This window comes from Mytilus trossulus, chromosome 10 (genome assembly GCF_036588685.1).
Source record: "Mytilus trossulus isolate FHL-02 chromosome 10, PNRI_Mtr1.1.1.hap1, whole genome shotgun sequence".
Taxonomy (NCBI): domain Eukaryota; kingdom Metazoa; phylum Mollusca; class Bivalvia; order Mytilida; family Mytilidae; genus Mytilus; species Mytilus trossulus.
The window spans coordinates 35,504,556-35,569,956 of NC_086382.1; the positions used below are offsets into that span (position 1 = coordinate 35,504,556).

General features: G+C 32.4%; 2 protein-coding genes and 1 long non-coding RNA gene across 5 annotated transcripts; all 3 read left to right on the plus strand.

Annotated features, from left to right (window-relative positions):
- Positions 1-20,905: 20,905 nt before the first annotated feature.
- LOC134687863 (uncharacterized) lies at positions 20,906-24,449 on the plus strand. Its single transcript, XM_063548321.1, has 6 exons — positions 20,906-21,794; positions 22,529-22,675; positions 22,948-23,216; positions 23,477-23,594; positions 23,792-23,915; positions 24,149-24,449. Exons 1-6 carry the CDS (start codon positions 21,140-21,142, stop codon positions 24,447-24,449), a joined length of 1,614 nt encoding a protein of 537 aa, XP_063404391.1. The 5' UTR covers positions 20,906-21,139.
- Positions 24,450-24,739: 290 nt separating this feature from the next.
- On the plus strand, positions 24,740-38,352 carry LOC134687267 (uncharacterized). Of its 2 annotated transcripts, XR_010101747.1 has the most exons (4): positions 24,740-24,873; positions 29,450-29,614; positions 37,080-37,228; positions 38,185-38,352. It is a non-coding gene; the product is annotated as an uncharacterized LOC134687267 (long non-coding RNA). The 2 variants fall into 2 exon arrangements; XR_010101748.1 differs by lacking the exon at positions 24,740-24,873 and having other exon boundaries at positions 28,864-29,614.
- Positions 38,353-43,160: 4,808 nt separating this feature from the next.
- Positions 43,161-59,600, plus strand: LOC134687268 (leucine-rich repeat-containing protein 15-like). 2 transcript variants are annotated; one of them, XM_063547420.1, is made up of 14 exons: positions 43,161-43,279; positions 43,836-44,016; positions 45,253-45,324; positions 47,905-47,976; positions 49,798-49,869; positions 50,664-50,735; positions 51,382-51,453; positions 52,311-52,382; positions 52,564-52,635; positions 53,339-53,410; positions 54,124-54,195; positions 56,705-56,863; positions 57,807-57,854; positions 59,450-59,600. In XM_063547420.1, the coding sequence occupies exons 2-12, from the start codon at positions 43,838-43,840 to the stop codon at positions 56,838-56,840; spliced, it is 963 nt and encodes a 320-aa protein (XP_063403490.1). In that variant the 5' UTR covers positions 43,161-43,279; positions 43,836-43,837; the 3' UTR covers positions 56,841-56,863; positions 57,807-57,854; positions 59,450-59,600. The 2 variants fall into 2 exon arrangements, with proteins under 2 accessions (XP_063403490.1, XP_063403491.1); XM_063547421.1 differs by lacking the exon at positions 51,382-51,453.
- Positions 59,601-65,401: the final 5,801 nt, after the last annotated feature.

Below are 65,401 nucleotides of genomic sequence, written 5' to 3' on the forward strand. Positions count from 1 at the left end.
TATGTATTAATTACCCTTAGGGTCCTATGTTAAACAAACTCCCCCTGCTGGCAGCCATCTTGTATGATGGATCGGCTACAAAGTAACAACACTTAGTCAGCACCTTATAATGATTATTCATGCCATGTTTGGTTTCCATTTAGTGGCTCTCTAAAAGAAGACAATTGTAATTTATTCCCATAGGGTCATATGATAAGCTTAGTCCCCTGCTGGTCACCATCTTGGGTGATGGATCAACAACAAAGTAGCAACACTTGGTCAGCAACTCATAAAAACATTCATTTCATGTTTGTTTCAATTCCTGAAGCGGTTTTCTAAAAGAAGAAATTTGTAAGTATTTCCTATAGGTTCCTATGTTAAACTAAGTCACCCGCTGGATGCCATATTGGAGTATGGAATAGGCTACAAAGTAACAACACGTAGTCAGCACTTTATAAGGAACAATCATGACATGTTTGGTTTCATTCCATTTAGTGGTTCTCTAAAAGAAGAATGTATGTATTTTCCATGGGATCCTATGTAAAACTAGGTTCCTGATGGCGGCCATATTGGGTGATGGATCAGATACAAATTAACACTTGGTCAGCACTTCATAAAGAACATTCATGCCATGTTTGGTTTCATTCCATTTGGTGCTTCTCTAAAAAGGAGATTTGCATGTATTTCCTATAGGTTCCTTTGTTAAACTAATTCCCATGCTGGCGGCCATCTTGGATTATGGAATCGACTACAAAGTAACAATACTTAGTCAGCACCTTATAAGGAACATTCATTATATGTTAGGTTTCATTCCATTTAGTGGTTCTGTAAAAGAAGACTGTATGCATTTTCCATGGGATCCTATGTTTAACTAGGTCCCTGATGGCGGCCATATTGGGTGATCGATCAGATACAAAGTAACAACACTTGGTCAGCACCTCATAAGATAATTCATGTCATGTTTGGTTTCATTCAATTTGGTTGTTCTCTAACAGAAGACATTTGTATTTCCCATAGGGTCCTATGTTAAACTAAGCCCCCTCTGGTGGCCATCTTTGATGATGGATTGGCTACAAAGTAACAACACTTGGAACATTTATGCCATATTTGGTGTCATTCCATTCAGTGGTTCTCTAGAAGAAGTTAAAAATGTAAAAAGTTAACGGAGGATGCACGCAAATTGATGAGAAAAGCTCACTTGACCTTTTAGGTCAGATGAGCTAAAATATAAAAATATATATGCAGGAAAGGATTCAAATGAACAAGTTTCAGATAACTTACTAAATTCTGGCTAATGACGCTAACAGCATAAGGAAAAAAACATCCGAAATTTTTTATTCAACCTTTTTTCATTAACTTAGAAAACTTATCTTTCTGACATTAAATTAATTTTTAGTAATAAAATCAAAACCATTTCTTGAATCTTAATCAAAATGAGTTCTGGTGTTACTTTCCACATTCTAGCTAATGACACTAACAGCATGAGGAAAGTTACATCCGAAATCATTCATAATATAAGAAAACTTATCTTTCTGACATTAAATCAATTTTTAGTAAAAAAAATCAAAACCATTTCTTGAATCTCAATCAAAATGATTCCTTGCCATGCATTATTATATCTATATTTAATCTTACTAGAACACACCCGCGAAATCGCGGGCATTCAGAGCGTATTTGAAAGGATGTAAAGTGTTATAGGAAGAATTTTGTAAGAGATTTAATGACTTGAGAATTTCAGGAAAAGTATCAAAAGTCATAGATACTTGGGGACAGGAAAATGTATGTTTTAACCCTCCTCCTTTATTTCCAAAATTCCCATTTTTGGTTTTCTATTAATTTCATTATGAACATACATTTAGTGTACATGTATTATGAACATTCCAGTCAGGAGCCTGTAATTCAGTGGTTCAGTGATATTTGTTTTTTGGTTTTTTTTTGTAGATAAATAAGGCTGTTAGTTTTCTCATTTGAATTGTTTTACATTGTCATTTCGGGGCCTTTTATATCAGACTATGCGGTATCGGCTTTTGTTTATTGTTGAAGGCCGTAAGGTGACCTTTACATGTTAATTTCGGTGTCATTTTGGTCTCTTGTGGAGAGCTGTCTCATTGGCATTCATACCACATCTTCTTTTTTTTGTACATTTAGTGACTTGAGAATTTCAGAAAAGGTATCAAAAGTCATAGGTAATTTGGGACAGGATAATTATTTTTCTAGCCCGGCTCCTCCCTTTTCCACAAAAAAATCCTTTTTTATGTTTGTTCTCTATTTATTTTAATGACACATGGATAATTTTAGCGCTTATCTATATATTATGAACATTCATGCTTATATAGGGAATCACTGAAGCACGACCGGAGCGGGCCCCTCTTAGGCAGTCAACGGGCCCCTGCGTATGAAAATTTCTGGATCCGCCACTGCGGAGGGGCCCTGATCCCAATATCCCGGGCTTAAAAACATGAAATCCCGAGGTTCTGAATTTATTATACAAATTAAATATCTCGACATCCCGAAATTTGAAAAAAGAAATCCCGGATCCCGAAATCATGGGTCAATCCTGAAATTTCGATCTTAAAAACACCCGTTCCAGACGTCCCGAAAGTGTATTTACAGTCAATACTCAGTTTAATAATTGATCCACATCGGTCATTGATATATTGGTCATTGATATATTATTCAGACCCTCTCTATTAAATAAACCCTGTGACCGCCGTGGATAGTAAACTTGAAAATGATATCAGACAGAAAATACACTTTATTCGTAGTATATGTATTTGTTTCAAAGTAAAAAGAAAAAAACGCAAACCGGAGGTCTAATCTGATTTAAATTTCGTCCAATGACGGATATAAGACAGAAAATACACTGTATTCGTAGTATAATGTATGTTCAAAGTATACAGAAAACGAAAACCGGAAGTCTAATCTGACTTAAAATTTCGCCCAATGACGGAAACATATCCGAACGTCTTTTTTTCTCGTTTTTCACCCAAAATAACTCAATCTGAATAATCATATGAATGGATGACAAATGCGATTATGCACTGTACCCATAGGACACAGAGGCGTGATGATTAATTTATTGTGGAAAGAAGAGAAGCGACACCCAAAATGAGGTCTTCTCGTTTAATAGTATAGATTATGCAGTAGCATATTTTTTTCGTTGAATTTACTGAAATTCAGTTCTGTGTATTTCTAGCTGTTTTGTTCTTCCTTCTTTTTGTAATTACCTAAAACAAACAAGAACAGATCTAGCATAAATTGGGTATTAAAAAAACAGAAAACATAGCCCAAACAATTTAAAACATGTAACATTTAAATCAAAAACAGGAATTAAGTGATTAAAATATGGGCACACCTCTTATATTATATGGTCCATGACATATTTGAATTCAACAATGATTAAGTTACATTTAAAGTAAAGAAAAATATCAGCTATTCACTATCAGTATTCATAAAAAAATATATGAAGATGTGGTATGATTGCCAATGAAACCACAATGAACAGACAGACAATCTGTTGGCATGAACAATACTATATAATATATATACCCTCTCATTCTAGTTACCTACAGGGATAATAATGAACCATCACTATCATTTACTATCAATATGTGGAAATATAAATGTTAAATTTTGATTGTGCTACTTGAATTAAAATCCATACCATATTGAATAAACACAACCATAACTTGTACCTTTACTTATTCCTATTAATATTGAAATTAAACTAGAGGCTCCTGAGAGCCGGAATCGCTCACCTGGCTTTGATAAGATTATTTGAACAATTGTATGTATAACCCATAGAGTACTATGTTAAACAAAGTCCCACTGACAGCCATGGATGATGGATCTGCTACAAAGTAACAACACTTAGTCAGCACCTTCTAAGGATTATTCATGCCATATTTGGTTTCATTCTATTCAGTGATTCTCTAGAAGAAGACATTTGTATCTAATTCCCATCTTAATTTCTGCAAATAGGTGAAACATTTCTTTGTGTTAAAAGTTTTTTGACTATGAAGATTAAAAGTCTCAGGCTAAAGCTGGAAAGTCAAACGCCGAGGAATTAGTTTGGCGCTGAAATTTAATTAGTGCTAAAATTTAAAGTTTACCGCTGGGGTTGTATAGTATTGCTCTGAATATGTTGGGATCAGCGCTGAAGGATTATATAGTCTAGCTCTGACGATATTAAGATCAGAACTGACGATTTAATGTCCAGCGCTGATGATGGTAAGTCTTGCGCTGAAGATATAACTGAAAACTCAAGCGCTGCAAATATAAAGTTGATCGCTGTAGATATATTTAAAATTCTGCAATGGATACGGAAAGACTGGCGCTACAGATGTGAAATGCGCGGTGGAGATAAAGTTCAGCGTTAAAAATATAAACCCAAGGGCTGAAAATGTAAAGTATAGTACTGTAGATTTAAAAGTCTAGAGCTCGAAATAGGAGTATGGTGCTCTAAATGAAACGCAGTGGTGGATCCAAAGGGGGGTCGGGAGTTGGACCCCCTTTTTTTTGGTACGATCATTGCATTTGAATGGGGACGTATGGTTGAAACCCCCTTTATCCTGTGTTGGGAACTTGGGACCCCCATCCCCCTTTTTAAAAATTACTGGATGACTGCCCCTGTAACTTCTAGCGCTCGGTGTTTAACTTTATGTTTTTTTTAAACTGCAATGTATATTTAGTAATTATATAAAATCCACAGTGCTGTTTCGCCGATGTACAACCCACAAATTCTTTTATTTATATCTGCATTATGAACTAAATTGAAAGAAGTATTTTTATTATTCTAAAAAGGTCCTGTGTATGAGAGGTCACCTTTAACAAACAAGTTAATAAAGAAATGCAATTGTTAAAATACTTTAATTGTCAGATCAAAAGATTTAGTTATATAACGTGTTTTTGGATGGCATTTCCCCTCAGCATTTCCCAATACAAAGTCTTGTGTAAAACCCATATCTATTACACCAACACGAAATTGTTCTCCCAATTATATTCACGTATACAAACACCTTGTTTTATTTTTAGACTAAGCGGGAAATATAACTGCTTTAACCCAACTAACATCATTAAACGAGCGGGAAATATAACTGTAAGCTATATACATAATGCTGATTATGCATTTCTCACGGATATTTGATACAGCGAAGGTCGTTGTTTTATCATCACTCCTACATCATGTACATTCCATCCTCTAGTTTCCGCCGTAATTTATAATTAATCTGACAGTGCTCGACATCATTTTAAAGTCACTGCTACACCGACAAAGTAGTTTGTTACATTTTAGATATGACATAAAAAAAACATTTTGTCAATATGATATTTTATATATTAACTATTCTGAGACAACGACAATGGAACCATGACGTTTCTTAAAAATAGAAAAATCATATTTCTGAAGTGAATTGAAATAAATATAAATTGTTTCTATTAGAAACATAAATTGTTTCTATTAGAAACAAGAACATTGATTTAAAAAAAGTTTCATCCTGTGTGTTTTGGAAAAAGAAAGGTTTTTCCTTTATTTTTAATAGGAAAATAATGTTTGTCCCATGCAAGGATAACCATACCCCCTTAAACAGATGAACTGCCGGGCCAAAATTGTATTTGGCTTTCATTTATTTAATTTTAATCATGCCTTATGAAAAGGTGATTCAGCTTTTAGGCTCGGAGAAGATTAGCTCATAAATATTATTCCTTACTACAATCAGTATCTTCTAAGGAGGCTAATTAGCACCACACATCTTTTTTTAAATTTCTTCCTAGGTTTGCGTTTCATTCTTAATTTATTTTTGTATATGTTATTATCAGACACTATAATATTGGATTTACATTCACATTCATGATATAATTTTAAATTTTATAAATTTAACAAGACAATAGATATGGTACAGCCAATTCTTATTGAAAGAGACAAAATAACAAAAAGGACGCGGGTATAGTAGATTAGAGCAAAAATAATGACACTATAAGTCAAATAGAAACAATGATGTTTTTACTTTAAAATGAATTATTTAGAACAAAGATTTTTTTTAATTTTGATGTTAGAAAAAGTTTGTTGAAATTTCAGAATACGACAGATTCTTTGTTATTTCGAAAATGTCTGCGTTATTCCGCAAAAGTTTGCGTTTTATCGCAAAGTTCTACGTTATATCTCAAATGTTTGCGTTATTTCACAAAGGTTTGCCGTTTAGCACAAAGGTTTGCCGTTTAGCGCAAAGGTTTGCGTTCAAACGCAAACATACATGTAGGAAGAAATGTGAGGCGCTGATAGGCTTCTGTAATCTTCCGCCTATACATTAAATCTTTATTATAGGGAAATGAGTAGGTCCGGTAAGGGCCAGATTTGGCCTCAAATTTCAAGTTCATCTGACGAAAGATGTTGGACACTTTTTAAACACTTAAATGTCTATTTCAATTGATTCAATTATTTTTTTGTGTAAGATTTCAACTGATTCACTCATTAAAAACGCTCCTATTCAAGCTTAAATATGAAAAATCTATCAAATATGCCAAAACTGTCACTTTTCATATGTTTTTTGTCAAAAATTAAAGTGGCCGCATCTGTGTTCATCCTCGACCTTTATACATGTTAAGTATTATCATCAAACACAACTTCTATTTCAATATCTAGAATGAACACGAATGCGGCCAATTTCATTTAAGACGGAAACTGTCTAAAATTTAACTAAAATGCTGAAATTGTGAAGATTTCAGTAATTTAGTATGACTTAATGATGCAAGTACCCGTTATATGTGAATTGTCAAAAAAACAGCCCATATTTATGTAGCAGAGGCATTATACCTTCCCAAAAATAACTCAATGTTTACATTTAAACAATTTTGTAAAACTGCTATATTTTGGGGCCGAAAAGGGGTCTTACTGAACCTACTCCTTTCTCAACTGGACATTCAGTTTGATTTATTCCACTCCCAATTATTTTATTACCTTTTAGAATAAATAAATGTAGATTGTGCGCTTATCCCAGAGATTCGGACACAGATCCAGAGTAACCAACAGTTATAAATAATATAACGCTGCAATATACCAAAGTCGAAATATAAGGCGTGCCGAGCGACTTTAGAAAAAGAGTTCTTATATTCAGTCATTGGCTGAAAAAGTTCAACCCCGCTGATACTTTTTTGCTCTACATATTTAAGCTTTGGTCTAAAGCATAAAATATTCGTAACACAAGCTTTACAAAATTAATTATTTTCATGACAGTATCGAATCGTTAATAAAAGGAGGACTTCTGTTCTATAATCCCTGAGAGTATCAAAACACATGTGTTTCGGTACTGACATACTTTTCACAATTTCGCCGATGATAAAACTTCGAAATTATTTTACTAGTAATAGAAACTAGTGTTCTAACTCCATGAGGGATAGCTGAACTTACGTATATTTTTCTATTCTTTGTATGTTCCTTTTGGTCATAACGCTTAGCATATACCAATATATCTATACATTATAAAATTGAGAATGGTAATGGGGAACATGTCAAATAGACAACAACCAGACCAAAGAGCAGACATCAAAAGTGGCTTTGAACTAGCTGTCAGTAACTGTGAGTACTCTTAGATCTGTACTCAGTGTCTTTTTGTTGTTGGAATGTAAAAGTACACAGCCAAGTTCACTTGTATGTATAGTATTTGTATTTTTATCCATCTGATGAGTTAATAGATATAGGAAGACGTGGTGTGAGTGCCAATGAGACAACTCTCCATCCAAATAACAATTTATAAAAGTAAACCATTTTAGGCAATGTACGGCCTTCAATGCGTCCTAGCTTTGGCTCACACCGAACAAAAAGCTATAAAAGGCTCCAAAATTACTAGTGTACAACCATTTTACAGGGAAAACCAACGGTCTAATCTATATAAAAAACGAGAAACGAGAAACAAGTATAAATTCATTTACATAAATACACGACAACTACTGTACATCAGTAATCCATTTATAATTTTCAACTGATTTTTTATATTTGTTCTTATGTTGTACTGTTACACCACTGTCCCAGGTTAGGGGGATGGATGGGATCCCGCTAACATGTTTAACCCCGCCACATTCTCTATGTATGTGCCTGTTCTAAGCAAGGAGCCTGCAATTCAGTGATTGTCGTTTGTTTATGTGTTACATATTTGTTTTTCGTTCAATTATAGTACATAAATTAGCCGTTAGTTCTCTCGTTTGAATTATTTTACATTGTCATTTCGGGGTCTGTTATATATATAGCTGACTATGCGGTATGGGCTTTGTTCATTGTTGAAGGCCGTACGGTAACATAAAGTTGTTAATTTCTGTGTCATTTTGGTCTCTGGTGGAAATTTGTCTCATTGGCAATCATTCCACATCTGCTCTTTAATATCAGCCGAAGACCACCAATAGGTCTTAGTTTGCTTTCAAAGTTCTGGTTCTGGCTGTTCCTGATAAAAGTCATTGAAGTAAGGTGCTTCAGATGTAGACTTTTATTACCCTCTAGAAGACTTTTAGTTTAATGTGTTGCTGGATTGGTATGTCATCTACCGTGGTATGTCCCTCATCGCCTGTTATATGCCTGTTATACGTGTTTAAGCTAAATAATATTACACTATTAATTATAATATCAAAAAAATACAAAAACGGTAGTAGACATCGTTTTTGCATGAACATGCAGGTACGATGGTAAAGCCTTTCTTAACTTGATCGAATTCGAAATAATTTTAAATCAACGGACAATCGTTATACTTTTAATAAAATCGTTTCACTTTAATATATTTCAATAATCAAGATAATAAGAAAAAAGAGACAATAGCGTAGTCAGGGGCGGATCCAGCTATGTTTCAACCACATGTCCCCATTGGAAATGCATTGATTCTCCAAAAACCCCGCCCGCCCCCTATTTTGGGATAATCCACTAGCACTACACTTAAACCTATCGCCATTCGTAATTACTTGTTAGTTTTCAGTTACAAGGGTTGATTTCAATATCGTAGCAGCTTCACGTAGTGCTACGTAGATTTTGAACGTGTAGCTATAGACTAGTTGGTACAGAGATATTGATAGCAGCTACGTAGCCGATACGATATTGAACTCAACCCAGGGTTGACTTCAATATCGTAGCTGGTACGTAGCGGCCACGTAGCTGCTATCAATATCTATGTGGCAACTAGTCTATTTAATAATCAAAATCTACGTAGCACTACGTAGCTGCTATATGATATTGAACTCAACCCAGTAGTTTATATTAGATAGACTTCTAAGTACAATTAACCCCAACTTTGTAAGGGGTATAGAAATATGGTTTCACCTGAGCCGCGTTCAATATAGTAGCTGCTACATAGTGCTACGCAGTGATACGTAGATTTTGACTATTGAACGTGTAGCTATAGACTAGCTGCTACGTAGCTTCTATGATATTGATCTCAACCCAGGCTTTCACATTTCTTGATCGATGTAAGAGAAATATTTCCCATCACTTGTGAAATAGCCCTGGTTTGTGATCGATATCATAGCAGCTAGCATAGCAACTAACTATGTCTTGGATATCTATCTATGTTGAACGATCAGGGTTGGGTTAGATATCGTAGCAGCTATGTAGTGCTAGGTAGATTTTGTCTATTGAACGTGTAGCTATATACTAGCTGGGTTATGTTCCATATTCGTAGCAGCTACGTAGCGGCTACGTAGCTGCTATCAAAATATTTGTTACAACTAGTATATAGCTACACGTTCAATAGTCAAAATCTACGTAGCACTACGTAGTCGCTACGATATTGAACGCAACCCTACTACATAAATATTGATAGCAGGGTTGAATACAATATAGTAGCAGCTACGTAGCGGCTACGTAGCTGCTATCAATTGTAGCAGCTAGTCTATGATCAGTCTATAGCAACTCGTTCAATAGTCAAAACCTACGTAGCAGCTACGATATTGAACGCAGCCTAGTTACGTAGCCGTTAGTAGCAGCTACGATATTGAACGCAGCCCAGTTACGTAGCCGCTAGTAGCAGCTACGATATTGAACTCAACAATGCTATGTAGGGTGCAATCAAGTTTTTTTCTATGACGTCATGTTTTGAGGGACCATGCATATGTGACCCTTACTGGTGGACTGATTAATAAAGATACTTGTATAAAACTAGATATCACTGGAATCAGAATATTCTCTAGTTTATAATGAAATAAAAATAATGTGTACTTTTGATATATTATAAAAATTACATCCAATGAACATGGGGGAAAAAAGGTATAATTTTAACATAAAAAACTTGAAATCAGGTCATGTGCACACCCATGAAGACATGATCCCTGCACATTTTTCATAATCAAAACTGTATGAATTTTGTAGGTTTTTACCTGGCCTTTCAAAAAAATCTTGTTTCAGGGTACGGTTTCCTGCTCCGAAAAGAGCTACAGTGGCTACAAATAAGTTTTCAACTTTCACTACTAAAAAAACAGACTGTTTACAGTGTTGTCTCCCCTCGAAACATGTATATTTAATATATTTTTTAAAATTATTTCAATCATTAAACCTGTTTTAATTGAAAGCTTATTAACTAATTTTTACAATCAAATACAAAAAACATGATACTTTTTCACCAAGTAAGTAAATAAACAGGGGTTTCCCACCATAGTTATTTTTAGTTGGGGAATAACCCCTAGTTTTTAGTACGAAACTGTTTATAGCACCCGTAGCTAGCAAAATGGCGTCATTAGTAATAACCTTCCCGACGCCATTTTGTATTCGCTAAATAGAATGATTGGTTAATTGGGCCAGGGTTCAGTTTAATATCGTATCAGCTACGTAGCGGCTACATAAGTTGCTATCAACATCTATGTAACAACTAGCTATAGGTAGCTACAAGCTCAATAGTCAAAATCTACGTAGCACTATGTAGCCGCTACGATATTGAACTCAACCCAGCAGTTTATATTGGATAGACTTCAAAGTACAAATGACCATAACTTTGTAAGGGGTATAGAAATCTACTTAGCGGCTAGGCTAGCTATACGTGCAATAGCCAATTTCTAGGTAAATTTAGCGCTTCGTAGCAGCTACGATATTGAACGCAACCTGGGCGAATTGTGAAAAATGCCGGGTTGGGTTCAATATCATAGAAACTAAGTAATGCTACGAAGATTTGACTATTGAATGTGTAGCTATGGACTAGCTGGGTTGAGTTCAATATCGTAGCATCTACGTAGCTCTATCAATATCTACGTAACTGAAAGTCTCATGATAGCTAATACTCACACTATTCACTGATTAATCTTCTTTTTGTCAAATTTGATTGAATTCTCAAGGGTACAAAATGTCTTAAAATGTCTGATGTTGATGTTCGACGACAAAGGCTCGTTAATCATTATATTGAATTAAACAAGTGAATCTGTGAGTTGTAGACTTCTCACTTTAAGGACACCTCCGTCAACTAAAAGTATATTAAGGTAAACAGGAAGTTGTTGTGTGATGAATCTGAAAACATATCCGACTCATATAAACTTTAAAACCGAATTTCAGAAATCTTTGTAATGTAGTTCCTGAGAAAGATGCGACGAAATATATGCATTGGACGGACGGACAGACCGAGGTAAAAAAGTATACCCCCATTTTTTTTTTAAAGCGGAGTATAATTACTCGAGGTGATAGCAAGCGATAACATAAATATTTATATATTCATATTTTATATATCAATATGTATAGAACACGGTGATACATAGCTGGAACCTAGTCTATACGTCCGGTCGGAATGGGAACGTTATCTCCGAAAAGTTTCTCAGGCTCCTTACGTTAAAGAACATTTGCAAGAACTCTTTGAGAGCTGAAAAAAGTTATGACTATTTTATATTTTTCTTATAGTATTTGTTATGACATATTGTATAACAATTGCATTATGAATTTATGTTCTTGTATTTTCAAATTTGCAAAAGTATCACCTCCTCCAAAACATCTTAATATATAGTCTTATAAAATATGAATGTTGTTTAAATTTCAATATTGTATGTTTGTAATGATTGTCATGTTATCCAATATTTGGATTTTACACAAGTAGAATGATTTGAATCATAATGAAACTTCTCTGTTTATATGATACAATGTATACATGAAAGTCATGAAGTGTGTGTGTACACATGTTTGCATTCTTTCACTTTCAAATGTCAGAAGGTGCATTTTAAATGACAGATTTTATTAGCTTGGCAAGAAATAATTACAAATCCAGTAGTTCATTACTGATAACAAAATTTTAGTTGTAACGGGCTGTGTGTTAGAGTGTATTTATTATGATATATGCATTAAGGACTCAACAACCAATTTTGTTAATTAAAACAGTTGTATTTGTATTACACGTACAAATTATCTACTTAGGATTTATACAGTTTGGATTAATCTATTTATGAAATAATAATTCACCTTTGAATCAATGATTGATCGATTTTTGGTTGCTTAACCACGTCCTGAACATGCATGAAATATTTGCGACTGGACGTTATTAAGCAACCAAAAATCGATCAATCATTGATTCAAAAGTGAATTATTATTTCATAAATAGATTAATATCAATGCACAGCTGATTAATTTAAAGGGTGGGGTTCCAACTCCCGGACCCCACCCCACCCCCTGGATTGTGGCGATTGATTGATTGTTAAGACAGAATGCTAAAATGCTTGGTTAAGATTTTTGTCATGAAATATACTATATATACAGTCCTACATCTAGTAATAATTCTATTTCTACGGGTTTTTTTTCGAAGTACATTCGACTTGATCTAACAAAAAAAATCATTCCAAACCTGTAGCGTTATCTATTGTTCATTAATATAACTGAATTCTTATTAAGAGGATGTTGATTTATAAGTAACAGGTGGGATTATCGTGTGTTAAATCTAAGACTAGACATTCTAGAATTTCGGGCCCATTTTAATATTACATGATTATACAATCATTGACATTTGATTGAGGTTGATACATACAGATTAATAGAAAATGATAATGCTTAGATTATCAAGTTACTGTAAAACTAATGTGTAAAATTGAAGTTCCTTTTCTATGTCTTTTATTCTTTTAAATGTATAATGTGTATAAATAATCTATTGAAGTTGTCCCATCATCACATATAAAAAAAGAAGATGTGGTATATGATTGCCAATGACAGACATTAACAACTATAGGTCACCATACGGCCTTCAACAATGTACAAAGCCCTTACCACATGTATATTATTTTCTTTCTTTGGATGGTTATCCGAAAAAACTTTAAACCTCTATTATTATTACGTTTACTGTTTTAATAAAATGAACGGTACTAATTTTCTTGCACCAGATGCGCATTTCGACAATACATGTCTCTTCAGTGATGCTCGTGGCCAAAATATTTGAAATTCAATTATGCATGTTACTATCTACATGCCATAACAGATTTATAGCTCTACTTTGCCATTTCAAAACTGAGAAAATATATGAATTGTAAGCTGTAACATGTAGATTTTGTTTTCACTCTCAACGGCTTAAATTCAAGACTGTATACCATTGAAAGTAAAGTTTTTCAAAATACTTGACAAGTCACCATTCTAAATTACATCACTTCGCTCCTTTGATGAAACTGTTGCATATAAACTTTTTTCAATACTGAAATGTTACTAATATTATCTTTGGCGTTTTTCTGATGATATAAGTGCGAGAAATACTATAGACAGTGCATCATTTAACTGAATTGACCTGCGTAGGCGTAAACGGACAATAAAGCTGCCATTTCACTTATCAAGCATTTAACCACTTAATCATTTCACCATGCTTGCATGATGTTGAACACGCGCGTCTTATCGATCAGCCCCTTTAACAAATACCGCTGCTTTAAAAGAAATAAAGCTTCTTTCAGCTATCATTCTTATTAATTTTAACTAAAATATTTATTTCTTCCGAATTATTATTAACAAGAATGTGTCCACAGTACACGGATGCCCCACTCGCACTATCATTTTCTATGTTTACTGGACCGTGAAATTGGAATAAATTCTCTAATTTGGCATTAAAATTAGAATGATCTTATCAAAGGGAACATGTATACTAAGTTTCAAGTTGATTGGACTTCAGTCAACTTCATCAAAAACTACCTTGACCAAAAACTTTAACTGGCCTGAAGTGTAACAGACGGACGAACGGACGGTACGACAAACGAACGGACGAACGGACGTAAGACCAGAAAACATAATGCCCCTCTACTATCGTAGGTAGGGCATAAAAATGCTTTGTTATGTATACATTGAATTTCTGTTATCAATAGGTTTTTGTCGGACTATAGTTAAACTCAACATTTTGATTGCAACAGGCGATACACGTATTAATTAATAAACGTCTCTTAATATAAGATAAGATAAGATATATTTTATTTCCAATAGTGGACCCATTACAGGCATAATCAGTACATTGATTTTTTATCACACAATTGCAATAGACAATAAACAAAAATAAAAATAGAAATACGTTTGACAAAAACATGAAATATAAATTGAGTTAATAGTACATGTATAGTCACATGTATATCAAAATCTATATATTTAGTGATTACTGACCATGCACTAGAACCAGCATGACATCCATTATAGAAAAGAAAAACACTTTGAGTTAAGTCCTTCCTCGTGGCTGGTGCAAATTAGCAAAAAGTATTGTTGTTCATATTATATGGAATGTGATATAACTATTGTTTCTGCCCTTTCTACATATAGTTTCTTCGTATATTGCATCAACACGTTTAAGAGCATTGTAAATGGTATATTTTCGATCTAATTTTCTTAGATGAATGTTTAATTATTTTGAGAACAAATGTTATTTTGAGGGTGACAAACAAATTCTGTCGCACACGTAATTTTCCGTATATCGTCAAGTTATACGGAATTCCTATGGCCGGCACTAAGTGTGCACCGCTTATTGGGGACCTGCTTCTGTATTGTTACAATTTATTACGATATAAGCAAAGACCTTTAAGAAATTTATCCTGCCGAACTGACTTTAAATAAAGATAATGCTGTTGTCTGTTCTATGGTCGGGTTGTGTTCTCTTTGATACATTCCCCATTTCCATTCTCACTTTTAACAATGAACACTACACCCTTTCCTGGATCATGATATCTTTAACGGGAAGCTCAGTCATACTAAAATTTATGATAAAAGAGATGATTTTTCATTTCCCATGGTTAATTGTCCATTGTTACCATTGTACCTTTGTCACCATCTTTGTTCGATTCGCTCGTGTAGCGTATTTAATTTCAACGAAAGAAATCTCTGTATTACTGAAAAGTTATTACACCAAGGATTTTCGATATCACAAACTAGTCTACATTAGTGTAGAGTAGTATGCTGATCGGAACTGGAACCGCATGGCCTCTGGCCTTCGATAGTCTTGTATATTTTTAATTTTACTACATTTACATATTTTGGAGTTTAGTGTGACGTCCATTTTCACTGAACTAGTACACAATTGTATTAAGGGCCAGTCGAGGACCACCTCCGGGTGCACCGGGAATTTTCTCGCTGACGGTTGAAGACCCATTGGTGGCCTTCGGCTGTTCTCTGCTTGTTGTCTCTTCGAAATATTCCCTAATTTCCATTCTCAATTTTATCATAATATTAGAAGAGTTATCTGTTTATTTATGATTAAATTAAAATTAAAAAAAAAATCTAGTTTATACCCTCAACATATTCCTGTGACAGTCCTTACCTCGTCAGTTTTTGTCTTAATAAGATATTTAATCCGGAGAATATGGTAATGATGATAGATATTTGATGTTAAATTATGTTTAATTATAACCTTCATATACTTAAGGTAATTTGCATGTGTATGATTGTTTAAAATCCTACATTGATAAAAGCTGACTGACGACCTATGTCGTGTATTCTTTTAAATAAAATTGAGAATGGAAATGGGTAATGTATCAAAGAGACAACGACCCGACCATAGAAAAAACAACAGCAGAAGGTCACCAACCTTCAATGTAACGAGAAATTATTAAAGTATTTTGTTGAAACACTATAAATCAAACACGGCTTATCATATTTTCCGAAATCAAACCATTATGTTATGCATTTATCTTTTTTAAATCGTGAACAACAGAAGTCTTTTTTTTTAAATCTCTGATAACCAATTTCTCTTACACCCCATTTACACTGGCAACGAAATTGGAGCGATCTTTATTTGAATTGATCTTAAAATGACCAGTTCGCGTTTACATTGCACAAGCAAGATCGTCTTAGGCCGTGTTCACACCAAAATCCATGTACAGTAAACATGTTTACATTTAGTTTACCGTAATGCACACTGGTTTCACATTACATTTGTTCACATCCATACACCTTGTTTAGCTACCTGTGCATGAGATTTGCTCACACTTGTAAACTATGTGTCATTTAAATGTTCATTACGTAGAACCGAATGAAATTTTTTCGGACAGTTTTCTTGCGGATTGAGAACAACCGTTTGACTTTAAAAAGAGGGGGTGGGGGTTCCTTGCTAAATATTTTGATCCTCAAATTTGATAAAAAAAATTATTTTGGTCATTTAGATGATTAAAAAAAAATCGGAATCCAGAACTTCACCATACATTATAGTGTTAAATATTGTAAAATAAATAAAATTTGATTGCTAGCATCGTAAAAACTAAATAAAAAACGTTAGCGCGAAAAAAAGATCTGACTCACACCCCTTTTTCAGAGACATATAATGTCTCTGTCTTTTTTAAGACAAGTGGTTGCTCCTTTATGAAAGCCATTTTGATGATTTGCAGTAGTTTAAAGATTTCTCGATTACGCATAAGAAAACGTAGGCTGCATCAGCATGCTACAGACGACGAAAAAGGATTGGGATGTTAAGGAGCACTACATTTTCTTTCTCTTCTGGTAGTTGTTTTTTTTCCTTTGTTGGTATTTATTCTTCAAGGAGTATTTTGCAAAAGTAGGGGGTAATGTTTTTTTTATAATTTTAACGGATCTGAGATACAAAAAAAACAAATTAATTTACCTCACACTTTTTCATGATATAAAGATCAAGTTGGTCAGGTCAAGTTTTCTAACATTTAAAAAATTAACAAAATTTTGTTTTCATAAACTTTTATTATGAATATTATAATTTCCCTTGGTAAGGAACTTTAATTAAGTCAATTCTTTCAATAACAAAAAGTTATTAACATTTTCTACATTGATCAGGACATGCAGAGTCGACGTTGGTCAGGTCAAGTTTTCTAACACTTAAAATTAGTTTTTTTAATATTTTTTCTTATATCTCTGTATTCAATGTTAGAATCTCCCTTGACCTCAAATTTGAAGTCGAACCTTCAAAGAACAAAAAAGTTATTAGCATTTTACATCGGTCAGGACATTAGTCACGGGAGTACGTAGTTGGTCAGGTCAAGTTTTCTAACTCTTGAAAAAAAAATTTTTCTTATTTTTTCTTATATTTTTGTATTAAATGTTTTAATCTTCCTTGGTATCGAATTTGAAGTCTATCCTGTCAATAATAAAACATTTTTTAGCCGTTTCATATCGGTCAGGACATTAGTAGTTTCAAAGTCAAGTTGGTCAGGTCAAGTTTTCTAACTCTTAAAAATATTTTTTTATTTTTTTTAAATTTTATTTATAAAATATAAGTTCTCATCTTGCTTGATTCCAAATTTCAAGTAAATCCTTCAAATAATAAAAAAGAATTAAGCATTTTCATTTCTGTCAGGACATTGTCAGGTCATTGTCAGGACATTGTCAGGAAATTAGTGTAACCCAAAAACTGGCGCAAAAATAGTTACTTCCGTCTGACTTTATCTGTGTATACATTTACCAAAGTGGCTAAATTACAAAATTTATCCTTTTTTTGACCATTAATAGGATTGAAGACTGCAAGCTGTTCTTTAGAGAGGTAATACGACCTTTTAAGTACAGGTCCGTGTAAGAGGCAAATCAAATAAAAACTGATAAGTCCATAAACACGGAATATGGTGAAATTTTGGGAACTTTGTAATCATTTATAAAAGTGACAAAACCATAGTATTACATCGATGTATGCCATATTTGTCTTGAAAAAAATAGGTTGAATGCATTCGCCGTCCGCATATATACAACAGTGTAATGGCATTGAAAGTACATGAAGTAGGTCAACATCGATATATTTGATTTTCTGTAAACAGCAGATGCCTAGCACACATTTTTTTTTATATTTGTAATCAGTTGATACATATCTTCTCTTTCAATGAATAAAAAGTTTGGAAATTTTTATTTGAAAAATGTTATTCACTAAAGTAAAGTCATCGAAACGCGTTATTCACCGTATTGTTTATCTCCCTTGCTTGGTTACCTCTTTTTAAAAAAAGGCGCGTAGTCTGCACAACAACAATAACAAATGGCAGACGAGATGGTCCCTCCAGACATGATGGGCAGTATAAGTCTGTCTTAACCCATTCATGTGGGACTTAATCCTGTATGTAATCAGGATAAAAGTGTTCGAAAGCTCGCTGAATGTAATGAAGACATAACGCCGCGGCATTGACAGACCTCAGACTGCATGGAGGTTGCCAGACTATCCACGAACCAGCCGTGGACACTGCCAATGAAGGAGAGTTGATTATGATATCACTGAGATGTGTTTTTTTCAGGTAAATCAATATGCTGTCTCTGTCCCCACAATCTGTTTGCACAATAAGTAATACCAACTGGAGTCTTCAACAAAGAGCCTTGGCTCACAACGAATAACAAGCTATGAAGGGCCCCAAAATTACTAGTGTAAAATCATTCAAACGGGAAAACCAAAATATGCTTATTTGTAAATCATGTATAAGGTTGTTCTGAGTTTGAAACTGTTTAGCAATTTTTTTATATATATAAAACATGATCAATTGGAACTTTATATTATTTTTCATTGTGTTCTTAAATGTACATGTATCACACTAACTATAAAAAACAAAAAATTCCTTGATTTAAGATTCTAATGGAATAGATTCTTATGAAATGAATATAAATAAATGTACATGTAGTCTTTTATTTGGAATGAATTCAGTATCAATTTACATCTATAAAAATTGTCTTGTGCATTTCTTTTTCAGCATACAATTTTCACCCATGTTTTAGAATCTGTGAAACAGGATTGGTCGTGTGTGGCTTCACTTCTTGAGAATATTATAATGACTATAAATATCAACTTCTTTAAAGTAAGACGTTGTTCTTCTATCAGATAATGCAGCATGCTACATGTACCACTGTGGACATATCTGGTTATGCTTACAAGAAGTAAGAGAAGTAAAAGAACAGGTAACATACAATGTATATTACAGAAAAAATTGTGCTAAGTAAATATATGATTTAAAATTTTAGTTTCTTGTGTATAATTCGAACATCCATTATCACTGTACTAGTATGCATATTTTTAGGGGCCAGCTGAAGGACACCTACGGGTGCGGGAATTCTCGCTACATTGAATACACATTGGTTACCTTCAGCTGTTGTCTGCTCTATGGTCGGGTGGTCGTCGCTTTGATATATTCACCATTTCCTTTCTCAAATTTATATGGTAAAAGCAGAAGACAACAATTGAGAATTAGCATGATTAGGGTCGAAATCAAAAGTTCAATGTAGGATAAACACTGACCCCCTTACTCTCCTCTTAACTTAATTTGGGAAAAATAGATTGACCACAGGAAAGTATAAAATCATTTCAATTAAAGAAAAATTGCAGCAATTTTTACCCCCACCCAAACTATTTGAATTAAGTTTATTATCCTTCATTGATTTTTTTTATGTTTTCCCTAAGCATGCTAAGTGACAGTAGTTTAATGTTCATCTTACAGCTAATTTCTTGTAGAGTAGAATTTTGATTTTAAAACGTTTACCCAAGCTTTGTACAACGTAAGACTGACATCTTCATACAATAAATATAGGCAAACCTAAACCTGTAAATATAATGGTTAAAAGCAATTGGATGTTATCTAAATTACTATTGTACAATATACAAACAAAGTAAAAAAAGTCTTGCCCTTCATGCATTAGGAAATTAGCTATAATCTTTATTTTTATTAAAGCACATATGTTTCTTGAGACATTGCTTTGGAAAAAACAACCTAGAGATATCATTTAAGTTATATCTATAAAATAATATAATTATAGTTTTGGGAAAACTAAAGTAGTAAAATTGTTCACCATGTCAAAAGCTTTCTAACAAGAAATTTAATCAGACAACATTTGAAGGGTTATTGCTCTTTTTCTAAAGAAAATTTGGGTGCATTTTGTTATAACCTTGATATAATTCTAGATGTACAAATGTACAAATGTTACGTACATGTATTTATACTCATAAACTTATTTTATGTCCCAGGCCATAGTGGAGGTGCTTTAAGTTTAACCCTTGTTTATAAAAAAAAGAAGATGTGGTATGATTGCCAATAAGACAACTCTCCACAAGGGACCAAATGACACATAAAGTAACAACTATAGGTCACAGTACAGCCTTCAAGAATGAGCAAAGTCCAAACCGCACAGTCAGCTATAAAAAGCCTGGAAATGGCAAGGTAAATCAATTCAAAAGAGAAAACTTACAGCCTGATAAATGAACCAATAATGAGAGAAAAACAAATATGTAACACATAAACACAGTCTGCGACGTTAAGCGGTAGCCCGAAGCCCGTGTCTACTTTAATTAAGCTCGGACTAGTAAAAAGTACACTGCCGATAGTCCGACCGGTCTAGTGCATATCTGTGTGCACTTTTTTAATCGTTACCGTAAGTTAACTGCCGAATGTGTCAATACAACGCCATCGAGATCAATAAACTGATACTCACTTCCTTGCAAAAGTAGCGTAAACCAGTTTTTACGGTCTCCCTAATAACCGATTGTTTAAAATAAATTAAAAAAAAGCGCAAAAACGGTCAGTACCACGTGTTTTCAAAATTTCAAATTTCGGTAGTTATTGATTAATTTGTGTTGCATAAACTAAATAAAATATAATCATAACAGAAAATAAAAAAAAAATGTTCATTTTTGCATCGGAAGACATTAATTCGTAACTGTCCGCTTGACATCTTGTGTATTTAGACGATTGGTTATTAGGACGACCTCGGTGACTGGTCACTGGTTACCGTTAATTTTATGAAGAAGTGGTGCCAGTTTTGTTTTCATATCGAAAGATAAAAGTACACACATGAGTTATGTATTGTACATACTGTAAGGAGCAGGGAAAGGGATGGAAATTCTTATCTGGGTGTACGAATTTTAGGATTGACACCATCCAAAATCATGAAGTCAGTTCCCCTCACATCAGTGCAACATCTGTTGCCGAGAGGCCACTTCCTCAGAATTCACTGGCTGCAAAGGCCATTAACTCTATAAAACAAACTGAATATGACAGACTTAGCATTCTCTTTCGTAATGCCCATGCTGTTGCTAAACATCATCTAAGCTTTAAAACTTATAATGTTATATGTAAACTGGATCAAGCTAAAGGTCTTGATGTTGGCAATAGCTACCTGAATGACAAAAAGGCCTGTGAATTTGTCAAAAATATAGCCAGTGTTTCCAGAAATGAGACCAGAGACCTTTTGAAAAAAACACCATTTCTGAGCCTCACCTGTGATGGGTCATCTGACTTCATGGGGGATGAATATGAGTCATTGTGGGTAAGAAGTGCCCAAAATGGAAAGATAATTGAAAAGTTTTTAGATTTGGGTACTGCTGAATCTGCAAGATCTCAGGACATATTTAATTACATGAAAGCTGTTTGCTTTGAAAATTCAGAGGACAATACCAACCAACTGTGGAGTAAACTTATTGGCTTTTGCTCAGACGGTGCATCAAACATGCAAGGTAAATTTATTTTTTAATTTATTTATTATGTAATATACAATGTGGATGGGGTTGGAATGGGCTTTGCTCATTGTTGAAGGCTGTACGGTGTCCTATAGTTGTTAATGACTGTCAGTGTCATTTTGGTCTTTTGTAGATAGTTGTCCTAGCCGCATGTTCTTTTTTATATTTACAGTAGAAAAAATGGTATCCATGTTGTAGACTGTACTATGACTTATAATGGTTTACTTTTACAATTTGTGACTTGGATTGAGAGTTGTCTCATTGACACTCTGACTCATGCCACATTTTCTTATCCATATAGATAAAATAATGAGGTGTAGATACAGTTATTTATTTTCACATGTGCTTGGTGCGTAGCAAATGTGTATATGTTCTCTGTAGCTATATGTGTGACAGTGTATGTACGTACTAGTTTATAAACATGAAATTCTTCATTCATCATGTTCATATAATATAAAGAATACAAAATAATGGGTATAAAGAAAAGACAAATGACCTAAAAAATTAAAAGAATATTATACTGAAACATGTGTAATGAAAGAACCTCAATCTAGACCTTCATATTGATTTAAAGTAAACATGGACCGTGGTAAACATATAGAATTTGAAAAAATTCTAAACATGATAAAGGAATTAAAACATTTTTACAGTATATGATTAAAATTAATTTAATGTACAATGTCAATGTAATGTTACAAAAATAGTTTGTTTTAAAGACATATTTTTTTCAGGTATAAGAAATGGTGTGGCTGCTTTGATGAAAAGAGAAAACCCAGAAATAGTTGTTACTCATTGCTTGGCTCACAGAATTGAGTTAAGCTTTAAGGATGCTATTAAGTCATCTAAATTGTATGATAAAACCATAACTCTTCTTCTTGGTAAGTTATTATGTTTGGCAATAAAACAATTAATAATTATCATGATTAAAAAGTCCTAGTTCATTCAATTCAAATGCATTTAGCTTATTATATTTTACATGTATGCATATGCAATGTATGTCATGCATTGATGTATAGCAATTTAATGTCAAAAATTTATACATATACACCATGGCATACATTGTACCCTTATTTATTAATCATGTAAATTTATTTACATAAAGTCTTACAGAAGATGTCTTAAGTCAAATTTTCAAATAACTATTTTACAGGTCTTTACTACTTGTACCGCAGAGGTCCCAAACAGAAGAAAGCCTTAAAACGAGCTTTCAGTGCACTTAACATGACGAAAATACTTCCAACCCGTGTAGGAGGAACTCGTTGGATGCCACACATGCTTAGAGCAATAAATGTTATTATCAAAGGTTACAGGGGATTTAAAGCTCACCTAGAAAGTGCTTCACATGAAAATCCAAAAGCTGAAGGACTTGCCAAAATTCGAACTGATGTAGCGGTTGTCACATTCAAGTTAAATTTAAAGGTATACATGTAGAATACTAAATCATTATTAAAAACATACATTTAGAAGTCAAAATATTTTTAAGATTGCTTTATTGATTTTTGGTTTTCTTTATCTTGACATGTCTGTTTTGATTTTTGACAATTGTTACTACTCTTATATGTACAATGTAATTACTGCTTTACAAATAATGAATGTGAATATGAACTGCATATTTAAATTTCCATGTATATGACAAACTTATATATGTATTGAATTTTAATTAATTGCATTTCATTTAGGAAATCATATCACCTTTAAACAGACTATCCTTGATTCTGCAGAAACAGAACCTAACATTGTATAATGGACATGCACAGATCAAAGCAACTACAGAAGTTCTAAAAATATGCAAACCAAGTAAGTTATCTTGTAATTGCATATATGTCATAGCATAACTGTCTCTGATTGTACAGGTTATAATATTAAAGTAATTAAATAAATACCTGTAATCATCAATATCTCAGTCTATAAGCAAATTGTGTTTTATGGTTCAAGCAAAAATATGTTTCTCATTTTTTAACATGTTTAATGAATAAGTTTTTTTGTCATTTAAGAGTATGGGGACCATGAGATTCATCTTGTAAAGAAAAATCTCAAGTCCACCTTAATAAGGTCAGGCATGGATATAGAGGAAGTTAACACAGAGTGGGCCATTTTGAAATCTTTAATATATCAAAGGTAATTAATGTTTCTGCTCATTGTTTGGGTTGTTGTCTTTTTGGCACAATGTTTCCATTCTCTATTCTATAAAAACCTAATTTTAGCTTAATGTTACCTATAGGGTAAACAACTCCTAACTCTGTATTCATTTACTCCAATTTTTTGCCTTGAACATCTTAATATTTTTAAAAATAAAATATCCATATATGTCTGATATTGAATATTTACAATTTTGTGTATTAATTTTTTAGGTACAGTAACAGACTTATAGATGGTGCCTTGACATGGGGATCTGTGTTTGAAACATTCAGGGATGGCCTTGACAATATAAAGCTTGTTATAGATGCTCTGCTCAGTCTACCACCAACAAGTGTCAATAAAAAAACTACATTCAGCAGAATCAAACTCAGCAAAGGCAAGAGGCGGGGTCATTTGAAGACGGACACATTGAAGGACTTGATCCAAGTTGAAATTGAGACTGATAATGTTGAGCAGTTTGACCCAAAGCTGGATGGTAATTGTTCATTCAAAATTATTTTTTTGTCTGCATGACAGAAAAAATTGGATAATATTAGCTCAAAGTTGAATTTATTCCTGTTTACTTATTTTCAATACTTACTGTCCTCAGTTCACTATATCATTGTATGCCTTTTAAAACACATACTTAATGTCTTATGTATTTTCTCCCATGCTGTTAAGCTCTTTCAAGACAAAGTTTTAATAAGTTTAAGCTCCACTTTGATTACATATTAGTCTGAATAATTGTAAACTTAATTAAAATTTCTGACAAACACTGTTTATTTTTTTTAAATAATTTGTACTGTTTCAGATTACCCCTTCAGACAGAAGAAGGAGAGTTGGCTATTCCAGACCATCACGATTAACCGAGACACTCCAAACAAACACAGTCGACCAAGAAACTGTTGTGGTTGGTCATGATGAGATTGATACACCAGCTGCTGGTCAAGACATCCAGGTATTTATTGTATTTAAAATACATCACATAGTTCATAAAAGCATTCAAATATTTGTAATTTAAAAAAAAAACATAAATACTTTTAAGAATGAGAACCAGCAAAGATATAAATTTCTGCAATATCTTAATTCTAATACACAACACAGCATAAATTATTTTTCTTTGTAGAGAACTAATGACTATATATCATGCAAATTATTATAGTCCAAAGTTGTTGTAATTATTATACCCCCGCTTTAAATTATACCCCCGCTTTAAAAAAGGACCCCCGCTTTAAAAAAGGGGGGGTATACTGTTTTACCGCTGTCTGTCCGTCCGTCAGTCCATCCATCAGTCCGTCCGTCCGTCCCACGAAACTTTCGTCACATTTTTCTCAGGAACTACAATACAAGGATTTCTGAAATTTGGTTTCAGGGTTTATCTAAGTCAGCTATACCGTGTGATGCATTTTCAGATTGATCACTTGACAACTTCCTGTTTTCCGAACACTTGTATGATTTTACACATGATAGCCAAGTTGAAAATTTTCGTCACATTTTTCTCAGGAACTACAATACAAGGAATTCTGAAATTTGGCTTCAGGGTTTATCTAAGTCAGCTTTACCGTGTGATGCGTTTTCAGATTGATCACTTGACAACTTCCTGTTTACCAAACACTTGTATGATTTTACACATGATAGCCAAGTTGAAAATTTTCATCACATTTTTCTCAGGAACTACAATACAAGGATTTCTGTAATTTGGCTTCAGGGTTTATCTAAGTCAGCTATACTGTGTGATGCGTTTTCAGCTTGATCACTTGACAACTTCCTGTTTACCGAACACTTGTATGATTTTACACATGATAGCCAAGTTGAAAATTTTCGTCACATTTTTCTCAGGAACTACAATACAAAGATTTCTGTAATTTGGCTTCAGGGTTTATCTAAGTCAGCTATACTGTGTGATGCGTTTTCAGATTGATCACTTGACAACTTCCTGTTAACCGAACACTTGTACGATTTTACACATGATAGCCAAGTTGAAAATTTTCGTCACATTTTTCTCAGGAAATACAATACAAGGATTTCTGAAATTTGGTTTCAGGATTAATATAAGTCAGCTATACCGTGTGATGCGTTTTCAGATTCATCACTTGACAACTTCCTGTTTACCGAACACTTGCATATTTTTACACTATTAATATTATCCACTTGCGGCGGGGTATCATCAGTGAGCAGTAGCTCGCAGTTTACTTGTATTCAACCATGATGTACATCCACATCAAATTGAAATGATTAATATTACAAGGTTTTAATATATATTTTTTTCTGATGATTGTTATCAACCAGGGCTTCAAAAATTTCCTGACGACAGCCGGACATTTTACAAAGAAATATTTTTGATGGTCAATGATCAGCTGGATTCTTAAATGTAACTTGAAGGATGCATAAGCTATATGTGTCTAAGTAATTAGAAGTGTTATATGCAATAAATTATTTATAACTGTTTTGTTGTCTTTATTCTTAAAATGAATAAAATATTTTCCTCGTTTTTGTGTCATTTTTCTGTGTATCGTAACCAGCATTGCATCAGTCAGCTTCAGTACCTGACTTTTCTCATGTTTTTGTTTTTGTTTAAATAATCTATCTTCTCTCTGTGGGTACTTTAGTTACACTTGTTAATTAAGGCCATATTATTTAAAACTGTTGATGACAACTGACTTTATTATTGTAGTACAGCTTGATACACGTGATACTTTTCTTTTTTGTGTATTGATTACCTGACCACGTGACCACGTGACCTTTACAACTTGCGGTATTTATAGATAACATTGAAGAGGCCCAATGAAGGATCTTGTTTTAAACCGTGTACAATCTACTGAACAGTGATAAACTTTTTTTTGTTGTACAATTTTCGAACCGGATTTAGAAAATCAAGCATAAATAAAAACATACTCTGTTGATTAATAATTTAATGAATAACAACATGATATATTATGTAAGCATATATCAACAATAATAGCACAATGTTGACAAACACAAGCAATAAATATTACAATGAGTTCATTGAAAAGAAGCACAGATCATAGCACAAGATTACACTTAGTCCAATTTAAGATCTAATATTCATCAGCTTGCTGAATGCATTGTTCTGATACACATGGCGGTTACGAACGGATTGCCATTTGCGGATTGCAGAAACAGGGTCAAAGTCTTCAACATCTACACCTACTTAGCTTATTCTCATAAGTTGATCTAAAGCATCAATACCCAGACTACACCTTAGCTTTGTCTTAATAATGTTCTGCCTTGAAAAACCCCTTTCGCATTCAACACTTGAAACCGGCAAAATACGTGAAATTTCCATTAGAAAAATTGCATTAGGGAACTGGTCTTTTCTAGAAATAATGGCGGTTAACAGATCGGCAAACGAAAGTCCCTTATAATTGTTGAAGATCAAATACTTAAGTATACCCCATTCTAGTTGTAGTTCTTCTTGGTTGATTGAGTTATAATGGTCCCCGAGACACTCTAACTGTTGCTCACTGTAGCGAGGAAGGTCGGCAACACTACTCGGAAATTTCGACGGTTCAAACACAGAGAATGCTTCGAAAATTTTGTTGTCTGGAAATCGGTCATGAATGTTATCATGAATCAATTGTGCACATTGCACAGCTCTTTTCTTGAGATGAATGTCACGGTGGTTACGTTGAAAGCAAGAATAAAGACCGCCCTCTTATTCATTGGACAAGTCAGCTTGGTATACACAAGCGAAGCTTTTCTTGGTGTTTTTAATATATATTTCAATTAATTTTCCCCTTTGTAGTACCCCAGTATTTAACACGATGTACATTGTCAAATAAAATTTATATATCTGATATCATACTTATTCATTTAAAAATATACTTATTTAAATAATCACTTTTAAGTATCAGGAAACTTTGTTAAACTGAATGCTAATTTAAAATAATATCTATAAAGCGTCATTAAATATGATGTTGTTCAGTACACGCTTACATATTTGACCTCGTTACCTGATCACCTTTGTGTACCTTGTTATGCATCATTAGTTCTATTGATAAAGAGACAAGCTAAGGACACCTCGTCAAAGGTAACAAACCTGTAATCAGTGAATGATTTATGGCTTCAATATAACTTATTGAAGGGATAATTTTTTGACAGCTTGTTGTTATTTAAATAAAAGAAAACATGTTTTTTCTACTTTTTATTGATGTACACAAGCTAAAGACCAAGCCGTACATTTATGTTCCCAGAGAATTAGACTAACTGAGACACTTCAAAGAATCTTAAATATGCTGCATCTGTTGTAATAAACCCAATTATGACCGAAATATCTTTGTGAAATAGTATGCCCAAGCGGACATGTCCAAAACCCAAACGGACATTTTTAATGATCGAAAGTTGTTCAAAATTGAAATGACCGTTTTATGAAAAATGTCTTGAAAAAAATAATTCTATTAGACCGTTTGAGGCTGAGAGCAGCCGGTCTTTTTATAAAAGTTTCGGTCATGTCCGGAATATATGACCGTTTTGGAAGCCTTGTAATATCAACCAAGAAGAAGATTGCAGTACAGATGAGGATGAGGACAGTGGTGAAAAAAGTGAAGATGAAAATGAACTTGCTGAACAGGAGTTGTTCAGCAAATTGAAAAAAATCATGAAAAATTATGAAGAATAAATATATAATCAATTGATATAAGCTTTCTTCTATTTTTGGTCTGCATCAGAAAGGTGATCTCTTTAACTTTCCAAAGTCAAATTTGAATAAACAATATGTGATGGCAAGGGGTTTATATCTACATGTATACATTTAATTTACATTTACATGTTTGTCTTCAATTCAAAGAATGGAGTCAGTTTTGTCAACAGTTTTGAGAAGGTTTTTATTGAAGGAAAGTAGAATTTTTCATATAATATGGAGAAAAAACTCTACATTTTTGACAAGATTTATACACAAAAATGTAACCTCAGAATGCAGGATTTTACATCTAATATTCCAAAATTTTCTTGGGGGGGGGGGGCATGCCCCCAAACCTCCCTAGCTGGTTCGGATCACTTCGTGATCCTCACCAGGGACACAGATTTTATCCGGTCCAGTACATATAAATTCAGGCTAGTATTTTTTTTTTTTACTACCCCATAGGGCTAGTTATTCAAATAGTTTTTGGCACAGACTGTAAACAAACAACAACCACTGTATGTCTGTACTCTAACTATTTATTCAGAAAAGAAGATGTGGTATGATTGCCAATGAGATAACTCGCCACAAGAGACCAAATTGACACAGAAATTAACAACTATAGTTAACTTTAGATTGCCTTAACCAAATGTTAGTAAACTGTTATACAATGCTTATTACCACTAAACACAATCAAGTTTGAATATTTGGGGGCGTCACTTTAGTCGTTCTAAAGTTATGCCCCTTTACAAATGGTAAAATTGCTATTTTTTTTAGTTTTCTTCCTATTTCTGTAGTTTGCCTTAATCTAATGTGATAAAACTTTTATACAATACTTTTTAGTTATTTTGTGTATATTTAAATTGCAGAGTAATGAATATCTTATATTTCATAGGGATCAATATACAGGGATATTGCTACTCTGAGGCCCATGCAGGAAAGTCATATTGTGATTCAAAGATGGCAAATAAGCGCAAAAAGATAAAAAGTTGGGTTGCAAGTTGAAAAAAAAACATTGTAACAGCAGCTGATATGAAAACTGTCCTTGACTCTAGAACAGGTAAATTAACAAAATGTACATTGTTCAATCAGAAAACATAATTACAACACAAACTCACCGTGATCTAAATGTGACCTGTTAAAATAAGCAAATCTGGTTCTATACACAATTTCAGAGACAGTCTGATTCTCTTTAGTAAATTTCATTTCACAAATAAATCTGACATGATAATGACAAAATGTTAGACGAGTCACAGACTGAGGCTCACATACACATCAGGGGCGGATCCAGCCATTTTAAAAAGGGGGGTTTCAACTATATGTCCCCATTAAAATGCATTGATCGGCCAAAAAAAAAGGGGGGGTTGCAACCCCAAGACCCCCCCCTGGATCCGCCAATGCACATGTTACATAACCCATATTTAACAGAAAAAATTAAAGCATTGGATAAAATGATCCATGGCATGTTGTTTGAAGCCCCATGTGTGATATTATATTAAGATAATTTTTCTGGTCTGTGTATCCATCTGCTTGACTGTTTGTCTGTCTGTTCCTTATTATACCTACCCCCACAACAGAATTTTATGATACTTGGTAGATAATAAGCACAAACTATGTAGATGTGCATATCAACAGGAAATTACGATTCAATTTTTTTCTAGGAGTTACTCCCCTTTGAACTTATTTGCTTTAACCCTTTCATGCCGAATGTATCCTTTTGGCACACCGGTGTAGATGCCGAATGTATCCTTTTGGCACACCGGTGTAGATGCCGAATATTTCTATTTTTAGACGGTCCCAGTGCAAACAGTAAAAATAATGTTTAAACATGTTTCTTGGCCCCGTTGCTTCATGGATGTTATGATAAACATCAAATGCATTCGATATTTTAGTATCGGGCGTAAAAACACTGTTGAAATATGTTTTTTTAAAGATTGTTGAGGGAAAAAAAAACTCGTGAAAAACAAAATGGCGGAATCATGGTCAAGAGTTTCATTTCGAGTTGAAACATTTAGAAAACTTGACCTGCGGTCATGAAAGTGGCTTAACTTGAACAAAAGTAGTTATTGTACGTATATTTTGGAGTTGTGAGAAGGATATTTGTAAAACAATCTGAAATCGAGACTTTGATTGTCGCCATCAGGTGCACGACTGTAAATTATTATTTCTCGTTGCCGTTTGACAGTCAACCTTTCATTACCGATTGAGTCAGAGTCATGAGTCTGTAGTGCTACGGGTTTTCTTTCTTTTTATTGAAAGGCTGTACTGCAGTATGTACTACGGTCGACAAAACGAAAGTCCAATTTCATTTAAAATAGAACCGGATATTGACAAAATTGACAGCTGAGTCTATAAATAGTGTGGTTCATAAAACACGTGTTGTTACATCTCAAAGCTTTATTATTTTACATAAAAGTGGTTTCGAAAGATGAGACAATATTCTGCAATCTTATTCGTATTTTAATCGAATGTAAATTTATTTTCCATGATGTATCTCGTCTTGTGACAGAGGTTTTTAAAAGTCTTGTTCAGCATACAAAAATTTTAGATTTTGTTTTGTTTTGAAAAACAAATTATGTTGACCAGAGACATGTATACTATATATGTCTCTTTGTTGACAGAGAAAAAAAATACTGAAAAATGGCAAGATGATTATTTTATTTTAACAAATCGTTTTCTTTCTCATTTAAAAAAATATTGTAAAAGAAGGGAAGTGGAAATAGAAAAATTGTTTGGAAGGGAAGGGAAAATTATTTTTTTAGAATTGGGAAGGGGGAAAAAAAATTTGCTGAAGGGTAGTGATTTTTCCCCAAAGTGAAATAACATAATGTGTTGTCTGCTGCTTCTGATTAATCTTGAGATTGCATCATTTATTATTGTAAAATAATACTGTTCCTGTATGTTTCTGAAAACAATAGGGGTTCAATTTTTTGTTCTGGAAATTATGAGGAAGAACTCCCCCCTCATGTTGCACACACAAAAGATGAATGACCAGTGTAGCAGTGCCTAAAGTTTATTACAATTTGTAATGCCAATATAAGCAACCATTTTTAACACTAGGAAACATCTTTTTCGTGTTCAAAAAGTGACTTTAAATGGTATATAAATTGCTTCTTCTCTCAGATGCCAAGTCATATACATGTAGTAGTAAAAAGTAAGAGAAAAAAGTAATCAAATTTGAAATGGGATAATGTACCACATCAGGGTCTTGTAGCTGTCACCTTGTAAGTCAGCTTCTTTAAAAATTTACACTGTTAATGGGACTAGCACACATGATAAGCAGGGTATCTTCATACCACATTAATATATAGGCTTATATTGTAAGTAACACTTGCTGCTGGATGCAATAGATTAATTAATAGACTGGTTTAATACAATGGTTATATTCTAATAACAACCTCACTCAAGTAATTTTTATTCACTTTTTGACAAATCATTCCATTAAATAACCCAACAATATTAACAGAAATAAAAAAAACAGTTTCCATTGTCCTCACTCAATTTCAAAATCAAAATTTATGATATGAATCCTCCTTTTCAATGAGTACACAGCAATATAAACTAAAACAAATTTCATAGCTTCCAAATGTTATTACAAACTATATCCGCTCCCTGATGTAGCTTTCCATCAATGAATTTTAAAACTGAATTTTGCAGTAAAACATGTACATGATTTATTAATTTAATCTCTTTTGGCAATTGTTTTCAACGACTTGCATCTGTGTGTACATACCATGAGTTTAAATAAAACAGTACCCAGTAGTTGTCTGCATATTTTCTATCCTTTTCCTCTACTGCATGTGATTAATAAATTTAACTATGATGAAAATAAATTTATAAAATATTAGTTATCAGCTTTTGGTATTTATTTGTGCTGCTTTAACAAACATCAGTTGATGTATTTGTCAATTTCATGTTATCTTATACATCCTTAATTTTGACTACTTAGTTTCAACAATTTTCAAAAAAATAAATAATTCAGTAGGCTCTTTATCTTGAGATCTATACAGCTGAATATTTGCTTATTTCTTGTACATTTATTTATGCTTAAATATTTTTTATATATTATAAAACCACCATGACCCAAATCAATTTTTTTGGAAATTTCATGGATTTAGAACTTTGAAAAAAATCACTTAATGGGTTTATTTACTAACTTTTATTTATTGGAAAGCTTTATCTCATTCATATGTGGAAGAATTAAGGCATTACTGGGATTAAGTCATAAAGTAAAGAAGTCCCATCGATTATTATTGCAGTTAAACAATATTTTTAACTAGTTCAGTAATCGCACATCAACGCTGGGGGTATTATACAACTCGTCTGGAAGAGTTATTGTCCGTTATCGAACCCGAGTTATCTTTCTTCTTTCGAAACCGTAAACAAATGGCGGCCAAAAATCTACGTGAACGACAGTCTCGATTTACAAGTATTTTTGCCAAGAAAACGAAAACGGAAACGGGTTTTGAAAGAAAATAATTCAGTAGCTCATAGAATTAGAATTTCGAATCACACGTGTGCTTAAGAAATGTTGCCGAATGGAAGTGAAAGTGATATACGGTCATGACGGTAGGCAATGACAAAAATTATCTTCCGACTCAATCAATCTACGTTTTCAACACACGTTTTTAAGGTAAACTAATTTTCACTCTATGAAAAGGTTACGGACGATCAACCTATGATATTTATCTACATTTTATCAAAATTTGACCGCATAACTCGCTACGGTTGCCGAGTTTTCAATGACCCAAACTACCAGGTAGTTTTTGCTGAAGCACATGTCAAATTAATCCCGGTCAGGCAAATGGCTCGTGCAAATATATTTCGGCCAGGAAATCCCGCGAAAAAAATAAATTCAGTAGCGAAAGTGTTAATGTACTTCTGCAAAAGTGTCATTGCAACTCCTCTGTTACTACACAACAGAACTTCATGAAACTTTGTAGATAATAAGGACATACTATGCAGATGTGCATATCAACAGGAAATTATGATTCAATATTTTTTCTTGCACAATTTTTTTTTACTTACACTTACTATATTTCTTTAATGATAATTTGGGGATGTGGGGTATGTCCAGGATTTTGGCCAACCAACCAAGATGGCCGCCATGGCTAAAAATAGATGATAGGGGTAAAATGCAGTTTTTGGCTTGTAACTCAAAAACCAAAGCATTTAGAGCAAATCTGACATGGGGGTAAAATTGTTTATTAGGTCATGATTTATCTGCCCTGAAATTTTCAGATGAATCAGACAACCTGTTTTGAATTGGTAATTTTAAGGAAATTTTGCTGTTTTTAGCTCACCTGGCCCGAAGAGCCAAGTGAGCTTTTCCCATCACTTTGCGTCCGTCGTCCGTCGTCGTTGTTAACTTTTAGAAAAATCTTCTCCTCTGAAACTACTGGGCCAAATTGAACCAAACTTGGCCACAATCATCATTGGGGTATCTAGTTTAAAAAATGTGTGGCGTGACCCGGTCAACCAACTAAGATGGCCGCCACGGCTAAAAATAGAACATAGGGGTAAAATGCAGTTTTTGGCTTATAACTCAAAAACCAAAGCATTTAGAGGAAATCTGACATTGGGTAAAAATGTTTATCAGGTCAAGATCTATCTGCCCTGAAATTTTCAGATGAATCGGTCAACCCGTTGTTGGGTTGCTGCCCCTGAATTGGTAATTTTGTGGAAATTTTGCAGTTTTTGGTTATTATCTTGAATATTATTATAGATAGAGATAAACTGTAAACAGCAATAATGTTTAGTAAAGTAGGATTTTCAAATAAGTCAACATGACCGAAATGGTCAGTTGACCCGTTTAGGAGTTATTGCCCTTTATAGTCAATTTTTAACCATTTTTCATAAATCTTAGTTATCTTTTACAAAAATCTTCTCCTCTGAAACTACTGGGCCAAATTGAACCAAACTTGGCCACAATCATCATTGGGGTATCTAGTTTAAAAAATGTGTGGCGTGACCCGGTCAACCAATCAAGATGTCTGCCACGGCTAAAAATAGAACATAGGGGTAAACTGCAGTTTTTGGCTTATAACTCAAAAACCAAAGCATTTAGAGGAAATCTGACTCGGGTAAAAATGTTTATCAGGTCAAGATCTATCTGCCCTGAAATTTTCAGATGAATCGGTCAACCCGTTGTTGGGTTGCTGCCCCTGAATTGGTAATTTTGTGGAAATTTTGCAGTTTTTGGTTATTATCTTGAATATTATTATAGATAGAGATAAACTGTAAACAGCAATAATGTTTAGTAAAGTAGGATTCACAAATAAGTCAACATGACCGAAATGGTCAGTTGACCCGTTTAGGAGTTATTGCTCTTTATAGTCAATTTTTAACCATTTTTCGTAAATCTTAGTTATCTTTTACAAAAATCTTCTCCTCTGAAACTACTGGGCCAAATTGAACCAAACTTGGCCACAATCATCATTGGGGTATCTAGTTTAATAAATGTGTGGCGTGACCCGGTCATCCAACCAAGATGGCCGCCACGGCAAAAAATAGAACATAGGGGTAAAATGCAGTTTTTGGCTTATAACTCAAAAACCAAAGCATTTAGAGGAAATCTGACATTGGGTAAAAATGTTTATCAGGTCAAGATCTATCTGCCCTGAAATTTTCAGATGAATCGGTCAACCAGTTGTTGGGTTGCTGCCCCTGAATTGGTAATTTTGTGGAAATTTTGCAGTTTTTGGTTATTATCTTGAATATTATTATAGATAGAGATAAACTGTAAACAGCAATAATGTTTAGTAAAGTAGGATTTACAAATAAGTCAACATGACCGAAATGGTCAGTTGACCCGTTTAGGAGTTATTGCCCTTTATAGTAAATTTTTAACCATTTTTCGTAAATCTTAGTGATCTTTTACAAAAATCTTCTCCTCTGAAACTACTGGGCCAAATTAATCCAGACTTGGCAATCATCATCTTTGGGGTATCTTGTTTTAAAAATGTGTCCGATGACCCGACTATCAAATCAAGATGGCCGCCACAGCTAAAAATAGAATATAGGGGTAAAATGCAGTTTTTGGCTTATAACTCAAAAACCAAAGCATTTAGAGCAAATCCAACACGGGGTAAAATTATTAATCAGATCAAGATCTATCTGCCCTATAATTTTCAGATGAATCTGACAACCCATTGTTGGGTTGCTGCCCCTGAATCGGTAATTTTAAGGAAATTTTGCTGTTTTTGGTTATTATCTTAAATTTTATTATAGATAGAGATAAACTGTAAACAGCAATTATGTTCAGCAAAGTAAGATTTACAAATAAGTCAACATGACCGAAATTGTCAATTGACCCCCTAAGGAGTTATTATCCTTTATAGTCAATTTTTAACAATTTTCATAAAATTTGTAAATTTTTATTAACATTTTCCACTGAAACTACTGGGCCAAGTTCATTATAGATAGAGATAAATGTAAGCAGCAAGACTAGTAAAGTAAGATTTACAAACACATCACCATCACCAAAACACAATTTTGTCATGAATCCATCTGCTTCCTTTGTTTAATATTCACATAGACCAAGGTGAGCGACACAGGCTCTTTGGAGCCTCTAGTTTGGTTATTATCTTGAATATTATTATAGATAGAGATATTAATAACTGTAAACAGCAATCATGTTCGGCAAAGTAAGATTTACAAATAAGTCAACATGACTGTAATGGTCAATTGACCCCCTAAGGAGTTATTGTCCTTTATAGTCAATTTTTAACAATTTTCATAAAATTTGTAAATTTTTACTAACATTTTCCACTGAAACTACTGGTACAAGTTCATTATAGATAGAGATAATTGTAAGCAGCAAGAATTTTCGGTAAAGTTTGATGTACAAACACATCACCATCACCAAAACACAATTTTGTCATGAAACCATCTGCTTCCTTCACATAGACCAAGGTGATACACTGGCTTTTTAGAGCCTCTAGTTTGAAAAATGTTATAGATAGAGATAAACTGTAAACAGCAATAACGTTCAGCAAAGTGAGCTCTACAAATCAGTGAACAGGATCAAAATTGACAATTGACTTCATAAGGAGTTATTGCACTTTAAAGTCAAATTTTACAATTTTTCGTAAATTTTTGCAATCTTTTTCAAAAATCTTTCCTGAAACAACTGAGACAAATTTAAATGTACTTGGACCCAAATAAACATTATGGTATTTATTTTTTTTTAAAATGTAAAATGTGTCCAGTGACCCTGTCTGCCTAAAACATGGCAGACATGGCTAAAAATAGAACATAGGTAAAAAATGCAGTTTTTGACTTTTCCATACATGTATCTCTGAAACTAGAGCAAAAGTATAAAGGTTGCATTATTCCATGCATCAATTGTAAATAAAAATATCATGTGAGCAACACAGGCTCCTTGGAGCCTCTAGTTTAAAATGTTTTTCTTTTCTTCAAAATATCATGTTGATCTATGCTGTAATGTACACACATTTTGTTGAAGTTGAAAACATGACCTTTGAAACGGTTTATAATTCCCTCATTATTATTTCTGTTTACAGGTGTTGCTGGATGTCAAGTCTCTAAATGTGCTAACAACACCTCATAACACAAACTGATTACACACAAGTTAGAAGGAATAAATGATTTTAATGAGTTGTGAGTTGAAAAAGATGGTATACTACTGAGGAAAGCCTACAACATCGGCAAGGTAAAATTTATTCCTAATAAATCCATAGACCAAATGGATTTTGGTAAACGACAGGAAAATAAAACAGAATAATGTGTGATAATATCACGATTTGATTTACCTGTTAATGTAACTGGAAAAATCAAAATGCCTAAAACAGTTGGTGCAGTTAATCTCCATGAAGGACCAGAAATAAAAAACAGAAAATGGTGAAGACTCATCCAGTTAACCTCTCGTCACTCAGAAAGTTCTGATTATATGCTGTTCTTTTGCTCAAAAGTTGGCTGTGTCATTAGATTTGCTACCTTAAATTGACTTGAAAACCATCTATTGAGGCCTAAATTAAAATATTGTTTGTTTGCCCTTTTCCGACCCTAAGTTTTGAAACAGGGTAGGTAGGTAGGTAAAATATTTTAATAACCACTTGTTTGTATTTTACCAATAACCATGATAACCATGAGAAATTGTTCAGCATTTATTACTGTTTATGTCTGATCAGTCCATAGGTGGATTTTTGAAAGGTCAAATTTCTGATCATATGGGCTATCCAATTTACCAGCCAGTGATCATGGTGATAGTCCAAATTTCCTCCTCATCAAGTCCTATTACAGGACCTACCTGTTGTCTATTTATTTGTTCTTGTCTTGAAAGTGCATGAATTAGTTGCCACTGAACATTAAACAACCAACAATCAATTAAACTTAAGGTTAACAGGGGTAATGCCATCTGCGGTGTTAAAATACATGTAACTACGCTAAAGTCTATTTTTCTTTGCAATATAATGTTTTTTCAAATGCTAAAATTTTATCTTTGTATACATGTTTGCTAAATTTTATCAATTTTCTGCAAAGCTAAAATTTTATCTAAGTTGTGGATGCTAAAATTTTAGCTTTTGGTCTGAAAAAGAACCAGCTAAAATTTTAGCTCTCCTTTACATTACTTACTGATTTAAGCTAAAATTTTATTTTTTGCTTCAGGACTGATGAAGATTGCACAGCAGAATAAAAATGATTGCTCATTTGGGATTATCTCTTGTCCTTGATATATAGTTAAACAAGTGCAGAGATATTTTTGCCTGAGCTTTTGTTCTTTTTCATCAATGTTCAGAAAGAAGAAATATAGAAGAATAAAGAAAAAATTGGTAAGTTTTTGAATATTGATAAAGTTATAAAATTTTGAGGTAAAATTTTAGTTTTTTGCAATTTTCTTTAAAAAATCTACTCTTGAGAAAATGAGACAGTCTCAAAATATAAAATCCTCCCTTATATGTATAATTGAATATAATTTAGTTTGCTTTTAATCTACTGAGAACAAAATGAATAATAATACCAATAAAAGATTATATTCAAAGATCAAATGGCAGTGTCGAATTGGTAACCATTTATGTCATTTTTCTTTTGCTTAACCCATTGCCTTGCATTATTTCCGACTGAATTCATCAGTATGTTTGAAGTTTTCAATCGAAGGATTAAGGCTCATGCTACTTTGGGCCTTTGGATATCACATTTCTCAGGAATGTTATTGACAATGTTGACGTCAACGGAATAAATATGACCTGCCTCATATATCAATGGGTAACCAACACATGTGCAATCAGGAGGTTCAGAAGTCGTCAATATTGAAACTTGTTATTGAAAACTTTAGTTGCAATTGGTTTGGTATAAATATAAGAAACAGTAGGCAAATTCTAAAAATTATGGCGTTACTTGGAAATTAATATACCGTAGAAATAAAGGACGAATCAAAAATAAGTTTTTATTTCTGATTTATATACTATTAGATGAAAATAAAATAAAAACACTGTATTAAAGTAGGGGTACTAACCATTCTAACGAGGTATATAACAATTTACACAGATACAAAACAAAAAAGTACAGATGTTTTTTATTCGCCTGTTGAAATACATGTTTCTATTCTCCCTCACTTAAAGAAGCCGACATCTCTTTTTTGAGATATTATATGTTTTTATTGAATTTTATATCTCATTTGAAGACAACAAATGCAATTTGTTTTACTGAATCAGAATAATTTATTTCTTTATTCAAGGAGACAATTTTTCTAAAAGCTGTATACATTCTTTTTAAAAAGATTTATTTTCGTATGTCAATCTATACCGTTACGGTAAATGAGAAAGAAAGTAGGAATGATGTATTACGAAAGTGAAAGATAGTTAAAAGAAAATTATAAATGAAAATGGTAAACAAAATTATCTACCAATTTATGTTTCTTGCAAACAAAAATATAAAATGTTAGATATGTTGTATATTTCTTAAACACTGAATATATTCACCCTTAAATACCTAGTCTGTGCAAAGTATGTCACCTTTTTCAATTGCACAGACTTATCTGTTATTCAGTACTCTTTTAAGGTGTTAACACTTTTCTCCAATTGTGATAATATTGAAATTCACCTCTCTGATTATCAAAGTGTTACTTTTATAAAAAAAAAAAACTTACTTTTGAAAGATTCAGATGTTCTTATTTGTGTGTGATATGATAACATTCATACATATGTGTTGCACAACACACAGCAAATACCTATTATAAAATTGGATTTGTCAACAATACACCGGGTATCGATTCATGTTTGGTTGCACAATAATAAAGGGATCGTTTATTGAGTTAAAAAATGAAATTATCACGTTTGCGTTTCTGTCATGTTTGTTTATTATCTTTTTATGAATAATTGAATTGCTCATGTAATTGTATTGTATACCTTTTATTTCAATACACATATATTCAATATAGTTTCAAAACCCCTGATAAAAATACTTCAATTCTTGAAATCAATAAAGATAGCAGTGAAAGCGAGATAGTTATTTTCACTTATAGTCTTCTCTTTTTAACTTTAAAATTTGTGATAATAAAATCAACTGAAATCATGAGAGAACCAAGTTCTGTAGTTAAAAAAACAGTATATGATTAGGAATAATTGTGATAATGCAATTTATGATTACCCCGAAAACATCAAAAGTAAATATTACGTATGATTTCTTAATGTATTTCAAATATGAATGTATCCAATAAATCTGTAATCTGATATATTTATTTGTACATATAACCTATATGTGATACCATTACAATTTACATATACCATTTCATTAATATAGACAAAAAAAGTGTCTACTTACTTTTTAAACAAATATAATCCCAGATAACAAACAGAACGTTAATACGTCAACAAACATGTGTATTCAGAAATAGAATTGACATAATTTATGTCGAATCTAGATTTTCAGAAAATACACCGGATGTTATTTAAAACTCTAGCAACTTACGTTAAAGGGAGCACTTATTGTGTATTGAAATAAGCATTTAAGATATTTAAAAGAGGACAAAGAGAGATAGAAAAATTCTAATAAATTATATAAACTTATAAAAAATAAAAAAAGTTCCTTAACTTACCTTCACAAGAAACATTTTTCTTTTTAAATCCGGTGGTGAAATGACAATACACAATGGTTACAAATAAGAAGTAAATGAAATGTTGCTAATGACCCCTATTCAAACTAAAAGATATCTATATAAATGGTGAAGCTTTTGCAAAGAATAAATAAATTATCAAAATACACTGCCACTAATTACACTGCAACAGGAATAATAAAACAATGCGTATGAATAAACAATAACTTGAAATGAATAATGAAACTATCTGTTACCACACTTTTTAATGTACTAAAAGGATTTTTATATGTGATTTACTTGATGATAACACCGAATATTTGACTTTGGAGGAGTTCAGCAGAAAATCTAACCTACAAATGATGCCGAAGCCTAAAAAGGTCAATTTACTTCTCCAGGGAAAAATGCATATCAGAAGAAAAATATGGTGTATTGTCTATGGTTGTAAGTTGTTTTTTAATTCTTTTCAAAATGTCATATCTGGCCCTTAAATGTTAATAATATTTGAAAACATTCCTGATTCTTCCCATGTTCGATATCACATTACTTTTATTAAGAAGATGTGTTATGAGTGCCAATGAGACAGTCCCAATCCAAGTAAAAATGCATATATATTGAACAAGTATGGGTCAAAGTACGGCACGAATTTTTCCACACCGAACAGCAAGCTAAATGGTCAATAAAATGACCAGTGTAGAACAACTCAAACAGGAAAACCAACAGTATTATCTATAAAAAAAAAACATAAAAAAGGAAACGCATATAAACCATACCAACAAACAACAACCATGGAAAAAAGGCTTCTGTCCTGGACAGGCTCTTAACATGCAATGAGTTTAAACGTTTGACCAGGTGCCAATCATTATCCATACCTCACACAGTAGTGTAACATTACAGCACAAAAGACACACTAAATAAATATCAACTGCTATTGTTAAACTCTACCAAAACGACATTAAAACAGAAACAAGTCAAAATACACGAAAAGAGTACGTGTGATATATTACACAATATAGATACATCAGTAAAACGTAGAGTCTACATGAAATAAACGTTACACATAGCATACATGCGGCCCACGGTAAGACATGAAGGGCAATGTATTTCTTAATTTTTCCTAAGTGTTCATGGTATTCCTACCAGAGTGATAAAAGATGAGTATACGCAGGTGTATTATTAACATGCGCGTTACATGCGTATTGAACATTAATATATATATAGACTGCGATAGAAAAAAAATATACTATTACTAATGCATGATGTTTCAAAATTGTGATTATGTATCTGTATCTTATTGTTGCGATACTGGTATAAAAGATAGATAAAGTTAATGTATGATAACATTTTTTCTAGCCATCATGCATATTTCAGAATGATTTCTTTAAAATATATATAAACTTTGTAAACTCTGAACTTGTTCAAAGTTCAATGTCTATAAATGTAGAGCAATTATAATCGCTACGCATTTCCTCATAACGAATTAGGGCTTGTCTAATTTAACAAATGAAAAAGTTATCTAATTATTCTAAAACAATCAAAATCAAATCCGAAACACATGTCTCTGCTAAGTACCTGCTTTTTAGTCATTGATTAAAAAAAAATCAACAAATTCTGGTCTGTAGTTACATTTGCCTACTAATTGCATTTTAAATTTTAAAACTATGTATGCTTACTCTTGGTTAAAACCTTCCACAAAAATAGATTTAAAATAAAAGGTAAAGGTTTGAATGAAAGACATTAAAACAAAACAACAATTTAGTCTGTTCAAAGCATACTGTTTGATCGGGAAAATAATTGGTTAAAAGAGGTTTTCGGATTACATTGATTTCCCATGAAGTTACCAGTTATTAAAATATTCACGACTTTGAACATTTCCTTAACCTATTAGAAATAATCCTATATATATTAATTCTTGGATAAGTTGGATGTCTGTTTAATCGATTTGGAAATTTATGATGTTTGATATTTTTATACATTTATTTCTTATTTGATAGGTTTTCAATGAAATACAGAAAAGGGAAATTAAACTAAACTTTATAATTAAGTATCATTCCCTTAACAAGGGAAAAAAATAAACTGTGTAACACAGAGCATCATTTGACATGAATTCAAATGCAAAAATGGCAGCTGCTACTCATGATACTATCAATGTGAGATTGAGACATACTAATGTATATTTGCGCGTGCATGTGATATAATTATTGTTAGTTTCGCAGATTAGGTTGAAGGTTTGAACGATCTTTAATATAGCTATGCTTCTTTTGCCGCTATTGCTTTGCCAGGGCATTGCAAAAGACATTAGTCATATCAAAACATTAACTATCTGTTGGCGTAATTGTCCGATTAAAAGACCCTCAACTCTTCATACACGACACAAATATACATCATCATTAAACGTTACGCGATAAATAACGGAACAACTCGCAACATGTATTACTAGTTATGCTATTGATTGAATATGTTTTAAAAATCAATAAATAAACATAAACATAAATATAAATATAACCCTTTTTAAGGTATTTAAACCTTTTAAATTGTACACTGAATATATAATTTGTGTATGCTACAAAATGTCATTCTGTGTATTATTAAGTTTTTCATATATGTACAACTTCCTTATTCATTAGGAAATTCCTAAATACACCTGGTACCATTGACATGAAAGTTAAAGTAAGTACACTATTCCTTATTTAATTATAATTTTCGGAAAAGTGGTTTTACATTGGTGTTTCAGTTATAAATTATTGTACCAAAAGCCATATTGATCTCAACAATACAAATCCATGATTAGATACGTCTTAAGACTGAAACGCATTACAATTGTTTTGCGTACTAAATTATAGCACATTTATCGTTAATATTTTTTGACAGTTTTGTTGGAGATGCGAATAGAACGTTTTTTCGAAGAGGCATATGCATATGCTTATACAGAGGTCCAAATCCAAAGTGTTTCTATTGTGAAAAGTATTATCTGCATCACATTGTATTAACACCATATGACGTAATTATTAAGAAAATTTAAAAGTCTCCCATCAATATATATAACTGTAAAACGTAATACGGGTTATCATATATTAGATTTATTTAAACCATCGTACATTTTAACTAGTTAATCAAACCATGCAAAATGTCAAAAAAATGGAACCTACGTGTTCATGAAAGAAAGTAAATTACAACAAACAAATAAATATTAAAAAACGCGACTCAACATTGTACTTCTTTGTAGGAATGAGATTTATTTACCGGAAATATTTCTTTATACTTCTGGTCAGCTGTTGCATTTGTTCAAGCAATGCATGTCCGACGTCTTGTTATTGCCAAGCTGTGTCAGAGGGAGGAAATGTAGACTGTAACACAAAGGGACTAAATATAGTGCCAACAAATATTCCAACTTATGTTAAGAAACTGTAAGTTTTAAAATGAAATTGCTAAATTGTACTATTTAGATTCGTATTAAATCATTAAAATAAGGTACATTTTATTTAAATCGTTATTCAAATGGACATTAACATTTTATTTAAGGGGGCTCGCGGGTATAAGATTTTCAGAAAAAAATTAAACATTTATTTTTCATTACAAATTTTATCTATTACCTTAAGTAGCTGTTACTTCATCATATGGTACAAAAATCATTCCAAAAAATCAATTCGTGTTGGCCCCAGGTGACTTTTAAAATGTAGATATCATTGAAAAAGCTCCAAATTATCTCCCTTTGGTGCAAAAATGCCATGTTTTGGCTTTAAAATTGAAATATCTTGTTTAACTCATCGATGACCTATATTTTTTGTTATTGTTTTCGAATGAGCTGTACATACACTAAATAATTGTAAAACTTTAGCGATTTCTGTTATTTAGTTCTTTTTTTATTTCGATAATACCGCTATTTCTCCTATTAGTTCAACCGAAAAAAAGAACTTTAACAAAAAGTATGTTTCTTTCGAAAAGCAGATTATGAGCGTAAATGAACGGTGACCCCATCTTTTTATTTCATTTTTCTATTTAGTATAAGATAAAGTTCATTTATAGAAAAATATAGCGAAATCCTATATTAAATAAAAAAAAAATGGTTCAGACCCGCGAGCCCCCTCAAATGGAATTGATTGTATTGAGAGAAAAAAACAAAGTTTAAACAATTATCTTATTGAAACATGTTTTACATATCATGCATACAGGAAGAAAATTTTCTGTATAAGAAGTAAACAATTATAGGTTAAAGTGCATCTGATCACTGAAATTGTCATGTGCTTTATCCTTTGAGTAATTTATATTGAATATACAGTATGCCAAGACGAAATTGTTATGTAGTTGGTAATATCAAAATAGGAATATATTGATACCAATAAATGATTGCCCTTCGTTACAAAAAAAGTAATAAAATGAAAGGAGAATGATCATTCTCATTCCATCTTTAGATCATGTCATAGATTTGAGAATAGAAAATTCATTTCTAATTTCTTTTGATACTGTTTGGTCCACACTATATCATAGCAATTAGAAAAACTTTCCTGTTAAATGGAATTATTTGATAATGAAAAATCGAAATACGATCTGTCACATTATGTTTTAACACAGATACACCAAACAACTAAGCCATGTGCATGATTAATTGATTATACATAATTTTAAGTTCAAATATGTTACAGGTATCTGTTTAGTAACAGCATTGAAATGCTGAACAAGGATTCTTTCTCAGGCTTGATATCGTTGAATGAATTGTGAGTACATTGCAAAACACAGACATCAATGGGAAAGCAGAATGATTGATTAATACTGGTTAAACAGTGCATTCAATATTACATGAAATATCCTACAGGAAAAAATCCGAAACTATTTTCCGAATGACTCAAATGTGCAAAAGGATAACATAGGTTTTTCTTGTAAATGTATTTTTTATCTTAAACGGTCGTTTTGATTCTTACAACGTCTGAAAAGTCTAAACAATGAATAAGTTTTGTTCAGCCTATCATGTATTTATATGTCATACTTAACGACTGCTGTAAATATAGTACCGTTTAGACAGTTGCTTAGTAATCAATACAGTCCTATTGATAAGCTAATCATATAACTTGCGTATGTTTTATGTGTACTAAATGGCCTGAAAAGAGACTGATCTCATCTCAATTGATTGCAAGTAATTAAAGTACAGTCCTGAATTTACTGGCGTTGATTAGTTTGAAAATTAACTAAAAGACTGGACATTATTTATTGCTTTATTGTTTAGTATTTTAGCTTTAACTTTGAATTTTTCGAAAAACTTAGGATTTTCTTATCCCAGGCATAGATTACCTGAGCCGTATTTGGTACAACTTTTGGGAAATTTGGATCCTCAATGCTCTTCAACTTTGTACTTGTTTGGCCTAATAAATATTTTGATATGAGCGTCACTGATCAGTCTTATATAGACGAAGCGCGCGTTTGGCGTACTTAATTATAATCCTGGTACCTTTGATAACTATTAGTAACTGTGAAGATCAAAATTACCGTTTCCGACCAGATTGGTGATTGAATCTGTTTACAAATAATCGGGATGTACTCCATAATTGATATTTGCAGCCGATAATTACTTTGATATATATTATTGGGAGACAATTTTTGTAAAGGTTAATTGTTTGTTTGAAGTTGTCAAAGGGTAAAAGGTTCAATCAAGGACACGTAACATCGAGCAACCCCTTTTCCCGATAGCTTGAGTTTGTAATTGTAAGATGGTTTAAACAACTAAACCTCCAAAAACTTACCCTTTTGCCTATAAACCTATAAAATAAGATTCACAATAACACCGGGCAATGAAGAAAACAATATGTTAACAATAAACCCTAAAATGAAGCAAAAAGCGACCCGCCATTCACATGTGTTACAAGTTTTCTGAAATCTCTTCATAGCAACTTATTTAAATCGTCTGTCCTTCTGCGAGAGTAGGACGCAAACATCATCAACTTCTGACTATTCGAAGAACCGTTTTGCTACTGAATGAAGATTATATTATAGTTGTAATTCTTGTTACAATTTAGGAATTTTCCTTAGTCTGATATATTTCAGTATTTGTTTAATGTTTTAGTTTACTTTAAGACACTTAAAACAACCACATGTAAGACAGAAGACAACACCGTCAAATAAAATCGTTCATACAGAATAACGACTGTACTTATTTTTGGACGAATTTTTAAAAGTTGATGTGATTTGTTGACCATGTGTTATGATCAGTTATTATAACTAAGTGAACAATTACAACAAATGCAAAACTGACTATCTCTTCTAAATCATTCAGTAGTAATATGTTATATAGTTGTAATACCACCAGTTCATAATACGTGACATCCGGTTTCATACTAAAAAGGGTCGAACCCAAAACTCCCTTGATTTTGACAGTTGAAGGAAACTCATGCTGTATAACAACGAAGAAAAGAATTCTTGGTCAAAACGATATATTGTACAGTTCTATTTTATTTGCTTTTTTTATAAAATATGTAAGAAACTTCAGGTGACATGATTATTAAATCTTATAAAAATGAAAATTTGGTTGGTTTACTTCCTGTGCTCGCTATTGTCTTATACATGTATGTAATTAAATGATGTGTGAAGTTTTGACTGTAGTATTGGACAGGATAAAACTTAACTCATACTAAGTATTTCTTTATATGAAACCTCGATAAAATCTGCATAATATTTGGGAAGGTTCTAATAGAACAAAGACTAATTGGGGGAAATAGATGGTCATAAAACTAGAAGCTTCAAGACTGGCTTCATAGGCATGTCGTAGCATATGTGCACGCTGTAGACATGGTACATTTGTATCGGCATATTTTTCAGACAAACAAACAGAATACAAATGAAGACTCTGTATAAAAAAACTATGTACACTTCAAAGGAAGTGAAGAGTACTCTGCATCTGAAAAGGGAAAACATTTTAAGGCAAGGAAAAATCGCACTTTACAGATTATCAAAAAAATATTATAAAAATGAATGCTATACGTGTTTAGTCGACTGTAAATATTGGTAATTTTAGACAACCAATTTTTATAAAAGCAGCTGATACTTGTATTAAGGCAAACATAAATCAATCGGTTATATCGAATCAATAAGGAATAGGTGTTGTGCAAAACCACGAAGAAGAAAATGATATGAACTTGAGTTGATTGATTTTACATTTTGTATTGCATTTATCTTGTACTTATATTTGTTTTTTTTATATCTATAATTGTTTATTTCAGTTATTCATAACGGTTACTGTAAATTTCAGATACTTATAACAGTTACTGTATATTTCAGTTATTTATAACAGTCACTGTATATTTCAGATATTTATACAGTAATTCAATAAAAGACATCAACAGAGAAGTGTTTTCTGACCTAACGAATTTGGAAATATTGTAGGTCTTTATAAAACATTCAAATTATAATTGCTCAAACATTTCTGCTAATTTTGAATTGAATGTGGCGCAATCTTAAAACTTTAAGGAGAAAATAATGACTGCAGATTTTTTGTCATACCGTGGCATTTTTTAAAGAGATAAACGATACAAAGGTAGTATTTGAATATCTGTTAGTCCACATAAATTGAAGATGCCATGGACAAAAAAAAAGAAAGAAAGGACAAGAAACACTACTGTAACTTAGATTTCTAAACACATCGTTACCAGAATTCCACCAAAAACAGAGAGTGAACACAGGTGATCCAGCAAGTTAAGCAGTTCCCGCATGACATCACGCAATAGTCGCGTTGCATATATCACGTTAAATATCTGATTAAAACCACTTATCAGGCATGTGATACTGTTTGATTGTTATAGTATCATTTCTCTCTAGAAAGTCATGAACATCTGCTCGGTCTTGATAAACTACTCAGATATCATATCTATAATTCATTTTGTTTTTTCTTCTTACATTTTTCTCTGTATTCCATTAATACACACAGGACAAGGATAAATGCAAACAAATAAAAATACACACGCAATCTAGCATTCATTTCTTCATACATTTATATAAAATGTGTGAATATACAAAGTATGACTTAATGAATAGCTTTATCCGATTATAGACATACACTAAGAAGTTATAGGTTAAGCTTCAACCAGACAACAACCAAATGTCACATAAAACGAATTATAAAAATCAACATATTGCCTTCTTTGATAAATTATACTTATGTTTAACATGTTAAAATGAAGCTAAAAATCGCATATAGAGCACTGCATACATAATATAGAATTATCCAATAGTCGGATTTGACTTTTATTTAATATACCAGATGAATGGACTTAATAATTCAAGTGTACAACTAATGATACATGAAATATTAAATAGCAAATAGCAAAAACGATACATAATATTTCATTCAAGGACTAAGACAATCCGTGACGGCTGTTCACATGTTTTATTCTTGGTTCTAGTAAATCATGTGCTGTCGCACAAAACTATCATATTATCTATAAAAAAAAGTTACAGACGGACACATATTAAGGTAGATCATAAGTATAGACTTTTTGAGACAAAATTTTCTTATAATTTGCCAAAATGAAAATTTAACTAGGCTTTTTTTCAAAAATATTATAAAAAGGATGTGTCACCGTGCTATTTTTCAAGCTAATAGTCGTTAAAAATTGACTAAATTTGGTTAGATTGGTCATGAAAAAACACACTTGTGTGCATAAAAAGAAATTCTATGAGACTGAATTTTGAAAAATAAACTGTGAGAAGCTAGGTCTTTTTATATGTTTTAAGAAAAAAAAAAGAAAAAATGGTGTCACCGAACTTTTTTTCTTGCTGCAAGTAAACTTTATTAGTACAGTTTATTTTTTTTTTTACTAAAAAGGTTATCTCCCCTTAAATGGCTCATTTGAAAGAATGATTCTTAAAACGAAACAAAATGATATTTGTTTAAATACTTTGAATAATACAACAAATCACCAAGTTTTCTTTATATAAATAAACAGTCTAACCATTAAATTGCAAATCTGTCTCCAAATTTGCAGATTTGGGCTAATAACTAGACCGATTTTGTTCTGTGATTGTACAATTCATGATGGCGGTATACCGTCAATCTTCCTTAATCGTTCGTTTACGAATGTACAGTCAGGGTACACAACAATTCACTTTTTTGTTTCTCGTTTTTTTATTGTTTGACACCAATTAACAGATTTGTCTCGAGTAATACTACTTTCATTTTAATTAAGAAATATGTTCTTTTTCAGACAGTTAGGTGATAATGTGATTGGAAACCTTGACAGTAGTTTCTTTGAAAACTTAGATAAATTAACAAATTTGTAAGTATTTTTCCTCCGGGTATAATTTAAACATGGACTGTTGTAGTATGTTTATTGATTCTTAAAGCAAACTGACTATTTTACTTCGTTCGTACATAATGTGAATCTTTTTATCCTCCTGCAGTCACCCATTTTTGTACAACTAATATGTATACAAACAAATATAGCTTTACTTCGAAACGTTAACCATATCATGAAACGCTATTGATGTACTGTGCGGAGATAAACTTATATATGCACATTCTTTTTCTTCAAATGAACATACTTTTTTAATATATTCAAACATCAGGCAGCTACGATGTCCCATACTATACAAATATATTATCTTGGTATCATGTTCTATATAGTTATAAAAGGTACCCGGCTTATGATTGAATACACCAGACAGTTTTGCAAACAGTAATGTAAAAGCAACGTGTTGTGTCACTATTCGTTCACCTACAACACTTGATATTGTAAGTAAAACAAACGTTCAAGCTGAAGTTTACACGCGAACAGTTTGTACATGTATCATCGAAAAATATAAAACGGTGTGTATGCTCGCATCAATAGAAAAGAGAGAAGAGAGAACACCTCACCGATTATAAGTTGTTTTTTTTCATTTTGAAAAACACTACAGATGATTGAACTAACAAAGATATCTTATAATTCGAATATATTATAACAATGAAAATACTTATACACAAGAAAGGACAAAAAATTTACCAAAGACGGACAAATAATCTAAATATATCATTCTGTTTTAATTATGGGATGTTTTATTAACCATGCTTCTCTTCTCTATTGAATTACAGGCATTTACAACAAAACAATATAACAACGCTCCCAGAAAATGTTTTCTCAAACCTGAAGTCGTTGCAAGTTCTGTAAGTATATAAGCATGATAAATAATGGATCAAATCAGTAAGTACTTTTTTCCATATAAGAAATTGATGATTCTATTCATCAAAGATTATAAGGTACTAGTACTAATATAATTTTAAAAGAACCAAAGATTCCAAATATCTTCAACAACTAAGTCGACAATGTTTTTTGTACATATTATAAGACAGGTAGTCTACGATTTTTAGTCGGAAGAAAAATATTAATATTATAATTGGTGAGAGGTTAAATGGTTAAGAATGATGCCAATATGATATAGATTTATGATTTATTGATTGTTGGTTAATAACACCACTTTTAAGCGCCACTTTTAGGCTATTTCGTTACGGTCAGTTTTTATAGGTGGAAGTGCCTGGAGAGAACCACCGACTTTCGATAAGATTAAGATTGAAATTGAGTGCACCCGCACGAGCAGGGTTCGATCTCACAACCTCAGTGCATGGCTAGTGATTACAGTAGTAGAACTTCTTAGACCACTCGGTTTCCGAGGCCCCTATCAATTTATGTATTTAACTTTTATTTTACAAGGGATGATATATTGGTAATTAAGTTTCACAAGGATAATATTATGATTACCAAACATTTATATTTTTTTAAATTAATATTTATTTTCAAAACACATATTTTCAGATATCTGTATGAAAATTCCATACAGGAATATGATACAGATGTGTTCAAGGGTCTTTATCAGCTTCGGGAATTGTAAGTGACAATACATATAGAATACTAGTAGTATACAATATCAACGTCAGCTACATTAATATGACTATATAGCGTTTTTATAAATTAACTTTTAACCACACTTTGAATTGTAAAAAAATTACAAGGAGTTTCTTCCCTTATTATCTTAGCTGTATAAACACAAATGTTTGGTACCTCAATGCTTGTCGACTTCATTTGACATTTTAAAGAATTCTAGTTGAGTGTAACTGTAGAGTCTATTGTACAAATACAGCAAACTCTTTAGTTGCACTCTGTAATTATAGTTTGAAGACGAATGCAAAAACAAAATTGTAGCAAAATATCTAAATGCTAAGTAGTAAGTCATGTAAGTAAATGGTCTCTACTACTTAATCATTATTATATAAGAATACGTTAATGTTAAATCTAGTAAAAAAGGAAATACACGATGTACATCAATACAATCTGAAATGTGCCTGTCTTAAATTGCCACCAATTGTCCTTGACATCCCAAACACAACTGGCGCTTTCTACTAAAGACAAAACGCGCTCCTGGCTTATAAAACTATAAGATTGATTTATTTGTTGAAGTTTTTTTAATAAACACACGGTCAATAAAACTGCTTGTAAAACGTTATTTCATATATAAACTAATAAGATAAGATAAGAAAACTTTATTTTGGTTCGGCATAAGGTAAATAGAGTAACCAATAGCAACATCAATATTAAAAAGCCCAAGAATTATCTGAAGTCAGAACAGCGACATTTTAAAACGTTCCAGCACTGAACAAGACTTTAAAAAGTTGATAGTTTTTTTTATACAATACAACTGCTGATAGCTATAGTAATGGCTATACTGGATCGTGTTTTCTTTTCAGATATCTTCAAAATAATAGGATATCAAACCTAACGACCAATGTTTTCATCGACCTTCAATTGATGGAGATATTGTGAGTAGATTATAGTTACAGTCAGTCTAATAATTGCTACATGTCCTAGTAACGTATATGATGAATTAAAAAAATTATATACTGTGTTACACAATATAATTTATATAATATATGTAAGGTATAATTATAATAATTGTTTATTCATTATATCAATTATTTTGAAATATTTAACTTTGTCCAGGGACGTTTCACAAAACCAATTACAGAGTCTACCATCAACTGTATTTTCGAACCTCACATCGTTACGAATCTTGTAAGTATCATATTTTATATTGAATGCGCATGGTTTAAATTTATGTCGTTGTAATATTTCATTTAGCAAAGAATAAACAGTTGTAAACGTTACTTATTTTTAAGACATGATTAACCACATTAGACATGTTAGAGTAAAAGATCTTAACAAATAACAAACAAAGCAAAAGTACTAGTGCCGCGATAAATATTAATTTGAAATAGTATCGAACCAGATATATAACCTTTAAATTTAGCATATACATGTAACCTTCAAATTTACAGAGAATCAAATTACTTGCTCAAATGGATCACATGTCGCAAAGGGTAAATGAAGGGTAAACAAACTTGAACAGGTTCGTCTTTACAATATCATGAATATGTCATTTCTTATGTGTGCACGTATCAATGAAAGTCGTGAGAACATTCGTAAATGTCACACTAACACTGCAAAGGAAGATAACTTCGATTCAATGTTCAATAGTTATTCAGTTTCAATTAAAACCGTATTTTACAGTATCTACAATTCAGCAACACAAACACTTTCAATTTGGTTTCCGCCTTCTGTTCAAATTTCAAAACGGCATCAAATATTTGTCCCACGTACACTCTAGATAAACAAGTATTAAATACTGTGAAAACCGACATTTACAGTATTTCTTATTATGATGAAGCCATAGCATCATATTATATATATTGTCAAATATCCTTTAACGTTATTTCAGATACATTTACAGTAACTTTATAACAACACTAAGTGAACATACATTTTGGAATCTAGATAACCTTGAACAAATGTATGTATAAATGTCTGCATAGCTTGTGTTACAATATAAAGACATTTTGTCAAACAGTTCACAAAACAAATAATTTCCGTACACATACCTATATACACATGTTCCCGACTATGAACAAGATATTCATAACTAAATTTTGTTCACCTCCTGTATTTCGTACAAGACTTACCGGACAATCATAATACATCAGGAACGTTGTTTTATGTAATACCACCTGAAGGGTTTATCGAAAGCATCGAAATCGATGTGGGCTGTGCTTATTTTCCGATTCAATGGCTTAAAAAAAGCTTTATAGGCAAACAAAAAACAATAGCTGGTTACAAAAATGTTGTGTTTAAACCATTTTTTCGCGATTTAACTTCATGATTAATGTGAAACAGTCCGGAATAATTATCTTTAGTTGAAGAGGATTTTGATAGATATAATACAAGTTTTAATCCCCCAAGTTCTACATAAGGATGATTGTATTAACTCCTAAATATGACTGTTGTTTTACATTAGTGTGATTGATGTGTTTGAGCATTTGAATTGGCCATTTGTTAAAGTACCTACTAGCTCGGTGATCTTGTTATCTTACTTTAAGTTGATTTTTTTCGTCTAAAATTACACAAATCACAGTTTAAAATATCTCAAATAATATATAGCTAAGTGAAATATACAATAAAATCGTAGTACAGCCATCTTTTTAATGCATTGTTTTCTTTTTAATTAAGAGATATATATGACAACAAAATATCAACCATTGAAAATTCCTCGTTTGGGGATCTTCCAGCTCTGACGAAAATGTAAGTAATATTCAAATAAAGGGCATTTAGATTTACTGACATAAAAATTGGAATGCTCATTATTTTAAAATCGTATACTTTATATTTTTAGATTTAATTAAGTGGTTGCTTGATTTATATTTCAACATGTTTGGAAAATTTCAGTCTCAATTTTCCATGTGGAGTAAAGATATAATAAATTCGGGCGAGTAGGATCTCTTCAAAGCTTCATATGTCATAGAATTGTTTTGCTAACATTTACATGTATACATGAAATAAGATATATGCATTCTTTAGATGGATGTGAAAATGCATTTACGCGAATCGTCGGTTTGCGTTATATGTGTTTCGAACACAATATGATACCTTTCCAACCTAAATAACTTTTAAATGTGCTATTCACTTTACAATTCTAGGTAATACATTTTTGAAATACTATAACACACGCGTGGTATCGCGGGTCCGTGACTGAATTAAAGTATATAACTATGCGTAACCCTTGTTAAGTCACCAAAACGGAGTTTTTGGCGACTTATTGTTTTTGTATCGTTTCTTATTATTATTATTCTTATTCTTCTCTTTCTGACCCCTTAAACTGTCGTACCATTTTTTGGGAAGCAGTACAGGATGGAAAATTTATATTTATTCTGGGTATAGGTCTGCATCATGGGGGTTGCAGAACCCAATGTCCATGATACCAGGGTGTCATCTTGGCATAATTAGGGGGGCTCAAAGATGGGTGGGGTCAATTTTTTTTGGCATTTCATCAATTTTCTGCTGTAGATAGAGTAGATGGTATTATATTTTCTTTTATGAATATTTAGAGACACATGTCAGCTTCAACTTGGAACTAATTTTATTTCAGTAGGGGGTCTCCTTGGCATAATTTTAGGGGGGTGAATTTTTATGGAACATTCCAGAACATAAATGTCAAATTAGTTCTAGAGACATTAAATGGTACATGATTGTATTTAATTATGGAGGGAACACATAACAGTGGGGGTTGGACTTTGGAATATTCAAAATGGCCCCCGTTACCATGGAAACAGCAAAAATATGAAAAACTTCAAAATGCTTCAAAATTATTGAAACTTATAGCAAATGTTCCCTAATGTATGTGGACTAAACTTTTCAGTTTGGAATTTTCAAAATGGCCGCCGTTGCCATGGAAACAGCAAAAATGTCCAAAAATTTGAAAATGCTTCAAAATTGATGAAACTTAAAACAAATGTTGCCTACCATATGTGGACATTACTTTTGACCTCAAAATTTCCAAAATGGCCGCCGTAACCATGGAAACGGCAAAAATGTTAAAATATCAAAATCCATTCGATTTAATGAAACTTTACACATAGGTAATTTGGCATCATTGATACCGCAGAACAAACGATTTGGGGTCCGTTTTGGTGACTTTTGTGTTAGCATCCTAACACAGGATTACTTGTTTTAGTATTGGGATTGTCATCTGATAAAGCCAAGCCGATTATAAGATGAACAGTTTTCTCTGCTTCCAAAATCTTTCTGTTTGAACCCGTCGACCTGGAACTTGCATGTATCAATTATTGGTTATATTAATTATTTGGAAAACGAAATGTCCTGGAATGGAGTATTTTTTAATGAACAGCATTGTCTTATATTAGTTATAAATAAAGTTGAATTCTTTGATTCGCTGTGTTACGTCATGCCCGCTAACAAATTGAAAACTGTACCTATACGCTGTTTTGTAAGTCCAGATTTTTAGTAGTCGTATTGTCATCTTAGAAAGTCTTACTGATTAAAATACTACAATAGGGAACAATTTGACAATGATTGAATTTAGTAGTGTCAACCCTGTGATTATGACCCGTGTATATAGCAAAATCCGAAAATACCGTTTGGTGGTGCGCCTGCCAGATGCTGAACGTACAGATAAGGTAATAGGTAACAGGTGAAGATGATATTGGTATCGGTATCGGATTCGATCCGGAACTTGTTAATTATTGGCAATATTAATTATGTGGAAAACAAAATGGTCTGGAGTGATGTAATTTTTAATCAACACCATTGTCCTATATAGGCTATATATAAAATATAATTCTTTGATATGTCGTTTTTACCCCATGACGGCTGACAAATTGGACCTCGTTATTTTAGTATTATAGATGAAAAATATTTTTTATAATCATGATGATTATTGTGGAACATAACTTGTTGAATGACAATGGCAAAAATACACAAATATTCCGATTATTTATGTATAAAGTTGAATTAAAAAAACAGTATCGACAATATAATTTTTCTTACAATCCAAAAGCTTCAAAATACAATATAAAGTCGACATCATTAAATATTTACAGAGAGTAGGTCTAATAGTTGATGTTGTTTACTGGCTAACATTTTTTAGGTTCTTTTGATATACAGTCAAAATATTTTTCATTTCAACAAAGAAATGGACCTAGAAAAGCATGTGCTTGATTTGAACATACAATATAAAAAAGTCAGTTTCATAGAGTGTATAAACTAAATAAAAATGTTGCTCTTTTCTTTTCAGTCAATTGCATTATAACTTAATCATCTGTGATTGCTACATACGGTGGTTTCGTGATTGGCTACTATCCCGACCTACCCTTAGGAACAGCTTATGCCACATGCAAAACTTCTGGAACATATATAACAGATGTGACTGATGATACTTTTGAAGAATGTAACGGTAAAATTCATTAAAGATTTTCGAAAAATTCCTGACACATTCCCTGTTCCGGAGAGAAAATTCAGAGACTGCATTTTCGGCTCTGCCTTGACCATGTTGACATAACTTGCGAGTATGGTCTTGAGAAACGATGATAGTCCATCGGAAGGGGACAACAAATGACTGACCCGTGTTAAGAGAGAGCTATAATAACGCAACTTCATAAGAAAAATGGGAGGAAAAATTTCGGTCCGTGTCCTTATTATTGAAATACATGCCATTGAAATTAGGCCAGAAATGATTCTCTCTACATTTTTTATATATTGCTCATTGTCTCTTATTTTCTAAAACTTTCAATAAGCTATGTAAAACAGTATGTAACTTAATGAAGAAAAGTATATGGCAGAAGACAAGACTGTGATGAAATTACCTGGTTAAAACAAGAGGTTTCCGAATATCGCAAGAAACGTACCGAAGACTAGCTATATTTTAAAGATCATTCAGAACTAATCACGTTAGTTAAAACATGTAAGAGAGAGATATGCATGTCTGTTGTAACAAAATAAAACCATCAAAGATATCAGGCTTATAATTGTGAATGCAGAACACGTTATTTAGCGACGAAACACCCATCATTGACGCTTCAATCAAAAAAGTTTACAAGCCAAATCAAGTGTAAAGTCCAATAAAACACTGAATGAATAAAAATTTAAAAAAATCCACGTACGAAAATTTTAACCTTCATGGGATATCTTCGCGTATGGAAGGTGAATATGAACACAAAATTGCATTTCTAATAAGGAAGAACAACACAAGGACATATGGATGACACGAATAATTAACTTCCATAGTGATATTACGAATCAAACGTTTACGGATGGGACTATATCAAGTATGCCTTAACTCAACGCAAAATATTGTTGATAAACTGATAGTTAATTGAAATAAATTTGATAAATTGTAGGTAAAAAGCCGTGCCCAAGTGGATGGACTGGTCAAAATTGTGATGTAGGTAAGCTGAAAGAATACTTTTATTTAATAATTGCGTTTTTAACTCAAAGTTACAAGCATGGTCATTTCGTGTCAAAAGCGTAATGCATGCGCCCATAAAAGCGAAGCTCAAGAGGATTTGCATGCAATGGCAATACAGATTTTATATATACAGTCCGCCAAAAGTTAAGCACCACCGAAATATAACTGGCAATATTTTTATAACTTTTGCGAAAAGAATATTAATGTTTGATGTTATGAATTACCTTCAACATACACTAAGAAAATCCATTACGACCAAAAAGATTGAACTCCGATAAAGCAGTCAAGCAAACTCTTATCAAAGGTCATCTGCGCGTTTACAAATACACTGTTTCTCCTGGTGGTCGTGTTAGTGTTCGTACATTGGTCAGTCGACTTCTCAGAGGAAACCGAAGAGCAAGTCTTGGTGTATAGAGACCTGTCATTACAGGTAGGCTCTCTATCGTCAGGTTTTAATGGGATAATGACTATCTATGCTTGAACATAAGAAGCTGACAAAACATTCATTGTTCAGATGGTAGTCAGTTTCTTTTACTGCCAGTAGACGCCATAATACGAATTTCGCGGGGAAACAGAACGGCCTATGACCAAAAACAATGTTTGCACAAGGACTGCATTCAGTGCTGGTGGTGTTCCAGTACGGGGTTGCTTCTTATACTGTTATAAACTGGGTATGCATTTTCTGCAGGGTAACATAAACGGACAGACATAAAGCGATTTGGTGCTTTTAAACATTGAAGTCCCTCATTTTAATAATCCCCCACTTGCGTCTGCATTGCCAAGACCCTTGTACATGGACGACAACTTTAGAACGCACAGGGCAAGGATTTTAACTGAGTCCAAAGAGCAACAAGCCATTTACACTATTTTTTAGCCTGTCATGTCCTCATACATAAACCCTATCAAACATGTCTGAGATGCCATTGGCGGAAATCTCAATCATAGGGATCCACCTTCACAATATTTTGTCGATTTAAAAGTGGTATTTGTTGTTTAATGCAACAGATTTTACTAAACTAAAGCTTGAAGGCTTGCACCGAGAATGATACGTCGTGTTATGAAACTGTACCGGAAGTGAGGTTGTTACACATGCTATTGACTCAAATATTGTCATTAAATTTGCCGAACATACCAAAGCTTATGTGTAGAAAATTTCATTAATATTGGGTGATCAATTGTTGTAAAAAAATAAAATCACAGTGAAACTTAAATTCTGTTTCTGAATTGTGTAATTTACACTATTTCTATGAACGGAAAACCTACATGCATAGAACCTTCATAAGTGACTAAAATTACAGTTCTGGTTTGTTTATGGTTTGCATTAGCAAAATTGCTATATGATTGTTGTTTTTTTTCCGTGGAAAAATTAATTTCTTAAATTTGAAAAGAAATGTATGCAATAAAAATAGGTGGTGCTTAACTTTTGGCGGACTGTATATATACGATTAAGAAGATGTGATATTATAGCTAATGATACACCTATCCACCAAAGTACATGCCTTTTCATAACTACCATAATTATATAAATGGCTAAAATGTTTGAACTGCTTGTTAGTTTTCATCGTATAATTTTAGATATTGAGCATCCAATTATGTTTGATTGTCCAGGCAATATGATTGCCTTCACTTCAGAATTGACAAAGACTGTGGAATGGTCTGTACCAGAGTTTATCGATCCACACAATGAAACTTTGGAGGTGTTTGCAAATTATCCTGAAGCCAAATGGACTTTCCATGGGGAGATTTTAATGTCAGTTATTCAGCACTGAAGCCATCCAATGGTCTCCGTACTGAATGTTTGTTTGAGATAAGAGTGCGACGTAAGTAGACCGATTCTGATCAGTGTTGTTTCTGTTTTTTATTTCTCTATTAATATAGTTTTTACAGTATATAGGTATAAAACATATGGTATTTCCCTCGTTTTTAGTTTTTAACCTAGGCTTGTTTTCTTTTAAGTGATTTTTAACTTTTGAATATCGGTATACAACTGTTGGTTTTGTTTACTTGATCGCATATTTGTATATCAAATAGATCATGTTTAAGTACTATCAACTATGAAAGATATATGAACCAAAAAACATTTTTTTTTTGGTGACATTATAGTCACTGATGAGACTTTTGTAGATAAAACGCACATCTGTCATGCACAAATCATGTATTGATATATCTAGGATGATTTATTATTATTTACTACACCCCTTTAGTGGGCGACTTTGGTAGATCGATTCGTATAATTGTTTGAATTTGCTTATAGACAGTTGTGTTTGTGTTATATGTATGTTAAGACGGTTTAAATTGATCTCAATTTTTGTCACACTAATCTTTAATAAAATTGAGAATGGAAATGGGGCATGTGGCAAAGAGACAACAACCAGACCATAAAGCAGACAACAGCCGAAGTCCACCAATAGGTCTTCAATGCAGCGAGAAACTCCCAACCCGGAGGCGTTCTTCAGCTGGTTCCTAAACAAAAATGTATACTAGTTCTGTGATAATGGTCGTCATACTAAACCCCAAAATATACAAAAGAAAATGAAATTTAAAAGCATACAAGAGTAACAAAGGTCAGAGACGCCTGACTTGGGACAGGCGCAAAATTGCTATCGGTTTAGATCGCTTATCATATTTGGTCAATATATTGGAACTATCATTAACAACAACAATTAACAGTATTTTATTGGAATGTGCACAATAGAGGCGTTATCCAAATACAGACAATAACTATAAAAAAAACTGTCTCACAAGGTAGGGATTAAGCTATCTATTTAACCAGGTTTAACTCACTTTTTTTTCGGAAAATGACTGTACCACATCAGAAATGTACTAAATGAGTAATGATGTGGACCTCTCACATTTTCATGTGCTTCTACTTTTAAGCATATCCCTGTAGTGATATTGGTGCTCCGATCAATGGTGCTGTTCTTTGTAACAACTGGAGAAAGGATTATGGCCAGTTCTGTATTAATTTATGTCAGGAATCATATACAGCTGGTAGAGGAATAAATCCAAATAATATTTATGTATGTGGGGCTTCTGGATCATGGCTTCCAAGTTCTACCAGTGCAGATTGTAACGGTAGGTGTTCTAGTGTACACTATTAAGAGAAAAAAATAATGAAACAAGAATGTGTTCCCAGTACCCGAATGCCCCACTCGCACTATCATTTTCTATGTTCAATGGACCGTGAAATTGGGGTAAACACTTTAATTGCATTAACATTTGAAAGATCATCTCATAGGGAACATGTGTACAAAGTTTGAAGTCGATTGGACTTCAACTTCATCAAAAACTACCTTGACCAAAAACTTTAACCTGAAGTGGGACAGACGGACGAACAGACGGATGGACGGACGCACAGACCAGAGAACACAATGCCCCTTCTACTATCGTAGGTGGGGCATAAAAAGGTTCACTAGGATTTGTTAGCCTTTGGAAAAAAAATAGTTGGCAATGATCAGAATGTTATTTTTTCAAAGACGATAAACGATAAATAATTTTAAAAAAGCATTATAAGTCTGCATGTATTGTTTACACATGAACTAGACAATAGCAATGTGAAGTTATATCAAAGATGAAAACAAGGTTAACAGAAAAATTAAGAACGAGTGAATCATAAATTACATAAACAGTGATACATATGCTATCAAACCTAACAAGCTATTTTCATGAGTCCTAATAATTACAATGTACATGATTCTTTTAAGCTTGTCAAATTATTCATTTGATACATGTATGTTGTTAATGCGTAGTTAGCTTGTTTTTTGTTTTGTTTGATATAAATAAGGTAAACAAAAGCAAAGACATATTATAGATGGTATCGGCTATGTGTTATATTTACATTGATAATAGATTCAAATTATTCAGTTTATTATTTAATGAATATAGTTCAGGTTGATTTTATTCTGTAGAAACCAAATGGCTATTTTTTTAGAGTGATTAACTTTGAATATCGAATCCCTAATATGTCGATGACAACATACTTGATATGAAAATGTTATCCTGTGTTGATAAGACAAATTAAACCAACACTTGTTTAAATCTTATTACAGTTATTGTTTCTGCATTAATGTCTACAGAAGGATACACCATGGCAAATAACTACAGAAATTGTACTATGGATATCAAAACAATGCAGTCATTCTATATAACAACACTAAAAGAATCAATGTTTAGTTATTTCTGTGACAAGTTCCAGGATGAGTGCATTGAGGAAAATGCTGACATCAGGTGTTCCTGATTAACTGTAAACTATGTGTGTGTCAGTTACAATTAGTTACTTCGTTTAAAGAAGATATAGTGCATTTTATACAAGTTTACATTGTTTGATATTTATTTTTGTTTAATGTGTAAACAGGAGAACGCCGACTCTTCTTTGTCGGTATAGACATATTGTTTTGTAATATAATGTTTAAAAAATGTCTTTGCATATAAGTATTGTAACATAATAAGTGTTTCATAAATATCACAGCAATGATGTATACCTTTATATGAATGCTTATTGTTGTGGGCAATTAAGAGGATAGTTAAGCTTGTTTGTATAAATTTACGAGACTGTATAATTCATTCATTGTGTTGTCTGATACATGAATTTGGCGGAACACGGTTATAATATTCTGTCTAAAACATGTGGTTGGGCGGGACACAGTTAGTATTTTCGGTTAGCTACATGTGGTTAATTAGCGGAACAGAGTTAGTGTCGTCTGTCTAATACATGTGGTGTTCGGAACAAAGTAATATAGTCTGTCTGATATATTTGATTCGTCGAGACACGGTTATTATCGTCTGTCTGAAACACGTGGTTGGGCGGGACAAGGTTACTATCTTAAGCTGGTATATATGGTTCGGATAGACACAGTTTGTTTTGTATATATGCTCAAATGTGGTTTTTAAAGTCAGGAAAATTAAATATCAAATGTTTTAAACGTGACTTCAATCTATTTTTCCTCCAGACAATAGAACGATTGAAAACCCACTATATTAGCGTTATTTCGAACAAATACAAAGAATGATAAAACTTAAGATCCAACGAACGTTATTTCAAACAATCAAATAGCAACGTGTATATACCGTATACAATGAAACACCCTGTATCGCCAGTCTCATATAAAATGGAACACAAGGTATACATAATCTTACAAGAAGGCAGCTGTATGTATAATTTAAATTGATGCTATATAAAATCCTTAACTATTAGTCAGGTAATAAAACAAAATTAATGATCAAGCTGATATAACAAGAACCTGGTTATGAGGGAGTTTTGACTGTGCATTTTAGTATTCAAAATATACATCGAAACAGTCAAGTACTAGGTTCAATTTAAATAGAGTATTTATCTCATGAAACAGATTTTGATTCTAGTTATCATAACAATGATAAGTAAAAAGTAATATAATAAAAAATATTGAACTCAAAACGCAAAGCCTCCTTATAAAATGGCAAAATAAAAAGCACAAATCCATCAAACGAATGGTAACAACTGATATATTCTTTTGATCTTGATATTAATAACTGAACATCAATAAGAAGATTTCCAATTGAGGCAATACATATTAATTGAAATTTATTGAAGATTATAAGATTATCAAATATATTTGTTTGTATCTGACTCACTCAGATCTTATAATATTTATAGGTTTTTATTTGATAATTCGTGAAGCTATTATTTTTGGTGTTTCTTTATAAAACTCTTTACTTCATTCTACCTTTTGCTTCATAGAATTCATATATGTGAACAACATGAACAATATAAATAAATGTAAGTGTATTTCATACTTAGGGTGTATGTTCTTTAAAAAGTATACACTTCATGATATACCCAACTTTACAGCATCGTAAACACAAAAGGCTATTGATAGCTTTTTGTCAATTTGTGACCGAAAATGGTTTTTGACACGACAGTCTAAGAATATTATTAAAAACAAAACATGATGAATCATTGCCGGTTAAAATGTTTAAAAAATGGCTTATTGAAATGAAATACCTCAAAATTTCAAATCAATATTTCCTTGTAAAACTGACAAAAACAGAAATATGAATGTTAATTTTGAACATAATACTCACGCAAACTAATATTTTATTTGTCCTATTGCCTTTTTAATATTGAATCTTATTTACATTTGATATTGAGACATCTGTTTAAGATCAGGTAAAAACATTTTTTTTTCCTCTGTATACAGATAATAATTTAAGATAAACATATTTTACGTACAATGTAGGCTATTTAAAATTATCTGCATGCTTCTTTCTTTAACATATTTGAATGAACTAAACTTTTCATATAAGGCAATTAATGTCTCCCCTTTTATCTATAGAAGTCCCTTTCATAAAGAACCGATCAAAACAGAGACTTTATACGATACCCTTATAAGAGGAAAAACACTCTCTACTTGTAGTAGTACCCTTGCAACCACTATATAATGAGTTGAGGTAGCCTGTTCTGCACTGTCGATCCTTTCAAAGTGAATGTTAAAAATAAATTCCTCATTTAGTTTCGTCTACTGTAAGACAGTAACGGTTTATGTGTGTAAAAGTAAAAAAAACAAGCTTTAAGATACCAAACTTTTATGAAAATTTAACTCGGAAAGTCCTTTGTCAAATTGCAAAATCAAAAGCTCAAACACATCAAACGAATGGAAAACCAACTATCATATTCCTTTACAATACTACAAACAGGTACCGTTCAGACTTGAGCAAGTCTCAATAAATTATTGAACTTGCAAAATGTTCAAAAGATAATCTGTCGTTTTTTCTGGAATTTTGTAGTTAATAATGATCTCCAACATGGTAATACATTATTTTGCTTGTCTGCTGCTTTAATTTGAGTCTAACTCGTCTGAAATTTCAATTTATAAGCGTGGTATCGTTGGTCAAAGGGTTGGTTGTTGCTAATGCTGTCATGCGTTTCGTTCCAGACGGTTTCTGCATCCATGTTATCAGATTATTTGTGATACATGACATAACATATGCTGTTTATAAAATGTTTAAATATTCAAAACGCTAAGGATTTCTATGATTAATATTTTGTGCCTTAATCATATATGTATTGGTCAAATCTTTTCAGTATTTTTTGCTTTTAATCCTTCAAAGTATTTAAATGGGCTTTGCAATTGTTTCTTTTTGAGAATCATTATTGATTTGTATTTAGACAAAACGTGCGTCAGCAATACCGACCTAATTCTCAAATCATATCAAACCACATTAAGACGATTACAATTTGTGTGTTCACGTTAAAAACATAACTGCATAGCAAATGAGCAGTTTTTAAATCATTAAGGGTCTAGATTATTTGTTCATTAAAATGAAATACAATGTATAGTGTTTCAATGTCATATTTAAAAAGGCACTAGCTGTCAAATTCATATTCACCGATTTGACTCAAATTCTCATATCAGATTTATAACCATGTAGAACATTTATCCTCATTAAGAAAAGTTTAAAATAAACAATTTACAGGGCATTGGCTCGATAATATGTAGCTTTGTTTTGTGTGTGCTTTCGTCTAGACGCCATCTTATTAACTATCGAGAT

Bases quoted from the DNA above. Each gene is read 5' to 3' on its own strand.
- LOC134687863 (XM_063548321.1), top strand. From the start codon at position 21,140: ATGTATTGTACATACTGTAAGGAGCAGGGAAAGGGATGGAAATTCTTA. The intron at 21,795-22,528 runs GTAAATTTATTT...TATTTTTTTCAG, and splicing joins CGGTGCATCAAACATGCAAG to GTATAAGAAATGGTGTGGCT. The intron at 22,676-22,947 runs GTAAGTTATTAT...ACTATTTTACAG, and splicing joins AACCATAACTCTTCTTCTTG to GTCTTTACTACTTGTACCGC.
- LOC134687268 (XM_063547420.1), top strand. From the start codon at position 43,838: ATGAGATTTATTTACCGGAAATATTTCTTTATACTTCTGGTCAGCTGT. The intron at 44,017-45,252 runs GTAAGTTTTAAA...AATATGTTACAG, and splicing joins CCAACTTATGTTAAGAAACT to GTATCTGTTTAGTAACAGCA. The intron at 50,736-51,381 runs GTAAGTATATAA...ACATATTTTCAG, and splicing joins CTGAAGTCGTTGCAAGTTCT to ATATCTGTATGAAAATTCCA.